The sequence below is a fragment of the Hylobates moloch genome, unplaced genomic scaffold (genome assembly GCF_009828535.3).
Source record: "Hylobates moloch isolate HMO894 unplaced genomic scaffold, HMol_V3 SCAFFOLD_6, whole genome shotgun sequence".
Taxonomy (NCBI): domain Eukaryota; kingdom Metazoa; phylum Chordata; class Mammalia; order Primates; family Hylobatidae; genus Hylobates; species Hylobates moloch.
In genome coordinates, this window is record NW_026652281.1 from 136,284,415 (window position 1) to 136,352,587 (window position 68,173).

The 68,173-nt window shown below is 40.3% G+C and overlaps 2 protein-coding genes and 1 non-coding gene across 4 annotated transcripts in view; 2 read left to right on the forward strand and 1 right to left on the reverse strand.

The window, feature by feature from the left end:
* The window catches only part of UBLCP1 (ubiquitin like domain containing CTD phosphatase 1), an 18,519-nt gene extending 3,229 nt beyond the window's left edge, over window positions 1-15,290 (forward strand). The window contains exons 5-10 of one of the 2 annotated variants that reach the window (XM_032158515.2): window positions 213-311; window positions 2,760-2,797; window positions 3,328-3,426; window positions 6,431-6,547; window positions 12,475-12,602; window positions 14,175-15,290. In XM_032158515.2, the coding sequence (XP_032014406.1) occupies window positions 213-311; window positions 2,760-2,797; window positions 3,328-3,426; window positions 6,431-6,547; window positions 12,475-12,602; window positions 14,175-14,202 (509 nt within the window). In that variant the 3' untranslated portion in view covers window positions 14,203-15,290. Of the gene's footprint in view, window positions 1-212; window positions 312-2,759; window positions 2,798-3,327; window positions 3,427-6,430; window positions 6,548-10,592; window positions 12,448-12,474; window positions 12,603-14,174 lie in introns of those variants that run through there. The other variant, XM_032158516.2, reaches the window with a different exon arrangement.
* Window positions 15,291-44,070: 28,780 nt separating this feature from the next.
* On the reverse strand, window positions 44,071-59,785 carry IL12B (interleukin 12B). Its single transcript, XM_032158517.1, has 8 exons — window positions 59,685-59,785; window positions 55,873-55,960; window positions 52,254-52,529; window positions 51,591-51,708; window positions 49,585-49,799; window positions 48,021-48,178; window positions 45,972-46,103; window positions 44,071-45,389 (listed from the first exon to the last, which is right to left on the reverse strand). The coding sequence occupies exons 2-7, from the start codon at window positions 55,958-55,960 to the stop codon at window positions 45,972-45,974; spliced, it is 987 nt and encodes a 328-aa protein (XP_032014408.1). The 5' UTR covers window positions 59,685-59,785; the 3' UTR covers window positions 44,071-45,389.
* LOC116472096 (U4atac minor spliceosomal RNA) lies at window positions 47,327-47,452 on the forward strand. The gene has a single exon (XR_004249004.1). It is a non-coding gene; the product is annotated as a U4atac minor spliceosomal RNA (small nuclear RNA).
* Window positions 59,786-68,173: the final 8,388 nt, after the last annotated feature.

The window sequence follows — 68,173 nt, forward strand, 5'->3', positions numbered from 1 at the left end:
CAAAATTGATCAACTAAAATTGGATCTTAAGGATTTTAAATTGTATGTTTTGAAAGACATCTTTTTGTCAGCCAATGTAATTCAGTCTGAAGCAGTTTGCAATGGACTGTTTATGTTTGCATTTCATAATATATTACATTTAATAATAATTGGTATTAGGTACTTGTTCATGATGGTAAACTAATAATTATTTATGATCAATTTTCTTTTAGACCACAGGTCTTGTGCAGAAACTGGGGTAGAATTAATGCGGCCATATCTTCATGAATTTCTAACATCTGCCTATGAAGATTATGACATTGTTATTTGGTGTAAGCTGTATTTTTTTGTTTAGATTTCCGTGGAAATAGGTTGTTCCTTATATTATTGTGCTGTATAAAATGTGACTTAAAATGACCTGTGTTTAAATATGAAATAGTTTTCATTTTTTAGCAAATTTCTAAATGAAGCATGTATCACAATATAAACTTAAACATATATTGGCCAAATACCAGTGAGATAGTTAATTTAACTATAGGACATGAGTACATTATAGTGTAAGAATAAAAATAACTGATTTTCCCAATGACCCCACCTTGATTTGAAGTTTTTCCTTCTGATTTTTTTTTTTAAACTAGGCACATATCTTTAGGGTCTCGCTGTGTTGCCCAGGCTGGTCTTGAACTCCTGGGCTCAAGTGATCCTCCTGCCTTGGCCTCCCAAAGTGCTGGATTATAGGCATGAGCCAACGTGCCCAGCCTTTCCTTCTGATCTTTGCTGTGGAATTCTTGATGCTTCAGAATATTTTCGTTTTCTCCTTTTTTCCTGACTCCAATTTTAAAATACTTGGAAAAAGGTGTTTAAAACAAAATCACAGTGATATAGTTCTCTGGAAATAAAGGCAACTTGAATTACTTAAGGAAAAATTAATATGTGGACTAAAGCAGTGACATTGAAATTGTGGTTTATGAACCATTTCAAGAATGTACAGGTCTGTGATAAGATACTGAGTTTGATCTGAGAAGTAAATCTACTGTAATAGTAAGCACACTATTCAGTTCAATTAATGTTTTTTGGTAGCAAGATTTTCTTGAAAAATTAACCAATGCATTGATTTACATCCCTCCTCCCCACAAATATTTAAAGTTGCCTCTTGGCGATGTCATAAGCAGAGAAGAGTTATCCTGACTGAATTAAATCAAGTCCCATCAAGTAAAGGTGCTACATTTCATTGCACTAGGCCTTTGAGAGAAATTATGTAGTTGTTGCAGTCTGTAAATTCATTTTGTATTTTTCCTTATAATCAGAGTACTTCCGTTGTTTGTGATATGTGAGTTCCATGTGAGTTCACAGCTGTTAAGATTAAAATTATTGTCAAAATATATAATTTTCTGGTTTAGTAAGATAAGGTGAAGAAAGCTTGCTGGTTTGTTTGGCAACTTTGACATCTAAGATGATATTTGAGAAAAAAGTTTATCCTTTAAATGTTATTAAACTAGACATAAAATTTGAGAACCTTTTACAATAGTATACTTAAATTATTTTTATAAACTGTGATATTTTGTGGTAGTTCATTGAAAAGAGTACTTCACTTTGGAGATAAATAGACTAGGATTTTAATTCTGGCTCTGTTCTTACTATGTGACACTGGACAGGTCACTTTATCTTTCTGAGTCTTAGTTTCCTCATTTGAGAAATGAAGATATCTAAATATATATTACAGGTTAGTTGTAAGAATAGAAGTATCAATATAGCAACTAGTACTATGTCTGACATATAGTTAATAATTAGAAACTTTTTATTAGCTGTGAGTCTTTGTTTTTCATCTGATAATTACAGATACAAAATAAGTACTAGATTAAATTTTTTTTCTATCTTATTATTATTTTCATTGGAGATACAACAGTCTTTAAAATTTTAGCTCAACTGACCAGTTTTATATGTGTAAGGTGATTCTTCTGTTTTTTGTATGTGTGCACTGAAGATTTTTTATTTTGAGAGCTCAGGTTCCTCTTTTGCTTTTAAAAATCACACACACACACACACACACACACACACACTCTTCAAATAATTAAATTGCTTTTTCTCTTTTTAAATATTTTACTTGGTTATACCTGTATAATTTAGTCCAGTAAACCAGGAGAGCACATAAAGATGAGGATTTAATTTTAATATTAATGATCTCAAAGCTGGTTAATGTCTGACAATGAGCAGATACATGATGCAGGTATACTTTATGAATTTGTTTCAGATTTCTTGTTAGAAGCTGCTAGACTCAGTGAGCTTTAATTTGCTGAGAGTGACAAAATGCAGATTTTCATTGAACCTAACTAGCTGGTTTTCAACATAAACTTTTGACACATAACAATATGCTTATATTGACACTATGTATACCTGTGCATTGCCTAGAAGTAGGAACGTGGAAAAAAGTGATCCAGGCACCCAAGTTTAAGTTTGGAATCGACAGAGTGTCAGGGCTGATTTAAAAAGAGAGTTTAGGTCTTGATTTATAAATTTCCTAGGTTCAGAGTTCTTTTGAGCATGGGTTACCTGTGTCTTATAGATAAAAGTTGTTTAAAATTTATTCTGTCTTGAAGACACACTGCAGTAAGTTTACTTTTATCAATATTTAAAAGAAAATTACCATAAATATGCTAGGGACTGTTAATTCTGATGCATTTAAACTTTTAGTTTTGCTTAGAAAACTTACTTATACAGATATTTTTTTAAAGAAATTCAAGCTTTTCATATGTATTGTATTATCATTCCTCGTGTTTTAGCTGCAACAAATATGAAGTGGATTGAAGCTAAAATGAAAGTAAGTGTTAGAAAGCAATCCATTTAAAAATATTTTCAAACTGCATTTGTCTTGTTAAAAGTTCTAGAACTGAATTAATTTTATTCTTACTGGAGGGCACTTAGTAGATAGATAAATGCCATTATTGGGAGTAAAGGTGTTTTTAAAGTGTGTTTAATAAGTGGATTGTACTGAATCCCTAAGTCTTTTTTAAGAAAAAGTATAACTAAGCTTGTCCCCTCCCCAACATTCTTCCTCATTTTACAATAATACTTTATTTTCCTTCTTTTGCTCTGGTGTGCAATACTTAAAGAGTCAGTATTCTCCTAAAATGGTAAATTAGGAAGTAATCTATTTCTAGTTTATTTTCCTTGGTCTACCATTTATTGACTTAGCTAAGTGAAACCAAAATACTTCCTAGTTGTTTAGCAAGATGTAGTGGCTAGTGGTGTAGAAAGTTGGCATTATGAGAAATTGCAGCTAGAATATTCAAAAAATCTGAAATTTTCCACATTACTATGTTTTAACCTCACAAATATTTGTGTTTGTAGGAGCTGGGAGTGAGCACAAATGCCAATTATAAGATTACTTTCATGTTGGATAGTGCTGCTATGATAACAGTACATACTCCAAGGAGAGGATTAATAGACGTAAGAAGTCATTTTATTTCTATTTAATGCCAACATGGTTATTTTCCAGTGCACTTTTTATGTTTATACCGATGGAGTAAATTAAAGAAAGAGTGTAGAGATTCTGAGTAAATAATAAAGTGGTTGAGTTTTGACATAGGAAAATGTATTTAAGGTTAAAAGATTTTTTTTTTTTTTTTTTTGAGATGGAGTCTCACTGTGTCTCCCAGGCTGGAGTGCAGTGGCGCGATCTCAGCTCACTGCAAGCTCCACCTCCCAGGTTCACTCCATTCTCCTGCCACAGCCTCCGGAGTAGCTGGGACTACAGGCGCCCGCCACCACGCCTGGCTAGTTTTTTTGTATTTTCAGTAGAGACGGGGTTTCACTGTGTTAGCCAGGATGGTCTCGATCTCCTGACCTCGTGATCCACCTGCCTCAGCCTCCCAAAGTGCTGGGATTACGGGCATGAGCCACTGTGCCCAGCCAAGGTTAAAAGATTTGAATTTTAATGATAAAATTAAGGATCTTGAAGTAGGACTGTCAAGAAAGGAACTTGTGATTATGGGTAATTGACCTGTGTTGATGACAGCACAATGTTACTAGGCAGAGTAGGTGAGAAAAATACTGAATATTATCAAGGAAGATACTAGAAACAAATGAAAGCACTCACCTTGCCCTGTATGAAACTGGTAATAAAAGCAGATGCATCATGATGCATGTACTTTGGGATGATGCTAAAGAATAGCAACAAGAACAATCAGAGAAAAGGGTCGGGCTAACCAGTTATTTTACTCATCAAGTAACTACTCATATTATTAAGTACCTACTGTGGAAGGCCCTGTGATAGGCACTGTTGGGAATAAAGAGATGAGTGAGACACAGTCCATACCATTTGAAAGCACCCAAACTGTTAGCTGGGCTGGATAATGCATGCCTGTAATCCCAGCTACTCGGGAGGCTGAGGCAGGAGAATTGCTCAAACCCAGGGGGCGGAGGTTGCAGTGAGCTGAGATTGAGCCACTGCACTCCAGCCTGGGTGACAGAGCAAGACTCTGTCTCAACAAAATAAAGTAAAAATAAAAAGCACCCAAACTAATAGAAATTAGGGAGAACTTAGGATACAAGGAAACCTTAGGGGAGACAGTATTAAAATTATCAAAACCATAAATAGAATGACTTAAGGGCATGGGGACTTGTTCTATTAAGGAAATACTGCATGTATCGAGAAAAAGATAACTTATTATATACTAAAGTAAAATAATACATTTACAAAATTTTAACATTAAAAATTACTTAGGGAAATGTTAAACATGTTTTATGACAGTGAAAAATTAAAGGAATAAAAATAATCCTCAATATCCAGCAATAGGGAATTGGATATATAAATTACTGCTACCTATGTAAGGGACTACAGCTCGTCATTTGATGTAGTAGGATATGTAATGATTTAGAAATTTTCATGACACATTTAAGTGAAAGAAGTATTTTAGAGAACACTGTCATAAGCCCTTAGAAAATAGTTCTTAACCTTTGTTTGGTTCAGGATTACCCTTAGTTTAACAAAGAACCTGTCAACTCTCTGAGGCTGCTCTTGTTTATAAAAATGCCTAGAGGCAATATATCAGAATATTGAGTTGTCGCCCTTGGTACTGACTAGATTATTGATGATTTAAAATTTTCCTTTGTGCTTTTCAGTATTTTCATGTTTTTCTGTAGTTAGCAATATTACTTTTCTAATTGAGAGCAAAGTAGTTTGTGTTTTGGGGAACATAAATGCTTGACCGAATTACCAGATGACAGCACTTTTTAAGAGGATGTGGGATTTTTATTCTGGATGTCATAAAAAATGACCTCTGTTGTCATATTTCTTGAGGCTTTTGTTAGCTAAAACTCCGCAAAATATGGCTTATTGTATTAATTCCTATATATTTGTCTTCATTTCGTGGGGGAAGGAGGGGGCGGTTTCTGTTTCAGTAGTAAACAAGATCAGTAGCAAAAAAAAAAATCAGGAAAGTAGAATTTTAGTAAATTAAAATATTTCATTAACATTTTTTGTTTATATTGACTTAGGCAGGACAATAGGAAGGAAAAAGCTTTCTCCAAATTAAATTATAGGAGGAAAAAAATTTTTAAGTTACAACTTTTATTACTATTTATTTATTACCACTTAATCTCATATATTTATTATTACATTCTGTTCTCATAATACCATAAGACTTCTGTCTTCAGCAAAAGTAATTTTCTAAAAATTAATTTAAAAAATTTTCCGAATGTGTAATACATTTGCATGACTAAAAAAAAGAGTAAAGTACATAATGAAAAGTCATCTTTCACCTGGTACCTAGCCACAATCAGTGTTATTTCCTGTGTGGTCTTACAGAGACTTTACACAAATACCAACAGGTAAGACTATATAAGAAATTATCTCTTTGAAGCTTCAGTTTAAGAATTCAGAAATAAGAGTAAGAATTTGTAAAATATGGTGCTTCCGAAGTTAAGCAATCGAATTCCCTAGAAATTATGCACCTGTGCCACTGAGTTAAAGAGAAAATGAGTTTTTCCTCTATAAAATATTTAAATTATCAATTGAAAGAGCTAAATACATTTTTTTTGACTAGGGTGTTCTAGTTTTGAAAGCAGACTCCATGTAACTCCCAAGCTCTGAAAAGGAATATGTTAACCAAGGAGGTCATGTGACTGCATAGCAGACATCTAAACAATTATTTTGGATTTTTAAAAAATTAAATAATTAATTTATTTTACCCAAAATCTTCACGTTAAAATTATGGAAAGTTTTATAATGGGTTTAGTTCAGTTGGACATGAACAAACCTTTCAGAAGTTTCAATATTGCAGAATGCATTGTGCTTTAAAGTGGGTTGTGTTTAATGATTAGCTCATACCTGTCTTACAGGGGGAAAGGAACGCTTTGGCATTGTTCTGCAGGGCAGTTTGCAGTATTCCGGCTTTTAAGACAGGATGAACTATTGATAAAATTTGAGTTAAATGTAAACTTTTATTCTAAGGTAAAGCCTCTTGGTGTTATATGGGGAAAGTTTTCGGAGTTTTACAGCAAGAAAAACACCATTATGTTTGATGACATAGGGAGAAATTTTCTAATGAACCCACAGAATGGACTAAAGGTAAGACATACTTTTACTTGTTATGTGCTCATGTGATCTGGACTGTGTGGTAGAATTTTTGTAGTAAGCACTGTTGAATTTCATATATTTTTGGAAGTACTGTATTCTTATGTCATAGGCAAGAAAAGTTTAAGAACAATTCATATAGAAATTGAACTTTGTCTTTTATGCATTGATGTCTCCATAGTTAGCTAGTTCATCCAAGTATTTGTTTTATTTATTTATTTATTTATTTATTTTTTCTTCTTCATTTTATTTTATTTTTTATTATTATTATTTTTTAATTTATTATTATTATACTTTAAGTTTTAGGGTACATGTGCACAACGTGCAGGTTTGTTACATATGTATACATGTGCCATGTTGGTGTGCTGCACCCATTAACTCGTCATTTAGCATTAGGTATATCTCCTAATGCTATCCCTCCCCCCGCCACCCCACAACAGTCCCCAGAGTGTGATGTTCCCCTTCCTGTGTCCATGTGTTCTCATTGTTCAATTCCCACCTATGAGTGAGAATATGCGGTGTTTGGTTTTTTGTCCTTGGAATAGTTTGCTGAGAATGATGGTTTCCAGCTTCATCCATGTCCCTACAAAGGACATGAACTCATCATTTTTTATGGCTGCATAGTATTCCATGGTGTATATGTGCCACATTTTCTTAATCCAGTCTATTGTTGTTGGACATTTAGGTTGGTTCCAAGTCTTTGCTATTGTGAATAGTGCCGCGATAAACATACGTGTGCATGTGTCTTTATAGCAGCATGATTTATAATCCTTTGGGTATATACCCAGTAATGGGATGGCTGAGTCAAATGGTATTTCTAGTTCTACATCCCTGAGGAATCACCACACTGACTTCCACAATGGTTGAACTAGTTTACACTCCCACCATGTGTAAAAGGGTTCCTATTTCCCCACATCCTCTCCAGCACCTGTTGTTTCCTGACTTTTTTTTTTTTTTTTATTATACTTCAGGGTTTTAGGGTACATGTGCACAGTGTGCAGGTTTGTTACATATGTATCCATGTGCCATGTTGATTTATTTATTTTTGAGATGGGATCTCACTCTGTCGCCCAGGCTGGAGTGTGGTGGCGTGATCTTGGCTCACTGCAACCTCCACCTCCTGGGTTCAAGTGATTCTCCTGTCTCAGCCTCTTGAGTAGCTAGGATTACAGGCACGTACCACCACACGCAGCTAATTTTTGTATTTTTAGTAGAGACAGGGTTTCACCATGTTGACCAGGCTGATCTCGGACTCCTGACCTCATGATCTGCCCACCTCGACCTCCCACAAGTGCTGGGATTACAGGCATGAGCCACTGCGCCCAGCCCAAGTGTTTTATTTTTAATTAGCTCTGTGGGAGCAACATGGGCTTCCCAACATTGACTTTTAGCATGAAAAGTGAAATCATTAGTTATTTTTTTAGGTATACAAATCTTGGCATTTTAAACATTCTGGTTAGCTTGAGAAATGGCAGTAAGGGTACTTTGTTTTTTTCTTTTTAAACTGAAACTAAAGACGTTTTTGAAAATTCCTAGATGACAAGTACAGATCTTAGAATTAGACATTGCCGGAGCTAGAAGGAACCACAGTCATCTCTTGCCTACCTTCTTAACTTTGGAAACAGTCTGAGGTTGAAGAAGTTCCTGACTTGCCCAAGATTGTATGTGTAACTGGCTAATGACAGAATTTGGGTTAGACTCTAGTGACTTGGTTCCTAGGTCAGTGACAATCTTAGCATGCAATTGCATGCAATCTTATGTGACATTTCATCCTGGTAACTGTAAAATTGGTAAGAGTGAAATTTGAAACTTAAAAGTTTCTGGTACCTGTAGTTGATTACATGTTGGTGCAATATGAAAATGGAAAAGATAGCTCTATACTATGCCGCTATTGCATATGGAGTCTCCATTTGAAGTGGCAGTCCTGACACTGAGATGTTTTTATTCTCAGTCCTAAACTTTTCTTCTAGCTGGGTCCTTGGTGGTTTTAAAAGACAAGAGAAAAACTTAAAGTACATTTTTAAAACCTTTCTTACAGACTGTTGATTTGATTTTTTGTTTACAATGAGGGTATTTTAGGGAAAGAATACTAATCTAGGTAGTGAATTGCCATAAGTATAAAAACTGTTGACTTGGAAGAAAAGTGGTTATGTTGTCCTTAATGGTTTCTGTTTAAGGCTTGGAGAGAAGTGCTTTTCTTATATGTACTTCACCAGGTATAAGGTACAAAAATGTATTCTTGAGTCTTGAGAAGAAATGTGATTGATGTAGACCTAATTGTGAAACTAACGGTTATTACCTGTTCTTGCAAGAAGGTGATCCCGTGATGGTCAAGGAATAATTTTTTTTTTTTGAGATGGAGTCTCGCTGTGTCGCCCAGGCTGGAGTGCAGTGGCTCAATCTCGGCTCACTGCGAGCTCCGCCTCCCGGGCTGACGCCATTTTCCTGCCTCAGCCTCTCCGAGTAGCTGGGACCGCAGGCGCCCACCACCACACTCGGCTAATTTTCTGTATTTTTTAGTAGAGACGGGGTTTCACCGTGGTCTCGATCTCCTGACCTCGTGATCCGCCCACCTCGGCCTCCCAAAGTGCTGGGATTACAAGCGTGAGCCACCGCGCCCGGCCGTCAAGGAATAATTTTTGAGATGTTTAGCTTTAAAAAAAAAAATACAATCATTAGTTTCGTGTTTGTTTAGAAGAAACTTTGTTTTCCTAACCATCATTTGAGCTCCATCTCTTGATGCAGGGAGAGATGTTATTGTAAATGTCTAGTTCTTTATGTTACTTTACAGTTGGGTTTTTAAAAGACTGTACTCAGTAGACCCACTGAAGGAATTTCTAAAAATACATATGTCCCCATCCCCTAAATTCTAATTCCATAGGTAGATTTAGACACTCCACAGGTGGTCCTTGTGTGTCTTTTATTGAAAACCTCTTTTTTATAAATTTAATCTACCCAAGATAACACTTCATGAAAACCTCTTTTAAGGTTAAAGATTAAAGGTTAAGATTAAGATTAAAGATCTGCCCACGTCGGCATAGAAACAGGTGGGGTTTTTTGACAGGGTCTTGCTCTGTCGCTCAGACTGGAGTGCAGTGGCGTGATCACAGCTCATTGCAGCCTCGACTTCCCTTGCTCCAGTGATCCTCACATGTCAGCCTCCTGAGTAACTGGGACTACAGGTGCACATTACCACACCTAGCTAATTTTTGTATTTTTGGTGGAGACAAGGTTTCACCACATTGCCTAGGCTGGTCTCGAGCTCCTGAGCTCAAGCAATCCACCTATCTCGGCCTCTCAAAGTACTGGGATTACAGGCATGAGCCACTGCGCCCAGCCCAGAAACAGTTCTAAAATGGAGAAATATCCTCAAATACTGTGTTTTGTTATCATGCTTTCATAATGCGCTTGGTAGAAATCTCAAAGATTTCATGTAGATCTTAAAAATAAGACTGCTTATTTTTAAAATAGTCAACTTCTATTAAACATAAGCTTGTCAGTCATAAGGTTTGAAATATATGGAAGGTACTGTGAATATAAATTTAGAATTACACTAAAAGAATGTGAATCTTGGTCATGGATAAAGCAGCTTATCGGCTGAAAACTTCATTTTTATTGTCCATACAAGGAAATTATGATATAGGAGAATTCAGCTAATCTAGACAATCTTAAGTTCCTAAAAATGCTTCCTTGACCTGAGACAAGATGATGGTTTCCTGTCCTTTTAGTGATCACTTAGATCAGTTTTTAAAAATGTAAACAGTGGTTATACTGGAGCAAGTGAAGTCAATTAAGTGAATAGATTTTTACTCTTAATTTGTTTATTTAAAATTTTAGAACCAGAATCATCAGAATATTTTAGTTTTGTTGTTTAATAGTGCTTAAGAGCAAATGTTCGGAAAGTAAAAATAACTTAGCAGAGCCTTGGGTTGAAAATCTTATTTACTACCCACCAACCCTGTAATTTCCCACTGTTTAAATTTGGACACTTTGGTACATTATATATTAATTGTTTAAAAGTTAATTTGTTGCCTTTCAGTCCTTAGGAAGTGAATGAAGGAATACTTTAAAACATTACCATATCGCCCAGGATTATGCAGAAACTCATTTCACTACATCCTCATATCATGCCTCTGTTTACTCCCATCCCCAGGGCCTAAGCAAGGCCCTGTAAAGCGTCGTCTTCATCCCCCACATTCACTGCTCCTGGGAAACAGCACTGCTGCACTACCTTTTTGGAAGTGGGATCTCCCACAAATGCTGATTTCTGAGAAGACTCCCTTTGACAGCTCTCACTGGTGCCCTTCAAGCAGTATGGGAGCCAGCTAACAGTGTGGAGGTCACTGGCACCAAGCTGTTCTGATGAGAGTAGAACACCTGGAAAAATTTTCTTCTGTCCATTTCAGACTGGTGGTGTTTTTCCATTGACAGAAGAAAAGTATGTAAAAAATACTTAAACCCTTCCCTACACTTAATAGGTATGTTAGTAGACTTCTTTGGGCTCACTCATTGTTCTTGCTTCTCAGTAAGTGACAATGATTAAATATCATTCATTTTTCAGTGTTAACTGTGTAAAATTAATAACTAATGCCCAATTTGCATTTTCTCCAAATCAAAAGAATATATTAATACTTTGCTAAGTATGATGAAATCAGTCCTTACATGTGTGCTTTAGGAATATGTGTGCTTTAGGAATACGTATGATTTTTTTTAAAGATAACAGAAAAATTCAAATGTAAACAGAACTATATAACATTGCTTAAACCCCATGTAGATATCATTCAGTTTAAATTAGCTTATTAATTCATGGATGGTTATTGTTTGCTGTATACCCTACTTCCCTCTCCTTAATATTTTGAAGTAAATCTTAGTCATATCATATTATCTAAAATCAATTTAAAATTATTGAAAGACTGTCTTGAGTTGTATGAAGGTATTTGAGCAGATGTCTTTTACAAAACAGTAAAATTCTTTATTGAAGCTATAAAATAAGGAAAAGAGCATAAATTTATAGTTTAACAAACTGTAAAGATAATTCTTGTAAAAAATTTTATTCCACTAAAATTACTCATGATTTTCCTTTCCAAAAATAAACACTATTACCATCTTGATTTATAGTCCTCTAGTCTTTTTTAAGCATAGATGTATGCAAATCTAGATAAAGATTGCATATAAACATATGCATTCATAGCACCGCCACTCAAGTCAAGATAATGATATTCCTTACTAATTGCAGCTCCCTACCTCGGTCTATTATTCTGATGTGTATGGTTTGAAATAATGCTTTTTAAATTCTTTTTCATCATAAAATAGATCAGCCTTAAACATTTGGAAAATATGGCAGTTCTTTTTATGGAAAACTCTTGCATAATGAAAAATGATTTTAATGGAGAATTTAATGATAAAGAAAAATACTTATGATAAAATGTAGGAGGAAACAGATTATATAAATGTATAATGATATCTCAGCTATACAAAAATTTAATAGAAAAATAAAATAAAAATCATCGTTGTTAAAATTTATCTCACTGTCCTGTTAGATCAAGCTGGTATTTGGGTTAAATTTTTATGAATAAAATAATGTGAATGAAATTAATTAGAAGCAACTAGAATGATAGGAGGCGGGAAAGGCTAAGTAGTTTTGCAAAGTAGAGTAGCTACGTATGGATTCAAGTGCAGTAAGAAAGCTGGTGTTGTCAGGTTCAGATTGAAAAGATAATGTTAGGTAAAATAGGTAGAAGAGTTTGTAATTTGTAAACATTATACATGACTTTCTACTTAGGCTAATATAAAAGTAATTTTTAGTATTTATGTTCTTGGTGATATTTTAACCTCATTAACTCTAATTGAAATGATAGTATAGATTTGTTAGTTTTCCTTATCACATTGTGATGTGTTGAGTAATGTTTGTTTCCTAATAGATAAGGCCTTTTATGAAAGCGCACCTAAATCGAGATAAAGACAAAGAACTTTTAAAATTAACTCAGTACCTCAAGGAGATAGCAAAATTAGATGACTTTTTGGATCTAAATCACAAATATTGGGAAAGGTAAGTTTTAATTGCTTATTTATTTTCTCTTTACATCAATGAAGAAAAAATTATCATTTTTCATCAGTGACCCCAGTATATATATAGCTGTCTTAATTTTTATTTAAAATAGGTGACTTCTAAAAACATTTTCTAATCCAGTGACCTACCCCCTGAAAGTATTTTCCCCTTTCATCTTAACCTCTAACTTGTTCATAAACATACCTCTTGTAAGCTCTTTAATACTTCTAGAAGAGAGAACTTGAGAGACTAGCATATGCTGATGATGCTGCCTATAAATTATTTTGTGATGTTAGGTAAGCTACTCCTTTATGAATCACATGGAATATAATCCCTCTTCTCATACTGTAACATAATGTCAGGATAAAATAAAACACATGTAAAAATTTCATAAATGGTATTAAAAATTACAAGTAACTTTTGTGTAGCAGAGAAATTAGAAAAGTTTATCCGACTACAAAAACAATTACTCATAATTTTCCTTTTTAAAGATAACCACTGTTACCACCATCTTGGTATATAGTCTTTCAGTCTTTTATCTAAACCCAAATGTATGCACAAATCTATATAGACGTTGCCTATAAACATCAGGTTTTGAGACAGAGAAAATCCCCTGGAGAAGTGGAAAGTATTGCTATGTATTACAGTATTTGAGGGGGAATTAGATCTTTAAGGATCTGGTTCCAGTAATACAGCACCAAAAGAAACTATTTGTGTAATAATAACACTTTGGCTTTTCAGATTCCACTTTTGACTTTTCAGATCACTTTGACACAAGTCTTCTAAGAGTCTATAATCCTAATAGGAAGATAAAGCAGACATTTTTACCTCCATCTTTAAATTGCAAATGATGTAACTGAGTCATGGAGATAGTAAATACTTAGTGCAGTGCCACAAAGTGAGCAAATTGTACCAGCAAAACATGTCCAAGTTTGCTGATTTTAGGAACTCTTTCCCCATCCCCACACCACCAATTATAGTAGTTTGTAAATGTTAGAAATAGAGATCAAGTTTTTAATTTAGTGGTAGATTTCTGTTAAACGATATGAAAAACACTTCTTTGCTTAGTAAATTAATGTCTTGTATCTTTTACACTCTTAATCAAAGACCTTTAGCATCTTTTGCCCACTGTCTTGATGTAACAAAAATAAGATCTTTATGGAGTTTGATCTGTATTTGGAAGTTACAATACTAGTTAATATAGTGAGTTTCACATTGGAAGTAAGGCAGTATGGAGTGGTAGTCAATGAGTACGACCTCTGGAGCCTTGTTTTGAATCTAGGCTCTTCCACTTTCTAGCTGTGTGAATTTGGGCAAATTGCTTAACCTCTTTGTGCCTGTAAAATAGGAATAATTCTAATAGAAACTCCTCAGAGCTGTTGTGAAGACTAAATGAATTAATACATGTACTTAGAACTGTGCGTGCACATAATCAGTAAATGTAAGTGACTACTAAGAATACTCATCTTGAAATGTTTCGTTATTAGAATAAACTCCTTTGGGAGGAAAGTTAGGTTATCTTCATGAATTTAGCATGATACAGCTTTGACATCTTTATTTTATTTCTTGCAGATATCTCTCAAAGAAGCAAGGCCAGTAGTTACAAGTTATACTGGCAGTTATTGAAGATACTTAAGATCCAAGAACTTCTTGCTTTTATGCTAGAAATCATTATGATAGTGCTGGACACTGAAGCAAATACCATACTGCTTATACTTGGTCTTCCAGTTTTTTTGTAAATTTAATTTTATATTTTTTGAAGATGATAGCAATATGCTAAAAAATGCTTGTCCCCTATATGAATATTCTGTTACGCTTGAAAAATATTTTCTCCAGCATTGGTTACTGACCCACCCAGCACCCCCATCACACACACACACACACACACACACACACACACAAAGTGGAGAAAAATGTATACTCAACAATGTCATTTTGTGACTTTGGAAACAAGTTATGTTTTGTGTTTTTGTCTAATTGTGTTATTGTCTGACTAAATCTAAGACCAAACCCATGTTGAAACTAGTACTTTTCCCTTTAAAACCAAAAAAGAAAAAAAAAATTTTTTTTTTGATTAAAGAACCTAGTTTGTTATGCTTAAAATTACCAAGAATTTTTTGTTTCTTTGTCATGGACACAATTTCTCTTCTGTATGCCACTAGTTACATTTCTAAATTCTGAGCGGTCTCAGTTAGGCCTGTATGTGTGTACATGTCCAAGTAAAGCTGGAAAACGTTAGTCTTGATACAGCTGCGTCTTAGTATGAGAAACAGAAGACTGAAGAATAAAAACTAAGGAACAAGAATGAGTCTCTTTTTGGTGGCTAAGTAGAATCTGCCTAAAACCATTGTCATAAAAGCAGTTAAAGGCAATAAATTTTTAAAAGGGACATATCACTGATTCATTCCTAAAAAGCATGAACAAAAAGTTTTTGTTCTGTTCCAGCTATATCTTGTCTAAGTGCTAACACTGTTTCAGTGAAAATATCTAGCCATAAGATTAAAAAAATATATTATTTGCAATGCTTAAGCCTGCAGATATGTAATGTGACCACTGTTTTGTGTTGACAATATTGCTTTATACAGTTCTTGTATTTGAAAGGAATTGATCCTTTTAAAGAAACATGGTGTATATTGTTCTTACAGGACTAATTTCAGTGGTGTAAATAATAAATATCTTTTCTTAAAACATTGGTTATCTGTTCTATATTGCCACAGATATTTTACCTCTTTGTTGAATGACAAAACGAACATTATGTTCAGGCAAGGATCTCTTGCAAAAACTTAAATGTGTATGGTGATGTTAAAGGTATGTATATCACTATTTATACATTCAGGAGTAGTTTTAGCAGCTAATCAGATACATAAAATTTCTTAATTCTAATAAGTACCTTTTTTTTCAGAAATATATACTATTTTCTTTGTGACAGGTTATGAGGATATACAATGCAGAAGAGTTTGAGGACTAAAGTGATTCAATTGAAATATATTTCTTAATTATGAAGTAAAATTTAAATACTTAAGGATAGAATAGAAATTTTAGAGTATTCATTTTTCATTGGTACATTTTTCCCACTGTAAAAGACAACTTATTCCAAAGTATGCATGGAAAGGGCTTAATCTTCTCAAGAAAATGGAACACTTAAACTATTAACATAGGTCAAGAAAGGGCAGACATTTTCTAAATCAGTATAAACAAAAGTTAGCAAGTCACAGGGAGCAAAGTAGAATTTTACAAAAACATTTTCTGCCATTAGGTGGTGCCCAAACCAAAGCTTCTTAGCTGCTGTGCTTAATTAAGACACTCTGGAGAACATTGTCATTGAGCTTGTTGAGATAATGTGCTATATGTGATTAATACCGTCATAGAGTGTGGGAGTTTTCATTTGTCTTCTGCATCTCATGGCTTATTGAACAGCTCCATCTCTATATGTGTATGGCACACACAATTGAGTCAATAGATCACTTAATTCAGATGTATATTTTGGTGAAACCACAAATTATTTTTATCAGATATATGTGTTAAGCATTAAAACAGTATTATATGAAGTATATTTAGCCTAAAAACTACAGAACATCAGTAAATCTTTGATTCAGAGGGAAGTTTCTAGTTTCCCCTCAGGTCTTTGTTACGGAAATCAGTTATTGGACTAATGATACCTATAGCAGTTCTTCAGTGTAAAAGGTAAGGAATGGAAAAACAGGTTGTTACAGTAAGCAACTGAAACTTATTCTTTATTCATGGAAAGTAAAATAGTTGCTTGAGAGGAAGAGGAACTGTACAGGGATAGGGACTGGGAAAAGATATGCAAAAAGATGCAGATTAGTTGCATTTTAGGTTATTGCTTGGTTTTTAGGTATTAATAACAATTGGGTGGTCAGAATGGTAATAAAACATGAATAATAAACTGTTGAGTTTTCTCATCCCAAGTACTCAACAGAGCTCTCTCAAGGGACAAACTGTTACGGTCTCCAATGAAGTGTTTTACATCAAAATTCAATCTTATGAACTAGCCCAAGAAATGTCTGTGAAGATTAAATGCTTAGATATTTATGTAAAGATTTAGTTTTGCTACGTGAGTCTTGGTGAGACATCTGAATATTTAAAATTTTTAATTGACAATTGTTTATGGGATACAATATAGTGTTTTGATACATATATCCAATGTGGAATGATTGAATCAGGCTAATTAGCATATTCACCTCAAATATTTATCATTTCCTGGTAGTGAAAACATTTTAAATCCTCTTTTTTAGCTGTTTTGAAGTATACATTATTATTAACTGTAGTCGCTATGCTGTGCAATAGATCACCAGAATGTATTCTTCTTATTTAACTGAAACTTTGTACCCTTTGACCAACATCTCGTCTTTCCCCATCCACCACCACTGCCCTCCCCAACCTCTGGTAACCACTTTTACTCTCTGCTTCTGTGAGTTTGACTTTTTAGATTCTACATATAAGTGAGATCGTATTGTGTCTCTCTGTACCTGGCTTATTTCATTTAGCATAATATTCTTTAGCTTCATCCATGTCACAAATGACAGAATTTCCTGAGTTTTTTTTTAAGGCTGAATAATATCCATATATGTATATTACCATATTTTAAAAATCCACTCATCTGTTGATAAGTACTCTGTTTTTTTCTATATCTTGGCTATTGTAAATAATGCTGCAGTGATCATGGGATTGTAGACATCTCTTCAGAGTGCTTAGCGTTTAAATCTTAAGAGAATCTTTTTGTAATTAGTTTCATAGATTTAGCAAAGACTTCTGAGAAATTAGTGCCTTATAAGAACTGAAATCAATACGAAGCATCCTGTACGGCTAAAAATGGTGTCATTTATCTATCTAGTAATGTCAATGAGCTTCCATGTAAAGTGTTTAAAATCTTACATGCCACCCACATTAATAATTTCGTAAAAACACTTTGGAAGTAAGCAAGCACTTAAATGCAAGCATAAGGATATTTCCTGATATGAACTGTTACTCATTAAAATGCTGGTTTGCTTCCGAAAAGCTTTAAAAGCTGAACTTACAGCTTTTAAGAACATTTGTAAACAGTAGAAACAAAACCTTAAAAATATCAAAAACAAAGATTGCTAAGCTTTAATGATGTTTCCATAAACCAATATGGCTATGAAGAACATGTGTTAGTGTATGTGTATAATTAGTTACACTAAAGGCCAAACTGATGACTTTTCAGGAATCTAGAGGTAAATCAATTATTTAGTTGAATACAAATCCCTCTTACTTTTATTCCCAGTTCTTAATTCTCTGGAACACTGATTGCTATCACTTCTTGTTGGATAATCTGTGAGGAGAACTGCTGTAGCTTCCTAAATAAGGCTTTTGAAAGAGCCAGTGGTTTGTCAGAAAAACGTGACTAAAATCCTTCTTTATTGGCAACAGGACCTTGGACAAGTCACTTTAACTCATTGAGCTTTTGCTTCCTTCTCCTTAAAAAAATTCTGCACCTGTCTGCCTTTCCCATAGGCTGTGGCGAGTCAAATGAGACAGTTCCTTTGGAAGGACTTGGAAGCAGCAAAGGCTTATATGAATGTCAGATGTTAAAAGTAGCACAGAGCACATGGCTATCATCGAGCCCTATAATTGAAATATGGTTACCAAAAGTGAAGTCTTAAAAGGAAGACTTTTCTTGATAATTTTACAAATACTATCTTGGTTTTCCTAAGATTTCTAAATAATCAAGGAAAGGAGAATAAGGAAACCTCTGAAGACCTAGATCTTTTGGTAAGTATCCAGCTGCTTTTACATATGCAAATTCCATTTAGTATTGGTCTGGACTGGAAGTCCAGCTGTCCCTCTCCCTCCACCCCAATCCTTAAAGTGACTATGACTGAACCTTAACAGCATTATAGTACCTTCTGTATAGTGAAATATTTACATGATTTTAATCTTCTAACTTTGGAAATCAATTGTTCCCAGATAGAAGCTTCCTTATTTTGCCTTGCCATGTAAAAATGAAAAGTCATTCAAAAGCAACGAGTTTTAAAACTATTTTTTTCTTGTAAAGATATGCTAAGGTGTAAACATTCATGGGTTTTGTTTGTTTGTTTTTTCTGACAAGTTCGGCAGAATAAACCATGCAGGAACCAGGCAGTCAACATTTAATGTATATTTATTAGTTCCTACTGTATCTGAGGCACTGTTCTTCAAGGGTTAAACACAAGATTTTTCTACCCTCACAGAGCTTATATTTGAGTGAGGGAAACAATGAAGAAACAAGATAATTTGAAATAGAAGTCCTATAAAAGTATAATAATATGAGAGAAAATGATGGTGATTCACATTACATGACCTAAGGTGGGAAGATGGAATTTGAGCTGAGATCTGAATGAGAGCCACCATTCGGAATGTACAGAGAGACGATGTGGAAATCTTAAGGGGCAAATAAAAGGAAGAAAAGAAAAAAAGCACAAAAGTATGGAGAAGAATATTGTGGACAGAATATTGTGGAAGGCAGGATCAAGCTAGGCAGATTCAGGTAAGAATGGGAGGTAAGCCGTGGCCTGGTGCGAGGTGAGGTTGGAGAGGCAGGCAGAGCCCTTGGGAAAGGTAGGATGTTGTACATCACCATAAGCAGTCTGGCGAATTCTACGTGAAATGTCAGGAACCAGTGAAGGGTGTTAAGCATAGAATGACAATCTAATTTTTTTAACAGCCTTATTGAGATAGAATTTACGTATCACAAATTTACCCATTTGAAGTATGCAGTTCAATGGTTTTTAGTATATTTAGAGAGTTGTACAACCATCACTGTAAGCTAATTTTAGAACCTGATTTGTTTTTAAAAAGATCATTCTGGTTCTTGTGTGAGAATGGGTTATCGAAGGGCAAAAGTAGAAAGGACAAGATCCATTAGGAGATGAGAGATGTTCAATGTGACCAGGAGAAAGTATGCATTTCTTCACTCCCTTGTAGCATCATCTTCCAGCTACCTATTGAGCCCCTGTGCTATACCAGGCCACGTGTGAGGTGCCACATCTTCCATGGTAAAGAAGACAGATATGATCCCTGCCCTATGGGAGCATGCAGCTGCAAGACTGTGTGCACCACAAACTTAGCCCTTCCAGCTTTACCACTGGGTAAGTGATGTGATTTGAAGAATAGAGAACTCAATATATCAAAGTCAACATATGAAAAATCTTTCTCACCCACCTATGCTCACAATGAAAAAGCCCTCTGTGATTCCACCCAACCCTCCTGCCCAGAGGCCAGACCCAGGATTAAGTGTCCAGCTTGGGCATGCATGGCCTATGCCAGCATGGGCACAGCAGAGGTCTGCACACATAGGAAGATAGATCAAAGGCCCCCTTCCATTTCTCCTCTCCAGAGTGTTCCAGCAAGAACATCCCCTTCTAGCTATTTCGCATGTGGACAGCCAAGAAATAGACAGTCATTTACAGAGCATTTTGCATTTGTGCACTTTCACTTGTTATTTCTTCCCTGATACCTAATGGGGGCTGCAGCGTGTACTCTGTTCGTGGTTAAATTCTGCTGCCAGAAGTTTCCTCCAGTTCCTGATGCCCCGAACCCCTCCCTCCAGCATTCCTGTGGCTCATCTTGCAAACTGATTCAAAGGTGCTTTGTTGCAATCTGATCTTTCAGGACACATACTGCTATAAAGCTTTTGAAATTTTAGTCAAAGCAAAAAAATAAGCCTAAACATCCTGTGAGGGGAAAATAATGAAGGAGCTCTTAAGCACTATTGCAGATAGTGCTTAATTTTAAGAAGATGTATTTTTTTTAAAAGAATGTGGACTACTTCCTGGTTTAGACTTGGAAGGGTGTACGTGTCCAGAAATTTATCTATTTCTTCTAGATTTTCTAGTTTATTTACGTAGAGGTGTTTCTAGTATTCTCTGATGGTTGTCTGTATATCTGATTTGGTACCAGTACCGAGCTGTTTTGGTTACTGTAGCTTTGTAATATAGTTTGGAGGCAGGTAGCGTGATGCATCCAGTTTTGTTCTTTTTGCTTAGGATTGTCTTGGCTATTCAGGCTCTTTTTTGGTTTCATATGAAATTTAAAGTAGTTTTTTCTAATTCTGTGAAGAAAGTCAATCGTAACTTGATGGGGGTAGCATTGAATCTATAAATTACTTTGGGCAGTATGGCCATTTTCATGAGAATGATTCTTCCTATCCATGAGCATGGAATGTTTTTCCATTTGTTTGTATCCTCTCTTATTTCCTTGAGCAGTGATTTGTAGTTCTCCTTGAAGAGGTCCTTCACATCCCTTGTAAGTTGTATTCCTAGGTATTTTATTCTCTTTGTAGCAATTGTGAATGGGAGTTCACTCATGATTTGGCTCTCTGTTTGACTATTATTGGTGTATAGGAGTGCTTGTGATTTTTGCACACTGATTTTGTATCCTGAGACTTTGCTGAAGTTACTTATCAGCTTAAGGAGATTTTGGACTGAGATGATGGGGTTTTCTAAATAGACAGTCATGTTATCTGAAAACAGAAACGATTTGACTTCCTCTCTTCCTGTTTGAATACCCTTTATTTCTTTCTCTTGCCTGATTGCCCTGGCCAGAACTTCCAATACTATGTTGTATAGGAGTGGTGAGAGAGGGCATCCCTGTCTTGTGCCAGTTTTCAAAGGGAATGCTTCCAGTTTTTTCCCATTCAGTATGATACAGGCTGTGGGTTTGTCATAAATAGCTCTCATTATTTTGAGATACATTCCATCAATACCTAGTTTGTTGAGAGTTTTTAGCATGAAGGGGTGTTGAATTTTGTCGAAGGCCTTTTCTGCATCTATTGAGATAATCACGTGGTTTTTGTCCTTGGTTCTGTTTATATGATGGATTACATTTATTGATTTGCATATGTTGAACCAGCCTTGCATCCCAGGGATGAAGCTGACTTGATCATGGTTGATAAGCTTTTTGATGTGCTACTGGATTCGATTTGCCAGTATTTTATTGAGGATTTTCACATTGACGTTCATCAGGGATACTGGCCTGAAATTTTCTTTTTTTGGTGTGTCTCTGCCAGGTTTTGGTATCAGGATGATGCTGGCCTCATAAAATGAGTTAGGGAAGACTCCCTCTTTTTCTATAGTTTGGAATAGTTTCAAAAGGAACGGTACCACCTCCTGTTTGTACCTCTGGTAGAATTTGGGTGTGAATCCATCTGGTCCTGAACTTTTTTGCTTGGTAGGCTATTAATTACTGCCTCAATTTCGGAACTTGTTATTGGTCTATCTAGGGATTTGACTTCTTCCTGGTTTAGTCTTGGGAGGGTGTATGTGGACACATAGACAAAGGGAGGGGAACATCACACACTGGGGCCTCTCAGAGGGTGGAAGGCTAGGGGAGGGATAGCATTAGGAGAAATACGTAATGTAGATGACAGGTTGATGGGTGCAGCGAACCACCATGGCACGTGTATACCTATGTAATAAACCTGGAAGTTCTGCACATGTACCCCATAACTTATAATAATAATAAAAAAAGAATGTGGACTAAATATTCTTTATTTTCCCTTAGTTGGTTCTTTGCTCAAAGAAAAATTTGCATCATTGTTTTGGTGGATTTGGTGGACCTATTTAATTAATGTCAGACCTAATGGTTTAAAAGATCTTGGAGCAAAAAGGTGTAATACCTTTTCCTCACTCATTTTGAGGTCCACAGCCAACATTTCTATAGGAAATACAGGTTAGCAAGAGACAAGCATAACAAACTCAATCAAGTTTCATGTGACACAAGAGCCTTCAGAAATGAAGGCCTAAAGACCCAGGGAAAATTATATTTTTATGCTTAGGTTCAATGAAGAATGGACAGCCATGTAGAAATGTGATTGGACAAAAAGGGTGTGCTGTAACGGTAATAAACAGGGGACCCCAGCAAGGCCTGTTTGTTCGGATTCTTCTTGGCCTCTTCATACAGGATTTTTTCCCTGCTGGGTATGGGGCAAGACCCTTCTGCAATGAGGGTCTTATGGCCTATTTTCAGAGGAGGTAGGTCAGAGAATGACCTCTCGAGGTTTTATGGCTTGCTTCGGGCGAGAGGGGTTCTAGTTTCTATGACCCGCTTTGGAGAAGAGGGATCCTCATTTCCATGACCTGCTTGGGAGGAAAACGGGAGAGGGAGAAAGGAGTGTGGAGAAGGCCAAAGGGAACTTCTTGCTTCCGAGGTCTTTCCCATCTTTTACAGTTCAAAGTACTCAGCATGCCAAAGTGTCATGCTTTGGAGTATAGTGTTCCGAGCCTTAACATTCTTTAATAGCTATACATTATTATTTTTATTTTTGTGGGTAATTTCTATTTGTTTAAGAAATACAGTTTTTTTTTAATTACATGTAATCTCACCACCCAGAGGTAACAATGGTTTACATTGTGATATACATCCTTCTGGGATTTTTTCTATGCCTATGTGTACTGATAAAATATATGTGCAAAAATGGATAGGTATGTCTCAGTGGCTCTCTGTGCTTAAATTAGTCCAAATGGTTATTGTTAGATGCATATAGTTGAAAGCCTCAGGAAGCAAAGACTGTATGTCTATTTTTTTTGTATTCTTCCCAGGTACATAGTAAGCCTTTGAACTTGATGGATATATGATCAACCTGAGTTGAATTAACAAATGAATGTATAAACAGACAAGCCATAAAATAGGTACTTATTTAATGTCACTATTTTAATAACATTTGCTTCTTTAAATGCTTCCCTCTGTAATAAGAGTAATGACAAATATGTAACACATATTTATTTCCCTTTTCTTTTTGCATCCCGGCTTATTGATTTTTCAGTCTACCATTTAGGAGGATATATTGATATAAGGAAAATATTTTTATGACAGCTTATTACAAGAGAAAATTTTAAAATTCTGGTTACTGATGTAATGTTGGATGGGTGAACTACTATCGTTTTGTGTCTCCATGATGTATGAGGGATATTTTCATTCGTCTCTTAAATGCATTCTGCCTTTAGTGTAATAGTCAATTGATTAATGTAGTTTACAAATGCTTTCACAAGACAATAATAGAAGGGCACAGGCCAGGCGCAGCGGCTCAGCCTGTAATCCCAGCACTTTGGGAGGCCGAGGCGGGCAGATCACGAGGTCAGGAGATCGAGACCATCCTGGCTAACACGGTGAAACCCCGTCTCTACTAAAAATACAAAAAAAATTAGCTGGGTGTGATGGCATGTGCCTGTAGTCCCAGCTACTTGGGAGGCTGAGGCAGGAGAATGGCGTGAACCTGGGAGGTGGAGCTTGCAGTGAGCCAAGATCACGCCACTGCACTCCAGCCTGGGCGGCAAGGCGAGACTCCTCAAAAAAAAAAAAAAAAAAAGGAAGGGCACAGCACTATATCTAAATGCCATAATTATTTATCATAAATTGTTATTCTCTGGGAATTCTGGGAGCTTGAGATGATCGTCCATCCTGGTTAATAGGACACTGGTAGGTATTGTGCTGGTGCTGTCAAGCAGCAAATCATTTAAAGCCAAGTGCTACAATTTGCTGACCGCCATCCAGTTCACTGAGTAACTAACTAAGCAGTCACACATCCAACCCCACAGTGGGGTGCTGTGAACATGTATGGAAGCCCCATATCTTCAAGGAGGTCCTACCAGGGCCACAGGTTACTAAAACTTCTCTGATAGTGCCCAAGGTGAACCCGTATTATTGTTCCTCTATCGGGAAGCTCAATATATATGAAAAGATAGTGGAATCTGCTAGGTGATACAGGTGAGGGAAGATCCTTTGATTTGAGCTGATGAGGGGAATTCAGCTGAGTCGTGTTTCAGGATGCAGGCTCATACCTAGAACAATCTTGAAAGTACCATCTGGGAGCAAGAGGGCAGGGCATGGATGCCTGTTGAACATGGGCTTTGAGGCGAACAGACCTGGGATGGATATCTAGTCCCAGACTCCTGTGGGATCTAGGGCTAGAAACTTCACCTCCCTGTATTAGTTTTCTATTGCTGCATAACCAGTTACCACATAGCTGGTGTCTTATAATCACACATTTATTATCTTGTAGCTTCAACAGTCAGGATCAGCTTAGCTGGATCCTCTATTCAGGGTCTCACAAGCCTGCAGTCAAGGTGTCGGCCAGGCTTGTGTCCATCTGAAAGCTTGACTGGGCAAGAATCTGCTTCCAGACTCCTGTGGATTGTTGGCAGACTTCATTTCCTTGAGGTCGTGTGACTGAACGTATGTCTGAAGCCTGTGCCTTGTCAGTTTTAGCTGCCCTGAGGTTCCCATGATCCTTGCCACATGTTCCTCTAATATGGCTGTTTTCCTACCTCAAGAGAGTCTCTGACTCCAGTCTGCTGAAATGGAGTTGTCTTGTATTACGTGGAATAATTATGGAAGTGACATCTCATCACGTTTGCCATATTCTCTTAGAGTCAAGTGACAGGTCCCACCTACACTCAGGAGAGGGGATTACACAAATGTGTGAACAGCAGAAGGTAGAAACATTGAGGGTTATGGTACAGTGTGTTTGCCACAATCCCTGAACCCATTCTGTAAAGTTGGTATAAAAATACCTACTTTAGAGGGTTGTTATGTTAATTGAAAACAAGATAACATATATCAAGTGTTTATGTGGTACCTGGCACATAGTGAGCATTCAATAAATGTCACTGATGATGGTAATGATGATAATCATTGGTGATAACCAATGGATATCCTGATAAATGCCTATAATCTTCTTAAATCATATATGTCTTTCTAAGGACTCACCACAATATGAGGAATTTCAAGTTTTGAACTTGACTCTCTCAAAGGATAATGGTCAACTCAGTTATCTACATGACATGGAGAGGAGGGTGATGGAATTGATTATCTAAGGCAGGATATAATTCAGGAAAATATCTAACTTGACTTTGTAATAAAGATTTTTTCTTTCCCTGATTGTTTTGCACACACTTATTATTCCATATCACAGAGATATGCCAATTACCCTAATTTACTTACTCTTTCCCCATTGATGGACTCTTAGTTTGAATCTAATTTTTACGATTACCAGCAATGCTGCAGTGGACATCCTTCTAGACATATTCTTATGCTCTTTTGTGTTTTTGTAGGAAAAAATTGTACAGCCATTTATCGATAGCTTATTACATATCAGACATTGTGTTATGTGCCAGGTGAATAAGACCTATATGGTTCCTTCCCTCATGGAGCTTACAGCTGTTAAAATTACATGTATTAAAAGAATAATTTTGAGTATGGGGTGTATATTATAGGAGGACATAACATAGTAGGGAGGAGGGAGAGCTGAGGTCACACCCAAGCACAGGAAGATAAGCAAGATTTTGAGGTCAAATGAGAAGAGTTAGGCTATCTCTAGAAAAGAAATGAAATCTTAGGATCTGGGGAATCAGAACTTGGACAACATTGGAGCCAAGTTCCTGGGATCTTGAAATTACTCTTAAAAAATTCACATGTACAAATCTGAGACTGTTAATTCAGAAATATGATTTTATTTTTCTATTAGAGAATTTATTTTAAGATCCCTTATTTTTCTGAGTAGCAGAAACTTAATCTTGGTCAATATGAGGTTTCCTGTCTTTTCCCCAGTGTTGGGTCTAAGCACTGGGGTCTTACATCATGCCAAGACATTGGGTATATGGAATTGAGATGAAGAGGTATCTGGTCTTTAGTAGTCACCTAGTGTATTAGTCTGTTTTCAAGCTGCTGGTAAAGACATACCTGAGACTGGGCAATTTACAAAAGAAAGAGGTTTATGAGCTGGGCGCAGTGGCTCACGCCTGTAGTCCCAGCACTTTGGGAGGCTGAGGCGGGTGGATCACCTGTGGTCGGGAGTTTGAGACCAGCCTGACCAACATGGAGAAACCCCATCTCTACTAAAAATAGAAAAAATTAGCTGGGCGTGGTGGCACATGCCTGTAATCCCAGCTACTTGGGAGGCTGAGGCAGGAGAATTGCTTGAACCTGGGAGGCAGAGGTTGCAGTGAGCTGAGATCGTACCATCACACTCCAGCCTGGGCAACAAGAGAGAAACTCCATCTCAAAAAAAAAAAAAAAAAGAGAGGTTTATGGACTTACAGTTCCACATGGCTGAGGAGGCCTCACAATCAGGGTGGAAGGCAAGGAGGAGCAAGTCACATCTTACGTGGATGGCAGCAGGCAAAGAAGGCTTTTGCAGATAAACTCTCATTTGTAAAACGATCAGATCTTGTGAAACCCATTCACTATCAAGAGAACAGTATGGGGAAGACCTGCCCCATGATTCAATCATCTCCTACTGGGTCCTTCCCACAACACGTAGGAATTATGGGAGCTACAAGATGAAATTTGGGTAGGGACACAGAACCTAACAATATCATTCTGCCCCTGACCCATTCCAAATCTCATATCTTCATATTTCAAAACCAATCATGCCTTCCCATTAGTCCCCCAAAGTCTCAACTCATTTCAGCATTAACTCAAAAGTTCACAGTACAAAGTCTCATCCAAGACAAGTCAAGTGTCCTCCACGTATGAACTTGTGAAATCAGAAGCAAGTTAGTTACTTCTTAAATAAAATGGGGGTACAGGCATTGCATAAATACAGCCATTCCAAATAAGAGAAATTGGCCAAAACAAAGGGGCTACAGGCCCCATGCAATTCCAAAATCCAGCAGAGCAGTCAAATCTTAAAGCTCCAGAATGATCTCCTTCAAATCCATGTCTCACATTCAGGTCATGCTGAAGTAGGTTCCCGAGGTCTTGGGCAGCTCTGCCCCTGTGACTTTGCAAGGTACAGCCTCTCTCCCAGCTGCCTTCACAATCTGGCATTGAGTGTCTGCAGCTTTTCCAGGTGCACAGTGCAAGCTGTCAGTGCATCTACCATTCTGTGGTCTGGAGGATGGTGGCCTTTTTCTCACAGCTTCACTAGGTTGTACCCCAGTAGGAACTCTGTGCGGTGGGTCCCACCCCATAATTCCCTTCTACACTGCCCTAGCAGAGGTTCTCCATGAGGATTCCACTGCTACAGCAAACTTCTGCCTGGGCATCCAGGCATTTTCATACATTTTCTGAAATCTAGGCACAGGTTCCCAAACCTCAATTCTTGACTTCTGTGCACTTGCAGGCTCAACATCACGTGGTAGCTGCCAAGGCTTAAGGCTTGGACCTTCTGAAGCCACAGCCTGAGCTGTACATTGGCCCCTTTCAGCCATGGCTGGAGTGGTTGGGACACAGGGCACCAAGTCCCTAGGCTGCACACAGCATGGGGACCCTGGGCCTGGCCCATGAAACCATCTTTTCCTCCTAGGCCTCCCGGCCTGTGATGGGAGGGGCTGCTGTGAAGATCTCTGACATGCCCTGGAGACATTTTCTTCATTATCTTGGGGATTAACATTTGGCTCCTTGTTATTTATGCAAATTTCTGCAGCCAGCTTGAATTTCTCCTCAGAAAATGGGATTTTCTTTTCTATCATTGTCAGGCTGCAAATTTTCTGAACTTTCATGCTCTGCTTCCCTTATAAAACTGAATGCCTTTAACAGCACCCAAGTCACCTCTTGAATGCTTTGCTGCTTAGAAATTTCTTCCACCAGATACCCTAAATCATCTCTCTCAAGTTAAAAGTTCTACAAATCTCTAGGACAGGGTCAAAATGCCACCAGTCTCTTTGCTATAATATAAGAAGAGTCACCTTTACTCCAGTACCCAACAAGTTCCTCATTTCCATCTGAGTCCACCTCAGCCTGGACTCTGTTGTCCCCATATCACTATCAGCATTTTGGGCAAAGCCGTTCAACATGTCTCTAGGGAGTTCCAAACTTTCCAACATTTTTCTGTCTTCTTCTAAGCCCTCCAAACTGTTCCAACCTCTGCCTACTACCCAGTTCCAAAGTCACCTCCACACTTTTGGTTATCTTTTTATGAGAACCCCACTCCTGGTACAAATTTACTATATTAGTCCATTTTCACGCTGCTGATAATGACATACCTGAGACTGGACAATTTACAAAAGAAAGAGGTTTATTGGTCTTACAGTTCCACATGGCTGGGGAGGCCTCACATTCATGGCAGAAGGCAAGGAGAAACAAGCTACATCTTATGTGGATGGAAGCAGGCAAAGAGAGCTTGTGCAGAGAAACTCACATTTTTAAAACCATCAGGTCTCATAAGACTCATTCACTATCAAGAGAACAACATGGGAATGACCCACCCCACGATTCAATCATCTCCCACCAGGTCCCTCCCATGGCACATGGGAATTATGGGAGCTACAAGATGAGATATGGGTGGGGACACAGAGCCAAACCATATCACTAGTCATGCTGGCTTCTGCTAAGATCTCCAAAATCTGCCCTGGATCTTGGCCACTGATCCACATAGGTCACTGCTACATCATTCCTTGTTCTAAGTTAGGTCAATGAATGTTCCTTGTTACATCTATACTTCTGCTGAATGCATAGAATTCCTGTGCTTCCCTCAACCCTAGGACATTAATGGAGCTAAAACCCTGTGGTACTTCAGAGCCACTCTTAGCAGCATAAAGTCATCTTTTTGTCATCACTCTGTGCTGAATTAAGGGGAAACTCTTGCAAGGCTGTTTAGGTTCCCTCTGTCTAAGCACACCCTGCAGTCATTTCTTCTCTGAGGTTGTGGCACCTCTTTTAAGCTCTGCCAGGGAAGAGAGACACACAATTACTTTGCTCTGTAATCCTATAAACCTTCCTGTGGTTCTCCAGGGGTTCCTTTCTGGGCTCACTTTTCTCTCATACCTTCTCTCTTCCTCAATTCTGGAATAACTTAATTTAATTGGTGGGGAAGGATAGAAAACTTTGATATAATGCATTACTTCAATCTAACTCATCACATATGTTCTTAAATTTATTGCCTGGTTTCCAAGATTCAAAATCTGAGAGCAGGAGGCCCCTTTCAGGGCCCTTTTGCCCCACTGCCCCCTCCCCCAAGCATGGAAATAAAGGAAAATTTTGAGTCATCTCAAGGGAAATTCCAGGCACTTGGCTAGCCTTGAGAAATAAATGAGCAACCTGATAAGCAAAAAGGTAATAATAATTTAAAACAATAGCCACCCAAGTAAGTTAGAGACACAGATATTTGGTTCCCTATAAAAACTAAAGATAACATCTTGACATATGTCCCTGAGTTATTTTTCAGAAACCCAGACTCCCACCAGATGGAAAATGTTACATAGGCTGTCACGTAGACTGAACTCTGACTGCCATTCCTTGTTCTAATTTTCTTCCTGAGGGGCCTGAAGAAGGTCATGCACACAGTCCAAACCTGAACATTCCTTTCTGTGGACCCCAAGTTTTTAAGACACAGATTTGTTTTCTTAACCAATTGCAAATCAAAGAATCACTGAATCTATCTATGACCTATAAGCCCCGGCTTCAACATATCCTGCCTTTTTGAGCTAAACCAATGTATAACCTCCATATATTGATTTACAATTTTGCCTATAACTTCTGCTTTCCAGAAATGTACCCCTGCCCTTAAAATCTCTTGCTGATAAGCCATGGGGAGTTTGGGCCTTAAGCATTATCTGACCAATTCTCCTTGCTTGACATCCCACAATAAATCCTTTTCTTTCTCTCATTGAATATCTTTTTTTTATAATTAATGATTAATTTATTTTGTTTTTGTTGCTGCTGTTTACCTACAGCTGCAGTATCTCACAGCAAATCTTGATGTCAGCTTTTGGCTTTGCTATGCCAAGTGAGCAGACCCAAGTTCAGTTCAATAACAAATCCAAAAGCCTTTGTTCTCTGCTATTCTTTGAGTTATCTATTCCTTGAGGCAATGAATGACTGAATGGGGTAGGGATGCAGAGGAAGACCAAGAGGTACAAAAAATATATAGAAAAAGTTTTTTAAATATTTTAAAATTATTTACCCACTACAAATAGCACTTTTTATTTATTAGTGATGAGGTTCAAGACACATCACCCCAGTACATGACTGTACTGGACTAGAATATATCACCCCAAAATATGCTCCTTTAGCATAAGGATTATGTTGATCTAATTATTTTAAGAAATAGCAGACCTAGGAGAAGCTCTGAAAACAAGAGTAGAAATTACCCTTTTGTAAGGAAAATTTACATTTACAAAGGAAATCTCCAATTTAAGGGTGTTTTCCTCTCTGCACCAGGAAGAGAAGGATGACTGTACATCATTATACACTCCTACCAGTGGAGAAGACACTGACTTAAATCTGCATAACAAACCTAATGCTGTTTTATGGTGTTTTGCCTGGCCATCTTGGCAAAACTGGACCTTCCCCACCCCGCCCCCTTTTTTTTTGTTTTGGTAGATGGAATTTAAACCACCTCTTAGAGAATTACTCATTTTCCCTGTGTATCTCCCGTGGTATAAATGAGACATACATGTTTGTTTTTCTGTTGTTAATCTGTCTTTTGTTATAGGAATTTTAGTTGTATCAGCTAAAAATCATGAAAAGTAGAAAAAAATTATTTTTTCTCCGCTACATTAGACATGCAATAAATACATGTGTTTGAGGCTGGGTGTAGTGGCTCATGTCTGTAATTCCAGCACTTTGGGAGGTCAAGGCAGGCGGATCATTTGAGGTCAGGAGTTCGAGACCAGCGTGACCAACATGATGAAACCTTATCTCTACTAAAAACACAAAATTAGCTGGGCATGGTGGTGCATGCCTGTAATTCCAGCTACTTGGGAAGCTGAGTGTTATAAATAAACTTTTGGTGCCACAAAAGAAATAGCACTCAAACATAAATTTAATTTTCTCAGCAAGGCAATTTTACTTCTATAGAAGAGTGTGACTCGTGGATGGAGCAATGGTGAGAGCACACCTGAACAAGGGAGGGGAAGCGGTTTTTATTCCTGATGCAGGTAGCCCCTACTGCTATGTCGTTCCCCTATTGGCTAGGGTTGGACCACACAGTCTAAGATAATTCCAATTGGCTATTTTAAAGAGAGAAGGGGAACAAGTCAGAGTGGCGGGGTGAGTAGTTTGGTGGGAAGGGCGGTTACAGAAAAGAGAACTCAGGATGATTCAGGTCAGAGCAGGTGACCAGGGGTGACTCAGATGGAACAGAAGACCAGGGGTGACTCAGGACAGAGCAGGTGACCAGGGGAACAGATGTGAACTGCTGATTAGAACTGGTGGAAAAAGTTGTTTACTGAAACTACGGGCGAGGAGAACAAGGAAGTTAAACTTTAAAATGGAGAACAAAGAATGGAACATACTGACATACTGATTCTTTGAAGATAAATTTAGAACTCACTGTATTCAGCATGAGGCAGGAGAATCACTTGAACCTGGGAGGTGGAGGTTGCAGTGAGCCGAGATCACGCCATTGCATTCCAGCCTGGGCAACAAGAGTGAAACTTGGTCTCAAACAAAACAAAACAAAACAAAAAAAATGTGTTTGAATCTGCTTAACACAACATTTTTAGATGGACCTCTTTTGATGTTCCCAAATCAGGCTGTTAAGGACTATCTTCCATGGGAAAAGGTGACTGAAGAGTGGCAATCACTGACAGAGTAAAGTTCTGCTTTGCTGCTTTGCAAAACTTTGCTTTATTCTCATTTTTTGGGGGGATGTATCCTAAGCCTTAGGCAAGAATTACTTAACTTTAAAATTACACTTAGGTACATGAATATTCATAGCAGCATTAGCCATAATAGTAAAAAACTGGAAACAACCCAAATGTCCATCAACTGATAAATGGGTAAATAAAATGTGGCATGTCAATGCAATCAAATATTGCTCAGGAACAAAAGGAATGAAGTACTGATACACGCTACAACATGTATGAACCTTGAAAATATTATGCTAAGTAAAAGAAGAAAGTCACAAAGGACCACATATTATATAATTCAGTTTATATAAAATGTCCAGAACAGACAAACCCACAGAGACAGAAAGTAGATTGTGGTTGCCTAGGACCTTGTAGAGGAGGAGGGATACTGGGATTGGGATTTGTGTTAGTCTGTTTTGCATTACTATAAAGGAATATCTAAGGCTGAGTAGTTTGTAGAGAAAAGAGGTTTATTTGGCTCACAGTTCTGCAGCTGTCCAGGAAGCATGGTGTCAGCATCCACTTTGCTTCTGGTGAGGCCTCAGGGAGCTTACAATTATGGTGGAATGCAAAGGGGGAGCTGGCATATCATATGGCAAGAGAGGAAGTGAGAGAGAGGGGAGAGGTCCCAGGCTCCTTTAAACAATTAGCTGTCATGTAAACTAATAGAGCAAGAACTCACTCATCACCAAGAGGATGGCTCAAGCCATTCATGAGGGTTCCACTCCCATGACCCAAACAGCTCTCATCTGGTCCCACTTCCAACATTGGGGATCAAATTTCAACATGAGATTTGGAGGGACAAATATGCACACCATATCAGGTGTTGATGGTGAAGGGGTGCTGTGCTTCTTTTTGGGGTATTGAAAATATTCCAAAATTTATTGTGGTGATGGGTGCACAACTCTGTAAGTGTAGAAAACCCGTTGAATTAGACACTTTAAAAGAGTCACTTGTATAGTATGTGAACTATACCTCATTACAGCTGTTAGAAAAATGTATACCTTGGTGGTCAAATTGTAGTAGCTAGTGGTGGCTTCAGTTTGCAGAGTTAGAAGAGTAAAGTCAAATATGAGGGTTTGTATATTTTGGGTAACTTTTTCATTATCTAAAAGTAAAATTTTCTCTATTTGTGGATCTTGGGTGGAATGTAATGTAAGGCAGAAAACCTTTCTCTCTACCCTCTTAAGGTTTGATCAGTGAGTCTGGGAAGTAAATAGACAGTAGATAGATTAACAGGAAAAAACAATTTTAATTATGTGCATAGGCATGGGAATCTCACAAAATATGAGACTCAAAGAAGGGCTAGATGATAAAAGTTTCTGTAGCATCCTGAGCTACAGAAAGGAATTGAGGCTTGGAGCTTAATTTGGGGGTGGGGCATGACACAAATTATGGGAGGGAAAGGAGAGGAAATGCATGGTGAATAAAAGTTGTCTTGTTATGCAGATAAACAGTCTCCAGAGTAATAAAGGTTGTCTTGGAGCAGCCCTCAGAAGAATAAGTGATAGTTTGTGACAATATCTGGGCTTGGCACTTACCTTCAGTCTGTTCTCCTCCTGTGATACAGTTAATTTTTCCTAATTAATGAGATTCCTGGGGAGGAAACTCATGACAATTGAGTGCCTTTTTGGAAGATCTATCTTTAGGCAGATGAGGCAAGTTCAGAGACCACCCTTCCCTGTGCTTTTGAAACGGGTGAGACACAGCAGGGCAGAAGTTCAGGGAGGCTTTGATTCTCCCTTAGTTCAAAGCACTCTGCGTGAAAGCCCCATACTTTGGGGTATCATTTTCAGAGCCCCAACAATAAACTTACAAATTTGCCTATTTGTGTAGACTTGCTTCTTGAGGGTCAGTAGTCAGTATTTTTCTTACTCAGTGAAATTTCAAAATTTACAGAATTGAAATCACTCGGACTTAAATTTTAAAATGTACTTGTGTGAAGAAAATACATACAGTAAAATCCTTTGAAAGCAGACATTGAATCTTTCTGAAAAATGATAGGACATTTGTAGTTTTTATATGATGATCTAATTAAATCCATTTGATTTCTTCCCCCCGTTCTGCCTTCTCTTACTGTCCATTCCTTTTCTGGTAGAAAGAGTTGACTGCCTATGTACAGGTGGAAGAGTTGTTTTCTGTTCATCAGAGTCAGTAGTAGTAAAATTCAGTTGCTGGATCAGCCAAGTGTGCTCTGAATTCTGACCTCTTCAATGCAATAACATTTTACATGACTAAGTCTGTAGAGTTTGTTCCAAAACATTACCCTGCAAAGCAGTCTGCAAAGCAGGCGGATCCATGCTTGGACAGCCATCCCCAGCTTGGTCCTCCAGGTTTGTGGACAAGGATCTGGGACACTGAGGGCTTGTAGAGAGTAGATATGGACTGGATTAAGCACATATGGCAACCCTAGAGATGCACACAGGAAAGTCGTAGTCAGCAGCACCTTGGGCTTCCTATGTATGACAGCAGCATATCAGTGCTAACGAGCCAGGGCTTGCAGGGCAAGGCACACCAATGCATTTGCAAACTCCAGAGTCACCATTAGAAAGTCATTTCCTCCAATACTTGTAGAGAGAGGCTGCCTGTCTCTAACAGTATATGTACAGTGTTGAAAGTAAATCTTTATAGATAAGTTAAATTTAACCAAATTTAACTGAGCGAAGAATGACTTGTCAATAGGGCAGCTCTCAGAACCAGCAGAAGTTCAGAGAACTCTGCTCCACGATATGGGCTGACAGCATTTATGAACAGCAAACGGAAGTGAGGTACAGAGACAGCTTGATTGGTTACAGCTAGGTGTTTGCTTTATTTGAGCATGGTCTGATCAGTTGGCAGCCTATGATTGATTGGAGGTTTGCTGCTGTGTTTTACTGCTGAGGCTCAGCTATTAGCTACAAAAACATATTAAATTAGCTTTAGGTCAGTTCATACCAAGTTAGGTTGCAGTTCATTACATAGGGACTCAAGGTATGGAGGCAGCCTCAGGTCAAGTTTAGATTAATTAAACAGTGGAGAGAGGGCAGATGTCAGTTTCAGAATCATGGCTGATTGGAAAATGTTTTCCCTTTCTGGACTTTTTGGGTAGGGAGACCTTTCCTTCTCAGATCCTCCAAAAGGCCTTCCTACCTCCACCAACAACAACTCCAAGAAATGTCTTTTTATTTTTAAATACATGCTCAGAGAATACAGAGAATCCAAAAGAAGGAATTTAAAAAAAGTAACAAACTAAGACATAGTCATTGTTACTACTTTGGAATATATAAATGCTATCTAACAGAAGTAGAAGGTGAATGACAAATATGAGCCATATATTTAATTAAAAATTTTCATGTAGCCAGGTGCAGTGCTCATGCCCATAATCCCAGCACTTTGGGAGGCCAAGACGGGAGGACTGCTTGCTTAAGCCTAGGAGGTCAAGGCCAACCTGAGCAACATAGTGAGAAACCCCAGCTCTACAAAACAAAAATGCTGTACTCCCATTAAAAAGGTTTAAAAAGGTGAAATTAATGTTAATAATACTTTAAACTTGATATATATATTATTTTATCATACAATCAACTTAAAAATTATTATTATTATTATTTTTGAGACAGAGTCTCGCTGTTGTTGGCCCGGGCTAGTGTGCAATGGCACAATCTTGGCTCATGGCAACCTCCGCCTCCCGGGTTCCCGCAATTCTCCTGCCTCAGCCTCCCAAGTAGCTGAGTTTACAGGCACCCGCCACCATATCCGGCTAATTTTTGTATTTTTTAGTAGAGACAGGGTTTCACCATGTTGGCCAGGCTGGTCTCGAACTCCTGACCTCAGGTGATTCACCCACCTCGGCCTCCCAAAGTGCTGGGATTACAGCTGTGAACCACCGTGCCAGCAACTTAAAAATTATTAATAGGATATTTTACATTCTTTCATACTATCTTTGTTTTTTATTATTTTATTTTATTTTAGAGACAGGCTCACCCAGGCTGGAGTATACTGGTGTGATCAAAGCTCACTGCAGCTTGGACCTCTCAGGCTTAAGCAATCCTTCAGCCTCAGCCTCCCAAGTAGCTAGGACAACAGACGTGCACCACCACGCTGGGCTAATTGTTTCGTTTTTTGTAGAGACAGGGTCTGTATGTTGTCCAGCCTCTTTCATATTGTCTTTGAGACCCAAAGTGTATTTTGCATGTACAGCACATCCTGCCATGTTTCCAATTGAGGTGCTCAATAGCTGTGGCTCGCGCCTATTGTACTGACCAGCACAGATGGGTGTGTGTTGTGAATCTTTACCCCAAATTTGGTTCAGATGCTATACCAAAGGAGGGCGCACCCAGGCTTTCTGAGCAGCTTGCCCAGGTGTGGGTGTGGTGCAGAGAGGTAAGAGGGAGAGGCAAGGCTTAAAAGCTGTCTGCAGTCACACATCAAAAAAAAGGAGTCACTCTCTCTGTATATACATTATATTAATATTTATCTCTATCTATCTATCTATCTATCTATCTATCTATCTATCTATCCATCTATCTATCTATCATCTATTTATCTATCCATCCCCTATATCAGGCCTCAAGGAAATATATTCAAAACTACATGTTGAAAAAATTAAGCAGAGAGGAGAAGCAGATGGGAAGGTACTAAAAATGCAAGACTTAGCAAAAGAAGGCTGTGTACATACAGCAAAAGGGGACACACAACAACCCCTCCCACTAGCAAATGCAACCCAATCATTGCCCCTAAAACAGAACCTTGCACTTGCTGCTCCTTTCCTGAATTGTGCCTTCTGCCCCAAGGCACACAGCTTCTCCCTGACTTCTTTCTGTTCTCTGTTCAAATCTGACCACACCTACCTCTTCTGAGGGGCTTTCCTTGTTCATGCTATCTAAATTAGAGGTTTCTCTGCCCCTGTGATTCTTAATGTTACTGCAAAGCAGCTACCACTTAAAGAATTTGTTTGTAGTCTATTTCCCCTGAATAAACTGGAAGCTCAAAAGGGCGGAGTTTAGGTCTGTTTTATCCACTGGTTTGGCCCCAGAATTTAGAAAAGAGGCTGGCACACAGTAGGTTCTCGGTAAAATAGTGTTGAGTGAATGGTTGCTTAGGAGAAGGAAACAGGGAGGGTACTTGGAAAAAAGGAGCAAGAAGGTCACCATTAGTGAGAATAAGTGTTTTATAAAACACAGGTTATGGTTTTCCTTCTTTAAGAAAAGTAGTTTTGTTTTCAAGTGCCAAGAATAACATTAGGCTACTAAGGATTTCTGGACTGCTTTGGGATTTGTTTTAATGAATAGATGGAAATTACATCTATTTAGCATTAATTTTTATGTGTAAAGGGTACACCCGAATTGCATAAAAGCAGTTCTCTTGAATAATTAAAACATCCTCTTCACTAAGTGTGCTAAGTGCAAGACATTTAGCACACTCCTCTTTCAAAAATTCTATTAATGGCAACTAAAATCATAAGGTTTAAATGCAAAATAAAGAAGGCATTTTTCTTTATGGTGGCACAGAAGTGAATACCTCAAAACTGGGCAGACCCAAAAGTCAGATACCAAGGATTCTGTGGAGTCAACATGATGGTCTCTGATAACATCGAAAGTTAGGAATGTTTTACTAAAAAGAATATAGGAAGAATAAAGAATTCTTGTTTACAGTAGAATTCAAACTAATAAATGTAGAAAGAAGGATGGAAATAGAAAATCACCATTAGGCAAAATTATTGTTGCTTGCAAGCAAGTATCATCTATGTATGACAAAATCTGTTGGTAGAAGTATGATGAGAAAAAGGGTATTAACATAGTCTTAAAGTGTCTCCCCACAAGATATATTAATTCCAGAAGAAAAAAGAGTACTACAGGGGAGAACACTGGTGGACAGACACCACCTAAACAAAGTGATCAAAGTTAATTTCACCAGTACTGAGAGACATTGATTTCATGCCCCTCCTGATGAGATTCACTGAGAAGGGCACAGTATTACTGGTGTAGGATGCTTGACAAAAATGTAGAACCCAAATTTAATCATGAAGAAACATGAGACAAATCTCACTTGTGGGACATTTTACGAAATAACTGCTCCCAGCTCTTCAAATGTGTCAAGGTCATGCATGGTTAAGGAAGACTGAGGAACTGTCCCCGACTTGAGGTGATTATAGGGCACGAAACTAAATTCAGTATTGGGTCTTAGATTGTATTCTGGACCAGGAAAAGCACATTGGTGGAAAAATTAGCAAAATTCGAATAAGGTCTATCTATTAGGTAGTAGTATTGACCAATGTTAATTTCCTGTTTTGGATAACTATACCATGTTTATGTTAACATTAGAGAAACCTGGGTGATAGTAATATGGGACTTCTGTGAACTATTTTGGCCATATTTTTCTAAGTCTGAAATGAATTCAGAATGAAAAGTTGAAAAGAAAGTGTCTTTAGTTGGCCATCTTCCGGGAATTCAAACAGGAACTGCCAAAATGGGAGTCAGGAGACCCAGGCTCAAATTTGAGCCCTGGCATTAATCCTGGTGTTTGGGCACGGCACCAAACTCTGTCCTTCAGTTTTGTCATCTATAAAACTGTTCTGCAGAATTTAGGAGTGTTGAGAAGAGGCCTTAGGGCTCTCAGTGGTGAATAGGGGTCAGGGAATGAGTGGGTGTGAGGCTCCAGCCAGAGCAGCTCTGCTTTTGCCTACTTTATATATAGGACTTTATAAAAAAACTAATTTTTAATTATGCAAAAAATATACTATACTATATTTTCCTTGTAAGAAATTAGAACGTTGCAGATGCAACTAAAGCCCCTTTGGCCACCATACTCCCCAATTCGTGTGTATCTTGGAATTGTGTTTAAGATTTCCATTTGAACAAAGGGACCCTGGCTCAAACAAGTTGGGGGACCATTGGGCTGGTTAACCCTTAAACACCCCAAACACTCAATAAAGAGGAGTTTCAGGGACATGGACAAGCCATGGCTGGAGGATGTTCTACAACGTTGAGCAGAAACCCATGCAATAATTTGCTGAAATAGGGCGTTGCTCTGAGTGCTGTGATTCCAGGGAGATGTCACTGCTGTGTGGTGGCCATATGCCCAGCAAACGGCTGGTGGCTGGAAGGACATAGCTTTCTGAGTTAGGACTGGAAGGCTTCTGTACATGTCCAAAGTCAACCTTCATATTCATGGGGAGGGAAAAAGAAGTGGGCTTTAGGATTGCCTCTCCTTGTTGGCCTGCTCTGAGAAAAACAATCGCAGGAGAGTGAGGCGGGAGAATCGCTTGAGCCCAGGAGTTTGAGGCTGCAGGTGAGAAGCTGCCGTGAGCTTTGATTGTGCCACTGCACTCCAGCCTGGGCGATGGAGCACTGGGTCCTGTGAGCCTTGACTCATTTAACCCCCACAGCACCCAGTAGATGGTGGCACTATTAGCATACTTGTTTTAGAGGTGAGGACACACACACACAAAGAGATAAGGAATTGCCTAAGAGCACAGAGCTGGTAAGTGGTGAGCCCAGGTGTGAGCCCAGTCTCCTTGCTTCAGGATCAAGTGCACACCGCTGCGCTCTGGACTCCTTCCAGGTGTTGTTGCTCTTGCTGTCATTTCAGCTTCATTACACCTATCTGTATGTTGGTCGTGGGAAGGAGGAAGCTCACTGAACACTGTGGCTTACCCAAGATTCGTCCCTCGACTTTCCCTCTTCACCAAACCCCCGAGCCACTGGCAGAATATTCAGTTCCTTGGAATCCCCCACGCCAGGGTTAGCTCCTTTTGCAAGCAGCCTAATGGATAGAAGTGAAGGGATGGTGCTCCTTATGAAAGGAGACGGGGGAGCTCTGTGAGCAGCTGCAGGGCCCTGCAGCCCGTCACACGCTAGCATCCACCGGGTGGAGTAGCTGCGCATGACCGCGGCGGGCGGGCGCGCTGCCAGAACGCACTGCGCCTTCTGCGGAACCCGGGCCTGCGTGAAGGTAAATGCAAATCAGCTCCGCCCAGCGCTTCCCGCCGAAGGAGGGTTTTCTGTATGCGCGCCTGGTTTCCTCCGCCTTCAGCCAGAATGCTGATTTTATTTTTGCGGTTTATGAGCTTGAGAGAGGGAATTCATTTCCTTGGTATAATATGACCCTCTGGAGAAAGTCTTGTCCAGATACATTTTGCTCCCAAACGCCGCCCTAGAAGAAGGGCTATACTGAAATGAAACAGAGATGATTAGAGTCTGATTTGTAGGTAAGGTGAATTGGTAAGATTATGCCAAATTAAATTACATCCAGAGAAGGTGAAAGGGAATGAAAGGGCTCCTCCAGGGAGATGGAAACCTTTGTAAAAAGAAATATTTATGGTGCACATATCTTTAATCCAGCCAGCAGCCAGGTTATATTTTATTATATTCACCACCATTTCCCTTTTCTGTTTCTCACCAGACTGTACAAGCCCTGAAAGCAAGAATGGGGTTCACGGCATCTTGATACCCCCATATGGGGACGTTTTGACGATTTCATTTATAAGAAAGGGATTTTACACCAGAGAGGCTTTTAAATCTGCTAACAGACTGGACCAGCTTTCTCATCCCCACTGGCTGATTAATGATTCCTCCATGCCAACCCGGTTCTCAGAGACACCAAGGCCAGGTAAAAACCACCCCTTCATCCTCTAAACCTTGCAAGAAGCACAGGGTCCAGAATTATACTTCTTTCAGGTTCTAAATAGCACAATAAAACTAATAACAATAAGCTTTTAGTTATTGGATCAGGTACATTTTACTTTACAATAAGCTTTTACTTATTGGATCAGGTACCTTTTAAAGCAATTTTTGAACATTATTTCATTTGATCCTCACAACCACACTATGAGGTAGGTACTATCTTTCCATTTGAAGGATGAGAAAACTGAGGCTTGAAGATGTTAAGTAGCTTGTTTCAAGATCACAGCTAGTCAGTGGACATAGCTGCCATTCACTGAGTGCTTCCTGTGAGCCAGGCACTGTGACCACCAATTATTTATTTCATGTAATAGTGCCCTTGATCCTTAGGAAGTGGCCTCCAGTGCTTAGAATTCAAGCATTTGGTCCTTTGGAGATGAGAAACCATGGGAAGGAAGGGGCTTATTCACCCCTGTATCCAAAAAGTTGAGGATGGTGCCAGGGACAGAGACAGTACCAGGGACTCCAAAAATACTGAATGAAAGGACAGTAGAGATGCTTTCCTGTGGGATCCGCCAACCTCTCCCCACCTTCAGGTGAGTCCTGCTGATGCTCAGGCTGCCCTTGGAACAGGGACCTTGGCCACAGTTTCCTTGTCTGTAATAATGGGATGAGAATTCCTCCTGCACAGGGTTGCTAGGGACCTAGTGAGGTATCTTCTATGGCTGCATTTGGCGCTTAGTTTTCTCACTTTCTTTTTGAGCATGGGAGCAGGGATATGGACTCCTAAGGGTATGACACTTGAAGATTTCAGAGGGGGGCCTGCAGGTTTATGTCCTCACTTGTTTTACACCTCACAGAGGTCAGTGAAGCAGGGTATCACCAAATCCCCACCTGATGTCACTGGAAATCGAGTGCTCCATGTCTTCACCAGGCCCATGCCAGCCATGAGGGGCAGAACCAGATTTTCTGACACCAAGCCCCAGGTTTCTTCCTGTGCTGGCATGGGTCCTTTTTCTGACTTGGCCAGCAGCCTCTCATAGATGGGGGTCTGATTAAATAGTTCTGGTGATGGGTGGAGTGATGGTTGCACAACAATATGGATGTATTTAATGCCACTGAACTGTACACCTGAAAATGGTTAAAATGCGACATTTTATATTATGAATATTTCACCGCAATAAAAGAGAAACAAATATGGATCTGTCTTTCTCACGTGTCAGGAAATCTGGGGTAGGTAGATAGAGTGGTTGGTTCAGCTGCTCCGTGATACCGTGAGGGTCTGGAGTCTTGCTTTTTTCTTTTCTTTTTTTTTTTTTTTGAGACAAAGTCTCACTCTGTTGCCCAGGCTGGAGTGCAATTGTGTGATCTTTGCTTACTGCGACCTCTGCTTCTTGGGTCCAAGCGATTCTCCTGCCTCAGCCTCCCATGTAGCTGGGATTATAGGAGTGTACCACCATGCCCAGCTAATTTTTGTATTTTTTTGGTAGAGATGGGGTTTCACTATGTTGACCAGGCTAGTCTTGAACCCCTGACCTCAGGTGATCTGCCCACCTCAGCCTCTCAAAGTGCTGAGATTACAGGCATGAGCCACAGTGCCTGGCCTGGAGTCTCTAGCTTGAGTTTTTTGCATGATGGCTTTCATGCTGGGCACAAGGTGTCCTCTGAAGATTCTCGAGATTTTTTTCTGCTCAGGAGAGGAGGAAGGAAGGAAAGGGTGATGCTAGCCATTGCTCTGTCTTCCATCAGAAAAGACAAAGCTTCTCAGCAACCCTCCCAGCAGAATTTTCTTATATCTCATTGGCCAGAACTCGGTGTTTTGGCTTTGCTGGGCAACAAAGGTGGCTGAAAAAGTGGTCGCTAAACTTACCAACATTTAGAGCTGAAGAGGGCATCAGGGGAGAAAACGGTTGGGAATGAGTATTGATTGGAAAACCAGCAGGCTGTTTCCAAGACCCTGCTCAAGGTCACATGGTTACGTAACAGACTTGTTACGTAACCATAGTTGGGACTAGCGTCTGCTCCTCTGATTCCCAGTCCTGAGATCTTTAGCTTAGACATTTAATACATTTTGTAGTGGCTAGATTTACAATAAAAAGGACAGTCCTGGAGACTATCTTTAAAGAAGAAAAACTCTGCGTTGCATGCACTGAAATTAATCAAATGCTAAGAGGTCATGTCACAAAAGCACTGGGCAAGGTGGGAGCCAGAACATCTCAGCTCTGCCCCAGGCTGGCCAGAAATTTGGAGAAAGGTCCCAGTTCTCAGTGCTTATGAAATGTGATTAGTTATTTATTTTTTAAAAATCTGGTTAGTGTTGTTCATTAAATATCCATTAAGTACTTTGGTAACTGTAGAGGAAAGACCCTGTAGGGGGACAAACACTTGTTATTAACAACCATATGCTGTCAAGTGTGGGCTTACAACATGGGACCATATGCTCCCAAGGTTGGCATAGAATGACAGATGCCACCCACCATTCCTCCAGGCCAGGAACAGAGTAGCATAGGGCTCCAGGGGACACTGAAAATCAGGAATGTAAACAATCGCCCCTGTTATAATTACCCTGCCATTGCAAGGAAGCCTGAATGTGTACACTTGGATTTTTGGGATAGCAGGAAATTGGACTGCATTCCCTCTGATCCCACCATCTGCTCCTTCCATGAGAAGCACCAAGGGGAATTGGCAGGCCCTGCCCATTCTTTAGCCCAAAGCTGGCACCCTCGCTTCTCTGATGAGTCTTTCTGGATGGTGCTGGGTTACACAGATCCTTCTTTTTCATTCTCACCCCAGGATACCATATATCCTGAACATTTTAGCATTTAATGATAGTGAAGTTAACTTTTCATCCTGTCTTATAAGCAGTGTCAGGAGTGGGCACTGTTTGGGAGACACAATGCAAGGTTTTTTGAAACTTCCCAACCCCGAGGGCTAGCATATGTCCATATATATGGCAAACCCTCAATAAATACTAGAGCTAGACCTAAGAGCTGAGATGTCCATGGCTGTACCAGGTTAGAGTTTTATTTCATGATTCTGGGGATACCAGTAGAGTCGATTCCAGGATAGAGGGTGGAAGAAGTGAGAGCATTTGTGCTCTAAAAAAGTCACAATGCAGTTCAGTGCCCTTGCAAAGGATCCTTCCTGGTCGGATTACAGGGACATCCCCTGAGCTCAGGAAGACACTGACTGTGGAAATACTCTAAGGGGAAAGAGCAATTCTGCAAAATTTGGAATGAGATCACTTCAAGAAAGGGCAATTCTTAAATGATAGGGGAAAAAATGCACCCCTGGTAGACTTGCAAGCAGAGTACTCAAATCAGCTGAGAATGCCCAAAATATGATTATAAAGAAGAGTTTTTATTAGTTCAGCCTCGGAATGCAAAAATAAATAAATAAATAAACAAATAAAACAAATGTAATCACTTTACAGAAAGCACATACATTACTTAAAAGTAGCACCTTCATGGAGCCATACTTTCTGCTCATAATTGTGTATCAGGTTCATTCATGCTAATGAGAAAAGGATTCCAGATTTTCTTTGCATCTGTCTGCTTCTCACATGGCTGTTAAGAAGCCACCTGCAATTCTGACAATTTCATGTCCTTAGCCATAACTACTTGTCCTCTCTCTTGAATCTTAAGATCTTTTTGCCTTCCAGACACGGTGTTTCTGTGTCATCCTCCTGTGTATTTTAGAGAGGTGGGGGTGAGGACTGCCATGGAAGCCAAAGCTGGATTTTAATTTCAATCTTTTTTTTTTTTTTGAGACAGGGTCTCATTCTGTCACCTAGGCTGGTATGCAGTGGCACAATCACGGCTCACCGTAGCCTTGACCCCTTGGGCTCAAGAGATCCTCCTGCCTCATCCTCCTGAATAACTGGGACCACAAGCATGAGCCACCACGCCTGGCTAATTTTTAAATTTTTTGTAGAGAAGGGGTCTTGTTATGTTTCCCAGGCTGGTCAATCATTTTTTTCTAGCCCTTTTAAAATTAAGGCATCCCAAGATTAAACTTGCTTAGAAGTGCAAGTGGCCCTAAATTGCTTTATCAACACCATCTCCAGGAAGTCTTCACAGACATGGGAAGTAGCATCTTGTTCTCCTGGATCTTCTCAACAGGTTTGCATTGTCAGCTTTCCATTTAAGTATCTCTTGCGTTCCTGTCCATCACAAGTATATGATGGCACTGGTATCAGAACACTGCATTCTTCCTGATTGTCATAAAACTGATGTACTTGCAGCCTTGCTTGAAAAGTTGTCAGTATAAATAAAATTAAATTCACATTTTACATAATAGGGACTGATCCTGATGGATCGGGTCATGAGAGTATGAAACATTCAATACATCCTGGCACACAAATGTTAAATAACAGTAATACACTAATAAATACATAAATTACTTAAATATTTAAATAGCATGAAGGCCCATGGCAACTTGAGAGCTGGAAAATCTATACATAAATTAGCTGATTGTTTCAATGAGCATTTAGCATCTAACTATACAAATACAGCAAAGATATCATTGTGATCCTAAAAAAAAACTTTTTAAAGCAAATCAGATAGAAAATATCTTTTTGGGTCTATTCCGTTGTGTCTTTAAACATTTGGCTTAGTATCTTCCACTTTTCCTCCAAATTTTCATCCTGGGATCAGAACCTGGAAGAGAATGCCAAAAGTCGGTGTGGGGGGACATTGTAACAGCAAACTCTTCTTATTTCTCACAACATACGATCCTGGGCAACTGGGTTTCGGGGATTTCATGCCAGAAGGCCCAGGCCTTCCTTATGTGGCCTGGAATTTGGCTGGTGCTATGCTTGCCAGAGGCTTTCTTGAGAGTTTTCTTAAAATAATATCTGATTGTGTTACTTCCTTGCTGAAAACCCTTCAGTGGTTTTCAGGGCCCAGGGCCTCCAGAACAAGGTTCTGAGTCCTGCAAGCTTGCAAGTCCTCCATGCTCTGCCTCCTGGCTACCTCTCTCTCTTCTTTGCCTTTCTCTTTAGGAGGCCAGAACCCAGGTCTGTTTTCTTTCCTGCAATATCCCTGTGGCCAGCACAGTGTCCTACATAATGCAGGCACCAAATAAATACCTGTTAGTGAATAAATGTATGTTTCTGATTCTGGCAACTGGGTGCCGGCCACTCCATCCCCCTTTCCTCTCCAACACAGCCCCCAATCATATCCCTGCACCCAGGTGCACTGAGAGTGCAGGTCTGGGCTGGGCTTTGAGGGCCTGCTTACCTAATTGCAGGGCACAGATGCCCATTCACTCCAAGATGAGCTATAGTAGCGGTCCTGGGCCCGCACGCTAAAGCTGGCATTTTTGCGGCAGATGACCGTGGCTGAGGTCTTGTCCGTGAAGACTCTATCTTTCTGCAGAAGAGAAGGAAAGTTGTGAAGTCCCCTTGGCAACATAGTCACAGGGTAAGCCGAGCCTATTTCTGCAACGCATACTCTCCCTAAACAAGCCCATCTTGGTCTTAGGGCACTGCGCTTGCAATTCATAGAGGCGTGCGTAGAACTTGCACCACCTACTGGCAGACACTCCACATGTAGGTGCAGCTTTTGTACTTTGTAAGCTCTTGAGGGAGAAATCGTTTGGCCCAACTTTCATCTTTCTATCACAGTTGCCTTGCCTCAAGGCCCCATGGCCAGTCACCCAGTCCTGAGCTGATGGTTGAGAGAGAGACAGATTTGCTCTAGCCATCCCTGAGATATTCAGAAATATCATATCCTGATCATTTCATCGGAAAACTTGCCTTCAAATCCTGGCACTGCTACTTAATAGCTGTGTAACTTCAGGAAAATGTCTTAGGTTCTCTGTGTCTGTTTGTTCACTTATAAATAGGGATAACAATAATGCCTACTTCATAGAATTGTAGTTCAAGGTAGAAATCATGTCAAACTCTTAGCAAGTCTTTAGCACATAGGAAGCACTCAATATCACCTATTAATCATACAGATCTTAAATAGGGAAAGTACTTGCCAAGATGTAAAATAATATTTAGGTAAATATCTATTCCAGGATAGCCTCCCCACCTAATTTTTTTCCCAGAGAGTAACTAGCTCACTGAATTTCTACCACATGCTAAATGCTATGCTGAATTAGGGCTTTGTCTAATTTTAAAAGTGGGGTGAAAGGAGTCTGGGGCTGTACAAAAGGGCCTCTGGAACCTTGCAACAGGCAAAGGAATTCTGCTGTAAGGCGAGGAAGCTGGGAAGCCAATATGTTAGCCTCTATAAGTGTAGACATTCTGTTTAGTAAAATAATTTTATAATATCTGGAACAGCCAGGAGCTATCCATTTTGGGTGCAATATCTCTTGCCTGTTCTATCGTTCATTACATGCACTCAGTTGAAACAACAATTTTAGGCTTCTGGAGCCCAGGTCTCCTCTATCAGGACTAATTCTGAGTGCCAAGATCAGTGACCAACATCAGAGGTAGTGGAGTGGTTACGTGCATGGCCTTTCTGTCTGGCAGATTGAGTTTGTGTCCTGGTTATGTCATTTCCTAGCTGGGTGACCTTGGGAAAGTCACTTAACCTCTCTGAGTCTTCAATCACTTGTGGAATGATGATAATACTACTGGCTACCAACCATCCTTTTCTTGGGGTTGGGCTACTGTCCAATGAGCACGCAGTGAGGGCAGTGCTGCTAACACCTACACAAAATTCCTGCATCAGCTATAGCTTTGCTTTACCTTGCCACAGTTTCTGGAAAAAAGGAAAGGCTCTTTTCCACAAAAAAGGGGGTAAAAAACCAAGAATAACATCAGCTGCCTTTGTTGGGTTAATTTTGTAGATTAAGTGAAATAAACATGGAAAACCCTTGGCACGGCTCTAGACACGTAGAAAAATGCTAAGAAAAGTAATTATGCATCACATAATAACATTTCAGTCAAAGAAGGATCACGTATATGACCAGTGGTCCTATATTGTTATAATATTGTACTTTTGCTGTATCTTTTCTGTTTAGATATACAAACCATTGTGTTGTAATTGCCTACAGTATTCAGTACAGGAACATGCTGTACAGGTTTGCAGCCTAGGAGCAATAGGCTATACCATAAAGCCTAGATGTGTAGTAGGCTATACCATCTAGGTTTGTGTGGGCACACCATATATGTTTGCACAATGATATAACCGCCTAAAGATGAATTTCTCAGAATGTATCCCTGTTGTTAAGTGATACATGGATGTAGTTGTTATTATCATCATTCATCTTCTCACTTTATGGTGGGCCTCCATAAAACTGACCAAGGAATATACTGCACCTGAATCACTTCTTACCTTTTCTCTCTTGCTCTTGCCCTGGACCTGAACGCAGAAGGTCAGGGAGAAGTAGGAATGTGGAGTACTCCAGGTGTCAGGGTACTCCCAGCTGACTTCCACCTGCCGAGAATTCTTTAATGGCTTCAGCTGCAAGTTCTTGGGTGGGTCGGGTTTGACTGTGGAAGAGGATAAACACGCTTTATTCTCCTAATAAGGCTTTAGAGTTCAGTGGTTTTGGCTTATGATCTCACTTGCACCTTTGATCAGCTGTGAGTCCACTGGATAGTTACTTAACTTCTGTGAGCACCTGGATGGCAAATGTGAGGCACCTCTGCCACAGGTGCTCACGCTGGTGCCTCGGGAAGGCAGTTGTTCTTCAATGGCCACATCTCAGATCCACATTTATTGCAGGATCTGAGAGATGCTCAGAATCCTCACCACTGAACAATCAGATGGGACTGCACAGTGAGAAGACCTCTGCTTTAATGGTTATGGGCCATGCATTGAAGGACCACCCTCTCTGTGCTAATCCCTCACTTTGCACTGAATATGGAACTGAGCTGAGCCTCTCCCTAGGGATGAGATGATAGATTTACTGCCCTTTCTTTTGTCTTTTCATAGCTTTTGGTGAGGACATGTCTTGGAGCAGTTATAGTCAATTGTCTCTATGCTCAATTTGCTTGTTTATTCCATAAATACTGAGCACCCATTATGTTCCAGCCACCGGACTATGCATGAAGGATACAGCAGTGAGTTTCACAAAGACTCCTTCCTCAATTAGGTCTTCTAGATAAGAACAGGGGGAGACATGCTAGGGTGTGTGGTTGGGCTCTGTAGGCCTGGCTCTGCTCCACACAAAGATCATGGCTCCTAGCAGGTGCTTTGCAAATATGCTTCCCTCTGCTCTTAACACAACTGACATCTTTCCTTTTGGTGTCACCTAAATGTCACCTCCTCAGAGGGGCCTTCCTTGGCCACCCTATGTGAACTAGACTCCACCCACCAAGTACAAACCCTCCGTAAGTTTTGAAGCAAGTTCTCTGGTTCTATTACACTTTATCATGCTGCCTGGTCAATGAATAAATAGTAAAGGAAATGACTTATGGTGAAATCCCTATCTGCCAATTAAAAAAAATAGATGTCCATTTTGGAAGGGTTTATATTTCTAAGAAAGAAGTCCCTTTTCAAATGCTAAGGAAAGATTGGTTGGGAATAATTGCCGTTAGTAGGGAAGCCCTGGTTCTGAATATGAATATTATGCTTGATTAGGCTCTGGGATTCATCATGGAAACTACCTGGCAGCTGAATCAAAGTGCAGCAAAGAGCAGCTCTAGTGGAGCGGATCTGGATTTGAACTGCTAGCTGTAAGATCTGAGATCTGGGGCAAGTTGCTTAACTTTTCTAAGACTCAATTTCCTCTTCCTTAAAATGCAGATAACAGTATCTACATCGTATTTTGTTTTTGGATGCAGAATAAAAGAGATAATGCTTATCAACCACCTACCCCTGTGCATGGGGAGTTGTGAACTTGTGACAAATAGTATCTTTCCTTATGGAGTACATATAATCATCCAAAACTCACTGATGTCCCTGATGAAGAAGCTGCTGGTGTAGTTTTCATACTTCAGCTTGTGAATGGCATCCACCATGACCTCAATGGGCAGCCTCTCCTCAGCAGCTGGGCAGGCACTATCCTCCTGGCACTCCACTGAGTACTCATACTCCTTGTTGTCCCCTCTGATCCTCTCTGCAGAGAGTGTAGCAGCTCCGCACGTCACCCCTTGGAGATCAGAAGAGCTGAAGTCAAAGACAGAAATTAGCCTGTGTTACATATTGGGGAGAGAGTTCCTAGTGATTGTAGCCAGTAAGGCAGGTAAGGCCTCAACTGTTGTCCAAGGACACACTTTCTCCAACTGGGCTGAGTTCTACCCAGAGGGTAAGAAACTGCCTTCCCCAGGAGAAAAAGCTTAGCTTCAAGAGCACTTACATGTCTCTGGACTAAATGAATATGGAAGTTTTTGTTTGTTTGTTTTAGATCTAGAATCTCTGATTATTAAACCCCCATGTTAAAAACTTAAATTCATTTTTTCCCATTTTAATTATAAAATAAATAGACAAATCAGTACACACTAATTATAAAAGTAAAGATGATAAAGATCCATATAAAGGAAAGAAGTGTATGTCTCCTTCATCCTTAACTGCTCTCTGCAGGTATAAGTACTAATAATAGCTTGTTGTACCCTTCCAGACCTTCCTTTTTCTTTTTCTTTCTCTCTCTCTCTCTCACTCTCTCTCTTTTTTTTTTTTTTAAGAGACAGGGTCTTGCTCTGTCACCCAGGCTGGAGTACAGTGGTGGAATCAGACCTCACTGTAGCCTCAAACTCCTAGGCTCAAGTGATCCCCTCCCTCTGCCTCCCAAGTAGCTGGGACTACAGGTGTGTGCCACCACACCCACCTAATTTTTTTATTTTTAGTATTTTCTGAGATAGGGTCTCACTATGTTGCCTAGGCTGGTCTTGAACTTCTAGCCTCAAGCAATCATTCTGCCTCAGCCTCCCAAAGAGTTAGGATTTCAGGTGTGAGCCACTGTGCCTGGCCAGAACTTTTTCAATGAATATTCAAGATAATTGTATATCCACATTTTATATATATATTTTACTTATAAATATACATATAGATTTTATTTTTATGAACTAGGATCAAATTGTATACATATGATTACGTAACCATCCTTTTCCCTCTGAACATATTATGGGGAGCTCTCCATGACAAAACACATGGGTTGGGTTATCCATTTCAATGACTGCACTTTAAGCAAGAGTATAGTGTAGCATGTTTTATTTAACCATTCCTCTGCTGATTATGTCTTTATGCACTTGGAGAAACATTTCTTTAGGAAGCATTTTCCTTTTAAAGATGAAAAAGTGAGACCCCAATGCTTAATTTACTCAGTGAAATAATGGTAAAGTCAGGATGATCACCTGGGGTTTGCTTAGGTGATGATTAAAGTAAGCCACATGGGGGTTAACACATAGGTCTTGTATTTATGGAAGTTGCTTTCTTATGGAAAGTCCAAGTGTATTGGACCAACAGCGAACTTCAGATTAGTGGTGTCAGCAGAAGTAAAAGGAGTTGAGGTGGCCCTGGGAAAATTTTGGGAGGCCTCATCGAGTTTTGGAGTCTGCTTCAGGGCCCCTAAGATCTACGCCCTGGAGCTCTTGTTTTTGACTCAAGGTGCAATTTCAGCAAGTCGTTTGTAGCTTTGAATTCTCCTTTTATCCCTTTCTTTGGTGCTATGAGCCTTCAGGAAGCATGGCCAGGCAATTTGGATGAGTGGGTTCAAACACAGCAGAGACTATTCTCAGTTCCCAATAATATCCTGCCTTAACACATATATTTATTCAAGCAATTGGCTAAAATCTCCACGTTCTTTCTTCAATGTAGACAAGGAAGGGTGGTTGAAAAAAACATGGGTTTGACTTTGCTTTTCCCCTTATCATTAACTGATAGGTCACTGAGAGGTTGCCCTTAATTTCTTAATGAAATAGTTCTAGCAAAATGCTGAGAAACCAGAGCAGTTTCACTCACCCTCTGCTGCTTTTGACACTGAATGTCAAATCAGTACTGATTGTTGTCAGCCACCAGCAGGTGAAACGTCCAGAATAATTCTTGGCCTCGCATCTTAGAAAGGTCTTATTTTTGGGTTCTGGATTTGAAAAGAACAAAAATTCAATATCTAGGAGTTTTTTGCAGAAAGGTTTTGATTGTGATGAATCACAGGTCACCAGATGGTACAGGGTGAAGTTCTTCCATGTGTTCCCTCTGGGGTAGCTCCATAAGGATTGGGAGGGTCCCAGTGGGGTGTTGATTCTGCAGAGTACCCTACACACCTAATATGCCTGGCAGAGGCATTCATTTTTTGAAGGCTATCACCCCAGTGCAGAGTGATACACTATTGGTTAATTTCCATTAGCCATTAAATAATATCACCATTATTTAAAGAAAACATCAGGCTAAACATTCAGACTGACCATGAAACTCCCTTAATATGAGATTTTGATGGTTGATAACCCAAAGGGTCCAGGAAAGCAAAGAAAAATGGAGGTTAACATCAATTAACATCAATAAGAGACTTGATATTCATTAACTACACTTATCATGACTTGGCTTGTCAATTTGTTGTTGTTGTTGTTGTTTTTAACTCTTATAAACGAAAGAGAAAACTGATACTATCCAAGGGCATAGAATTACCTTTCTGGTCCTTTAAAATATCAGTGGACCAAATTCCATCTTCCTTTTTGTGAAGCAGCAGGAGCGAATGGCTTAGAACCTCGCCTCCTTTGTGACAGGTGTACTGGCCAGCATCTCCAAACTCTTTGACTTGGATGGTCAGGGTTTTGCCAGAGCCTAAGACCTCACTGCTCTTGTCCAAGGTCCAGGTGATACCATCTTCTTCAGGGGTGTCACATGTAAGGACCACCATTTCTCCAGGGGCATCCGGGTACCAATCCAATTCTACGACATAAACTGGAATGCACAGGAAGTGGAGAACTAGGCTGTAAGCTCCAGGAACTCTGGGACTGTGTTTTATTAACCCTTTTGGCATCCCCATTGCCTAAACACAACCTTGTTTACAACAAGTGTTTGGCAAATGCTTGCTGAGATGATCTCAAGGCATTAGACCCTGCTTGGGCTCAAGGTCAAGGAAAAGAGAAACAAAGAGTTTTATAGCTGCCATCGACTCATTGACTGGAAGGCTGCCTTTAATAGTAACCTTTATTATTTAGTAGATTGGAAACACCTTAATATACCAAAAACTGCAAACAGCACAATACTCTTTGCCAAAGGTCTGGGGGAGAGAAACTTCCAGCACAATTTCAGTTTCATAGAGAATACGGCAGGGTACAATATTTAGCAGAATAACATAGTCATTAAAAGCTCAGGATGTTGAGAACAACTAACCGAGACTGTAATCCTGTCTCCACTAACCAGCTGGGGGATTTGGAACAAGGTATTTAATTATCATGAGCCTCAGTTTCCTCATCTGTAAAATGATAATAATAACAGTATCTGCCATACATTTGACTGAGGATTAAATGAAAAAAAAAAAGCATGTAAAGTACTTAGCACAGTGTCTGCCACACAGTAAATTCTGTGTTAGTTATTGTTACTTATAGACTGAGGAGTCAGCCAACTGTACAGAGAAACTCTCTGTACAATTTTCCATGGATATTTAAGGATTTAGTTCCCTCTGTTTTAAATCACCAATGGAGATTTTCATTCTCTCTGTATTATTATTATTGTTATTTTTAGCTATCTTACACTTTTATGAAGCAGTCCAGTAGATCTTAGTCTTCCCATTTAATGAAGAAGGGTACTGAGGCCAAGGATCTAAGCGTGGTCACATCAAGTCAGAAGTACAAGGGCTACAGCTCAGACCTTTTGTCTCTAGGGCTTTGCAAGGGATGCCTAATGCTAGTGTCTAAACTGGCCTTTGAGGAATGGCTTAGTATAGTATTTCAGAGTGTGTCATAGCAAAGCTTCATTCATTTTTTTATCCATGCATAAATTATTAATTGAATAGAATTGTTTAATGTAGTAGTTCCCAAAGCATGATCGATGAAACACCATCAGCAGCATCACCTGGGAATAGATCAGAAATGCAAATTCTAAGCTGCTGAATCAGAAACATTGGGATGGATTTAGTCATATGGTTTTTAAGCTCTCCAGATGGTGTTGATGCCTGCTCAAGTTTATGAGTCACAGTGGTTGAGAGCCTGGATTTTGGAGTAGCAGAGGCCTGGATTTAGAAGCAGCTCTAGCCCTTGCTCCAGTCTTGTGGCCTTCGGCAAGACATTCAACTACTCTAAGCCTCAGTGTCATCATCTTTAAAGTGAGAAAAATATTAGCCCTTGCTTTAGAAGGTAGATATGTGGATTATACAAGCTCATTCACATAAGAGCTTAACACAGTGCCCTTACATGCTTTATAAATGGTGGTTCTTGTTATTGGCGTCCAGATGTAAGGCACTGTAGAATATAAAGTTTTCACTTTACATCAGTCGGATTATAAGGACTGAATGGATAACAAAAATAAGAGGTCAAAAGCATTTGGGGTCCAACTCTGGGGAAATGAGTAGCTGTGCTGATGTAAAACCATGCGGCACTTTTGGCTTTTTCTTGTTTTTTTTTTTTTTTTGTCCCCGTGACACCTGAACAGCATGGTTATTTTCCTGTCCCAACTGAGGCTCAGAAGCCCTAGAAGACGTTTGCTCAACACCAGGGAAAACAGCTGCAGGAGGAAAGCTGAAGAGAAGCATCAAGAACCTGGCACTTAGCCTCACTGCATCATCTGCCCTCCTAAGTCACACCTCGGAGAGTTTCTCACACTGATTTTCTGGAATTTCTGTGGTTTACCAAATCAGAAGTCACTAAGCGGTCAAATATGCCAGGGCCAAGGTTCCTGAGCTCGCTAACAATCCCAGGGTTGGAAGGGATCTGCCATATACCCCTAGCTCAGGCCTTTGCCTTTACTTAAGAGAGTATCTAAATCTCTCAAACCCTCATGGAGAAGGGGTGGCTGGATTCTGTCTTCCTGAAATCCTTGAGAAGAGAGGAGTGGTCCCAAATTTCTTTCAGGTACCCATTTCAAGATGGTACTCTCCAGAATATCAAAAGATTATTTCTGATCATCAGCTGAAATATTTTCATCCTTAATTTATGTCCGTTTCCTCTTATTGAGCTCTCCAAAGACCTGGGAAAAAATTACTTCATGTCTTTGTAAAAATGTTTTCACAAATTTAAGTGCACCAGCTTTGAAGCAAGACAGAATTGGGATCAAGTCCCTGTTCCACCCTTACCAGGTATGTGACATTGGGCAAGTTACTTAATCTCTCTGGCCTCCGTTTCCAACATTTATAAAATGGGATACAGACAGTCTCTACTTCATATGGCTCTTGTGAGAATTAAGTGAGACACTGCACTCAATAAACATTAACTATAATTATTATACAATTAAAGATAGTAATCGCCAACATTATGATGTTGGCTTCAGTGATAAAAGTCTGAGGGTCTTTCAGGTACAGCCAATGGTCAGAATGTACATTTACTGAGTGTGAGATACTAGAAGGATAGGCAGAACTCCTTATTTTACCATTAACTATTCTATTAGTCTACTAATAATTTTTACTGATCATTGGGATAATAAAAAGAATCTCTTGAATCATGAGAGATATTTTAAACAACCAAAATAGTAATACTAGCTGACATTTACTTTCACTTTACTATCTGTCGAGTTGTATTCTGCATTCATTAAGCCATTAAATAACCCATGTGGTAGGCATCCACTTTGTAACATCCAGTTTACAGTTGAGGAAATTCAGGATCAGAGGTGACCCAGCTCGAAGTCACATAACCAGTCATTGACAGACCTAGGACTTGAACCCAAGTCAATGTGAGTCTGAATCCTATGCTTCCTCCAAAGTGCTTGGTCAGAGGTAAGTCATCACAGTGCCAACTGAGGGGGCAGTATCATGTGGTGGAATGAGAAATGAACACAGTTGTTATACTTTGCAAATCCTCTACTTTGGAATTTTAATTGTGTGAAACAGCTGGTTTTTAGTACTACTGGAAAATATCATATGTCTTTCCCCACCATAGTGTACCAATGTCATCCAATGTGAAAACCAAACAATATAGATACCATGAAGGTGGAAAAGAGAGATATGGCATTGCATTTTCCCAGAGTGATGGCTTTCTCTAGAGGACCCAGTGCACGGTTGCCCATTTCAGTTTGATTTCCCACCAGTGGCTGCCCAAGAGTCCTGGCTTAGAAGTGGGGCCTCCACAGAGAATAATGAGAGGCTGGTTACCATCTTTCTTCAGTTCCCATATGGCCGCGAGGGGAGATGCCAGAAAAACCAGGGAAAGCCAAGAGATGACCAACTGCTGGTGACACATCTGTAAGAAGGGAGAGAAGCAGGGGGAAGAGAAGGAGGAAAAGAGAAGGAGGAGGAAGGAAGAAGAGAAGAAAGAATGTCAATAATTCTTGTTACCTTTCTGAACCATATACACATTCTAGCTACTTTTTTTTTTTAAATAAAATCTTGATTCTCCCCTTTCTTCTCCATACTGTCAAGCAAATACTAAGTAAATTACAGGAGTTCTATGGCAGTCTGTGGAGAAGAACATCTCCAGATAGAGAACCATAGGTTATTTGGGGCTGTGGAGTTGTAAGAGACCTAAGGCAAGCCATCTGATATAATCCTCTTATTTTTACGATGAGAAACTTAAAGCTTAGAGAAGGAATGTGACTTTCTGGATCAACATCTAGCAGTTGTTTATTTAGTGCTTACTACATAAAGAGCACTGGGCTAGAAGCAGTTGAGAGAGTAAAAAAGGGCTTACCTGGATCCTGCTTCCTAGGAGCAAATACTTTTACTCAATAAATATTTATTAAGTCAGTGTGTTAAATACCTCCCTGCCAGCTGGGGAGATAAGCCACACATCTGTATCACTGCAGCACAAAGCAGTGTGTGCTGGAGCACCCAGAACTGAAGGACTTGGGTTAGGGACAGGAAAGGTAATACAGAGGCGAACTTTCAAGTTCTGGCAATGACCTAGTCACCAGCCCTTGCTTGTAGGGGTTTAGCTTCTCTTGTTTTACAAGTTCAAAGATTACTCTCTCCCATATAGAGAACCTAGTGGTTCTACAATTTGAGTGACTGTCAGGATAACCTGGAAGCACTGCTACAACAGACGGCTGAGTCCCACTCCCAGAGTGTCTGATTCAGCAGGGATGAGGGCCTGAGAATATGCATTTCTAGAAAGTTTCCAGGTGAAGCAGATGCTGCTGGCGCCGAGACCACACCTTGAGAACCACTAGTTTCACCCATGTTCAGGGTCCAGAACCCCTGAAAATCAAAGTGTTCATTGGGAAAAGCCCACAACATATTCATATATCCACCATGAAATAATGAAATGCATAATGTTATGTTAAATCAGCCGCCATCTGATACAGAAACCAGTCTAGGTTAGTATCCAGGGTTTATGAAAATCTTCAGATTGCAAGAATTACATGCCACTTACAAATGAGGTAGAGATGATTATTGAAACATTCTGAAACAACTCCATTCACCTTGCAGAGCACCCATGGTCTGGAGGAAAGCGGTTCTGAAACCACTGTTTTAAATTATATGAAGGGCAATGCTCAACTGTTTCAATCAAATACCTTAAAAATGAGCATTCCTGGGTTGGGTGACTGAATATTGACAAATCACAGCTTTGTCAGAACCGCTGCTAACCCTAGGGGGACCTTGCTATGTACTTTATTCCCTTATAAAGTTTGTGAGTGGCAAAGACAGGACTAGAAGTCAAGCCTTCTTGGACACTGTTCAGTGCTGTCACCACAGCATGGAGTTTTAGGGGCATGGCTATCACTTCAGTCTAGGTTATGACTGTAGCAAAGTACTAGCTGGCACAGGGCACCGGTTAGTACATTCACAGGCTTGAAGTTAAACAGACACAGGCTTGAATTTTGGTCCCGCCGCTCATTTGCTGTTGAGCAGTGGGAGCAACTTGTTGGCCAAGTTACTCTCTGAGCCTCAGTCTCTTTGTCTATACAATGGACATAATACTTATCTCAAAGGCTTGTTGGGAAAGGCAATGAGATAACATATTACGGAAGGCAACTAATAATATATTAACTTGAACCTAGAGGAAGAGTTATGGGAACAGTTTGGTATCTCTGTGTTTTATATATCATGGATAGTCAAGAAAGTCATTCTAGGCAGTAGGGAAATGCGCACAGAGGTACTGCAATTACATGGGCCTGTAAAACCCAGAGGCTGGCACACTGGAAGTCAAAGAGTGGAGATTCCTGGCATCTCCTGGTGATTTCTTTATACCCACTTACGCTGAGGTTTTCCCACTAGCTGTGTGCCCAGCACTTCCTCTGCATGCCTCAGATGCATTTGACAATCTCAGGTGAACTGCACTTCAGGGTCAAGGGAACCCTGGCCATGGTTCTAAGAAACGACTCCCATTTTAGTATCACCTACATTTGAAACCACAGAGCACTGTCCAGGAGAGGTGATGGTGGTGGGTCTTCTCCTTTGGCTCTCTGGCCGATCAGCTGATACTAGGGAGTGCTACCCCTCAGCCCACATTTCCTCAGCATGGTAAGTTTGAGAGTCTTGATGATTAAAACAAATTTTTGTGTGTGCAATTTCATAGGTTTTCTAAACTCTTGAAACCCTTGTATGAAGGACAAAGGGACCCCACGTTACACACTCCTACTTCCTGGGGTATGCTAAGGGCTTCCCAACACTGGTACCAACATCAGCATGCCAATGACACTTGGGTGGGCATCTCTTTTTCAAGTTTTATTTTGTTTGTTACCTTTAATTAGAAAAGGTAGTTATTATTAAAGAATAAAAAGATATAGTCACAGATGGCATGGGTGGCACATGCAAAGATCCCCGGTTTAAGGGCCAGGCAGACTTCTATAACTGTCATCCCAGCTCTTCCACTTATTAGCTATATGACTCTGGGTGAGTCACTTGGCTTCTTTAAGCCCCACACTCCTGATCTATAAAATGGGCATGCTACTGTGGTAAGGAGTTAGTGACATAATTCATGTAAAGTGTCATGGCGCCTAGATGAAGTCAGGACCCACTATTTGCTCCCCTCCTTCCATAGCATTTACTACAATGGCAACAACACAGGCTCTTCTTTACTGTTTGTCTTCTCTGCCACACTGAGTGAACTCTCTTATGTCATGGATCATGTCTATCTTGTTTTGCACTTTACCCCCAGAGTCCAGCATAGAGGGGTTCCATGACTTATTAGTAGAATGAAGGAATGTATGGAAATCATACAATTTCAGATTCCAGTAAACTAACCTCTAAGAGGTTACCCACATTCCATCTAGTATCTTGAAATTCCTTGTTTGAAAAAGTGGGTCATCACCTGGGGTTTAGTAATCCCTCTGTTAAAATGACATTGTTGCTGCACAGAATTTTACCTGGGCAAGTATCAGATACCAGTACAGTAAAGGTTAACCTTTTTTCCCCCTTCTCACAGATTTAAAAACTCTTCAGGAAGCAATAATAGCTTTTCATTTTTTAAGTGGGGCCAAAGTTAGTTAAGCCACAAGAATGGAGAACCCAGCTATCATTTTGGTTGATATCACAACTGACGACCAAGACCATCACAATTATGGGAGCAAGTCTGATTTATAACATTGTTATAATTATGAATTCAATTACTTTAAGGAATGCATGAAAGGCTTTTTAAAAATTTCAATAGTAAGGCAGGCACCACTCACTTTAGCTCTTAGTTAATGCCCACTTTAACTGATGGGCATTAACATTTTGGAATATACTTTTATACATCAATACACACCACTTCAAAATAAGATAAAACAAACATTTCCATAAACTATGCATACACACAGATCTTGCTATACAGTTATTATTAGTTGGCTTTTAAAATGGACACTACATCAGTCCTTAAAGTACTAAGTTTTCACTAATGTTCCAGCAGGTGACTCACCAGGGAGGCTTCCAGGAATCCACCAACTCCCTGCTGCCAGGTCCTGGGGTAGCACACTAACGGTTTCTACACCTGGACAGCTGCAGGCCCACAGGGAGGGGAGGGAGGCAGGGGCTTGGGAAGTGCTTACCTTGCTCTGGGCAGGACGTAGAGTCCAATGGCCCTGAAACAGATGTTGTTTCTTCTGCTGCTGTTGCTGCTACTGGAGCTTATATACTCTACTCCTTTCTGATGGAAACTTAAACTAGAAACTGACTTGTTGCAACATTGAAAACAACTCTCAAAACCTTCTGGGGGAATTTCAAGAAGTTCCTTTTTTGTTTGTCTCTCTCTGTGTGTGTATCAATAACGAGGAGGGAACATAGACATCAAAATCCCAGGTAATGAACTAAGAGGAAATGACTTTTGGGTGGGGAAAAGGAAGGAGATGGAGATGCTAATTTCTTTGGGTTTACATCATGGCCAAGGTGCTTAGAGACAGCACTAGGCAGATTCCCTGGGTTCCACAGATCGAGGAAGAAGGAAGGCCAAGGGGCGGTCAGACGGGAGGCTGAGTTCATGTCAGGATGGAACAACTGTATGCCCAAGGGCTTAAAAGCAAAATCCTGGTTCTTCCCAAGTCAGACAGGATGAGATGAAGGGCAAAGGGTATAGTACATCTGGGGCGCCTTCCTCCACATTAGTCCTTTAATTTCAGAAACATACTATTTACCACCCATCTTGGCTCCATGCACCTCTCCCCACATTCCCCGAGTGGGAACACACGCGTGCACACAGACATCCATGCACATTTCATACAGACACAGCCCTGGGGAGATGATAAAACTGTGTGTACCACTAATAAGACTCAAATATGTGCACATCCTGTGCTCATAGGTACTCGGTCATAGGGGCGGATGGGAGCAGAAAGTGAAATACCCTCAGGGAGGCATACAGACAACCACACTCAAGGCACCCCCCCCTTGGGCACCCAGACTACATCCTCATTTCATTTGCACACAAATCTATGGCCCTAGGGGCTCCGTGCGGATGCACAGGAATAGCGGAATAAAGATATCTCTCGTGGTGGAATTTCAAGTTGCTAAGAGGTATGCAAAGGTGTACACCGGTGTGGACCCCCCCACCCCCCGCCCAGTCTGCACGTGAACAGGAACACGTACCTGCACGTATACCAGGTACACGCAGACAGATGCGGGCCATCCCCAGAGCCGCCGACAGAGGTCGCTGCGAGACGGTACCCGCGCCCCACAGTCCACCCGCGCCTCGGAGTCCCCCCGCGCTCAGGAGTCCCACCGCGCCCCGGAGTCCACCCGCGCGGGTCCACTTCTCCATCCCTGCTCTCGACTTCGGCCCCTGCGGCGGGGGAAGTTCCTGGGGCGGTGGCTGGGACCAGGCCGGGTTTGAGGCGGGCGCAGACTTCCGGGCTAACTTTCCTCGCCGTCTCAGCGCGGGAAGGGGGAAATGGGAAACCCGGGCGAGAGCAGCGGAGCTTCCCAGCCGCACACTTCCTCCCTCCAGCCGTTTGTTTCGGCAGGGGAGGGCCCTGGCAGCCAAGCCGGCAGTCCCACTGGTTATCCGACCTTGAGCTCTGGCGGGGGGTGGAGACCTTACATCCAGCTCAGAGCGCGTCCTTCCATCCCCTGTGTCCTCTAGGCCTCCCTAGACTTTGCCTTTTAGCCTTCCAGTGAAACAAGTTCTGTATCCAAGATATACAATTAAGTGGACAAAGCAGATTGCAGGTATGTTTTTTGTATGATACCATTTGTGGGGTGTGTGTGTGTATGTGTGTAAGTGCACCTGCACTTTTCACAACTGGTATCTCTGAGGCATATGTAACAACTGCGGGAGGGGCTTTTTGTAAACGTATATTAATTTCCTCTGATCCATCACTAAAGTGTACTGAACAGAAGTTGACGTGAAGTAGTTTCACTAATTTATTTACAGTGGCTGCACCACCACAGATGAGTCCTTGTGCCCCCCCCATAAATAAATACATGCATAAAATAAGACAAGGTTCAAAATGACACAAATATTTTATTCATGTGTTCATAAAAGCACCTTCAAAATTAAAAAAAAAACAAAACTGTAACGTAAAGTCTCAGTGAAAATCCAGCGCCAGTTATGCAAAAGAAGCTTCGAAGTATGCCCTCATCCTCCCTTTTCCGCTCAGATTGCAGCCCGAGGGCTAGTCCTATATGAAAGGGCCCGCCGCAGTGTTCACCTCCACCAGGGACAAGTAATAGGGTTTTAAGAGCATGGGCTGTGGAGTTAGAGAGCTGGATACCCGCACCTGCAAGTTACTTACCTTCGTTAAGCCTCAGTTCCTCACATCTGTAAAATCGGGTTAATAATAGTACCTGATCTTAGGACTGGTGTGAAGATTAATGAGATATGGTGGGATGCAGTTAAAGCAGCATCCTGGCTAAATGTTAATGAATGGCTGCTTGCACTTATTTATTTTTTTATCCTGTCGTGTCCCAGAAAGTCTTTTCGTAGCTCACAAGGGGACATCAAAGACCACAAAGAAGAGTGGAAGAAGACAGAGAGAATCAATGTGAGGAGCCTGGAACAGGGGTCTGAATTGTCCTCCCACAATGAAATCACTTGGCTATTGTTGAGCCACGAATTTGACTCTGAGCATCTAGGATGAGAAAGAAGAACTGGCACATACGCCATCTCTGCCCCTCGGGACTGACTATTTTGGTAAGTTCAGTTCACCCATGGAGGAAGTGGTTCTTGTACTTTATCTGCGTGTAACAACAAAATTCAGGTTCTTGGGGCTGATGCTCGGAGATTGTGATTCAGATCTGGGTTGGGGCTCAGGAACCTGCATTTTAACAATGGAGGTTCTAATGTGGTCATTGGCAGGTTGTTCTAACGTGGGGGCCACAGCCCACTCTCTGAGACAGGCTGTACACGGCCAGCCAGCATTCTGGTAATATCAGCCGAATGCCCATTGACCTGATTTTGGAAAAGAGATTTATCAACATGTCCCGCTTCATAATCCAGACCCTGATCCCAGGCAAAATGAACGGATACCCATAAGCTTTCTATGGCTTACCCTATGAGTGAGGAAGGTCTGCTGACAAACAGGGCATGCTGAGCTGCAAGGTTAATGTGACTGATGATTAAGCTGTGAGATGGAGGCAACCCCCTAAAAACCAAAAATAACTTAAATAATTTTTTTGGCCACAAAACTTACTTTCTCCTAGAAGAATGCTTTCATCATCTAGTACACATTTCAAATAAAGGAGAAGCCATGTGTGCTTATAAAAATTAAAATCTTTAGAAGATTACATAAGCAACACATGAATGCATGCTATTGTAAAGACTTCAAACAATACAAATATACATAGAATACAGTGTTGAAACCCTGATTCCTGTGGCTTCCAGAGGTTACCAGTGCCAGCATTCCTGCAGAGCTTCTCAATGCTTCTCTATGTATTTATATCTATCTGGCTATATAAATGGGATCATACTATACATATTGTTCTGCAAGTTGCTCTTTTCTTGCAACAGTCTATTTTGTATTCAGTCACTTGCAGTGACTTACTAGAGGTCACTTGAACAGATTTCACATCTGCATCAATTAGGTTGCCCTGGGCTTAGTTTTCCAAGGAGCTCTGCAGTTCTAGGCATCAATACACTAAGGACTGGTAACATCTGGGATAAGAAAAGACTATCTTGTCCTGTTGATGTCTCTTAGGAGCAAATAATTTGCCCTACAAGCTCCGTAGCCTTTTCACGAAGTCTCGCTTATCACCTGTATACCACTCCCTGACAAGGAGAATGGGCTTATTACAAGGAAAATGATAGACAAGGCAGGTTTGCCCTACTAGGTGGAAAGTGGTAGGCCATTGAGAGTCATGAAACCACCCTCACAGGGTTGACAAGAATTGCGTGCTGGGTTCTGGACAGAAATATAGTTATAATTAAGCATTAATTAGGTTGCACGTTGGCCCACTTCCTTGTTGCTCAAAGTCACGTAGCACTAGATCCTGACCATTTGCATCTGCATTATTCCTGCAGATAGGATTTCTGACATTAGGGTCATAAGATTGTGTAGGAATTGATTTGTATCCCTGTTGTTCCTTTAGATGGGATCTCTGACATTACAATCAGAACGCTTTTGTTTAAGAATCACTTAAGTTGTTTTTCAGGTCCCCAATTCTACCACATTTCAGTTTGAAAACCCCCACAGAGAAAGGGGATCAGGATGAAAATACAGCTTCACCCTGTCCCATGACTTCACTGTGCACTCTTCAACCAGTCAACCATCTCCAACACATCGGCCCACTCCTAAACTCTTAAAAACCCTAGTCCCAAATGCCACAAGGAGATAGATTTAAGGTTTCTTCCTGTCTCCTCTTTCGGTGACCCTACTTTCTCTGCTGCAACCTGGCCTCTCGGCGTATTGACTTGCCGTGTGCAATGGGCAATGAACCTATTATGGATACAGTCACATGTGTCTGTTACATGAGTCCAAGTGATTTGTTTGGCCAGTGAAGTGCAGAAATAGGGCAATTGTGTGGATAATGAAAACTAAGCCTTCTTCCCCCAAATGGTCAGTTGCTTTTGAAGGGATACTTCTAGCCTAGGGGTATGGGAAGTAGCTTCTACCTCCTGCCTCATAGATACGTGCTCTTACCAAAAAAAGAGTGGAAGTGTTACAGCAGATAGCTAGTCAGACATGAGCAGGGCGGAAGAGGGTCCCCCCCCACTCCACCCCCCCCACCACCAGGAAGGTCAGGCAACCATCAGGTGGGGGTCAGATGGTTATTAAACTGTCTCTCTAAAATAGTAATTGGTCACAGCTGGTACCAGGGAAAGGCAGTCTCCCAATAGATGGAACACCTGAAGCTGGTGATCAGCAGCTTCCCGATAAGATTTTAGGAGTTGGGCGAATGGGCTCAAGCATGCGCACTAGGAGGGAAAATGGTCGAATTTAACTGGTGTATGAGCTTCTTCTAAGAACACTCAACTAGTAAGGGAAGAATGCCTCAAGTGAACAAGAGTACAATTTTGGTAAACATACTACATATGTGGCCCCTCCCAAGTGCTGGCAGGTCACTGTGCATGCGGGCAGCCCACCCCAAGGGAAGAATCAGGGGAGAAGGAAGGCAACCCCCCAGAAGCAAGACAGCATATGCAACCCCAAATCAAAGGTTAAACCGTACACTTGAATCTCTCAAGTCACTGTCCCTCTTCCAAGTGTACTTCCTTTTGTTCCTGCTCTAAAACTTTCTTCTTTTTTTTTTTTTTAACTTTTTTTTTTGAGACGGAATCGTGCTCTGTCTCCCAGGCTGGAGTGCAGTGGTGCGATCTCGGCTCACTGCAACCTCCACCTCCTGGGTTCAAGCCATTCTCGTGCCTCAGCCTCCTGAGTAGCTGAGATTACAGCTACCACGCCCGGCTAATTTTTGTATTTTTAGTAGAGATGAGGTCTCACCAGGTTGGCCAGGGTGTTCTCGAACTCCTGACCTCAAGTAATCCACCCGCCTCGGCCTCCCAAAGTGCTGGGATTACAGGCGTGAGCCACCGTGTCTGGCCTTCTGCTCTAAAACTTTCCAAATAAACTTTCACTCCTGCTCTAAAACTTGCCTGGGTCTCTCACTCTGTCTTAAGCCCTTTGGTCAAATTCTTTCTTCTCAGTGTTAGGGACAGGAGACAGAGAAATTCTAGGCAGAAAAGGGTGGGGGTCCTTGGCGAAGACCCACCCTCAAGCCTGGTGCTGCGGCCCAAAGTGAGAACATGTATTTCTGTTTTCCCACTCCAATGTTGCCGTTTCCCAAACCACCCATGGCCCACCCTGCCCCCACATCCTGCACCCATAAAAACCCCAGGCTCCACTGGCAGAGAGCAGAGAAGGGGAGAAGAGAAGAAGCAGCTGAATGCCGGAGAGAAGCAGTTTGACTTCAGAGGGGTGACTTGATGGCAGGACTTCAGGGGAAGAATACCTTCTCAGTCCCTCCCCTTTCCACCTCCCCTTCCTGTGGAGAGCCACTTCCACTGGCAATAAATCCTCCACATTCACCACCCTTCAATTCGTTCATGCAACTTGATTTTTCCCGGACACCGAGTGAGATCTCAGGTGCCACGGGTGAGGATGCTAAAGGCTGTCACACTGACCCTCTGCCCTTGCAAAAAGGCAGAGGGGTCACTGAGTTGTTAAACACTTAATCCAACCATGGACAGCAAAGCTAAAAAAGTGCACTGTAACATATATCCTCTGGGGCTCCAGTGGTCATGGGTACTCCACCCTAGATGCTGCTGTGGGGCCTGCACAGAGGTTTGGTCCTGCTGGTGCCCAAAAGCATTTGCTCTGGCTCCTGCACCTGCTCACCTGTGTGCTCCCCCTCCCATGAGGGATTGAGAGCTGTGGGCTGAGTACGTGAGGCATTCCTGTCACGAGGACTGCGAAGAGGTCAAGGAAAACCTCATGTTTCCTGAGGAGGCAAGAATTGAGGTTAGTTCACCACCACTAACATACTTTGGTGCCACGTGATTTTGGTGCCACGTGACTTGGATACGTTCCCTAGTGGTAACAGAAGGTTCTAGAGCATAAAATTTAACAGTGTATATATGAGTGGTATGAGGGCGAATGATTTTTGTTTTCTTTTTAATGATCTCTTAAATTTTCCAGAATGTCTACAATGACCTTGTATTACTTTTCTAATCAGAAAAAAAGAAAAAAGTTACTGAAAGAAGAGATAAGTGAAGCACACACAAAAGGCAGAATATGTAGTGGATCAAGAATTTGTATTTTATAATCTGACAGACCTAGTTAGACCATAGTCCATATTTCAAATATAATTACATGTGCTCATAGCTGAGAACCTTCTCCTGGGATGGATGCAAGTTACCAGATCACTGCTGAAATGTTGTACTTTTATGGATGGTGATGAGGAAGCATCTGTTTTAGGTGTGGTATTTCCTGGAGGCAGAAAACTGCTTGAGTTAGCTCATTCAGTTTTTCAGTGGCCCTTCTAATACATATTTTGTTTTGTTTTAATGCTTTGCAAAAGATTCCTAGAGTGGAAATTACCTTTGCAAAAATTATAACAGTGAGAAAATTATGACAGTGAAAGGGATCTGACCTAACTGTCCCCATCTTGCTTCTGGGTATCTTTGCTCATTCCTGGGTGTGGGCCAAGCTAACTTTGGGAAAAATTTAATTAAATGATAATGGCCCTTCCCAGATACTAAATTGCCCTTGTAAAACTAATGAAAGGCCGCCAAGTTAGGAGGATGAGAGGGGCCTGAATTCTGTTAGGAAGTATGCTTAGCCAGCCATTACTTAGGAGGTATAAAGATTTGCAACTTCCCCAATTACTCTGGCAGATAACATCACTATTTTAGAATCTAAGACTGGCCTTTGGAGATGTCTTTTCAGGTTTTTGCATTTCTGACAACCGGATGGGCCCCACCCAGGAACCAACTCAACACAAGAAGACAGTTTCCACTCCCTGTGATTTCATCTTCAACCCAACCAACCAGCATTCCTTACTCCCTGGCTCCCTACTCACCAAGCTGTCTTTGAAAAACCACTAACCTCTGAGCCTTCAGTGAGACTGATCTGAGTGATAATAAAACTCCAGTCTCCTGTACAGCCAGCTCTGCATGAATTAAACTTTTTCTCTGTTGCGACTCCCCTGTCTGGATAAATCAGCTCTGTCTGAGCAGTGGTTCAAGGAGAACCCGCTGGGTGGTTAGAATCAGCTTCACTTTCAAAGGGCCTACAATGTCCTCATTAATTTCTTCCCCTTCAAAGATGACTCTGATCACATGTTTACAATATTGTCCTTCCACCCTTGGCCCATGATAAGGGCAGAGGGTGGTAGATGCAGTCACTACTGAATTTCATTACTCCAGTGGGGATTTTTGGCCTGCTCAACTGGACTGACTGCAGAGCAAGTGTTCCACCTTGACCTTGATTTTGCCATTTGCATATGGAAACCTTTTTTTTTTTTCCTTTCTAAATGCAACTCTTTGGTAATCCTAGTGAAAGAAATGGGTGTGTGGGCAACTGGAAGGAAGTGGGTGTGTCCTAGGTTGTAGGATTGCTGAGATGTAGAAATGCTTATGCTAGAAAGGTATGAGAACAGTTGGTCTGGTCTTGCTGTTGGTAGAGACAGGTAGAACAAGACAAGGTGGGAACAACATGGAGTGGGCAGATATTTGTGGTGAAGTCCTGGCATCTATTGTCTGAGGGTCCCCTATCAACATCAACTCCAACCAACAATTATTGAATTTTAACCAGCACCCCCTGCATTTATAGGATGAATTGTTAAAGCACCGTCCACTAAAGTACATTCCTGCTGCTACTCACCCTAGAGCACATAGAATTCTCCTGGAGAGAAATAGATTGACCAAAAATCGGGGCCTGCAATTTGGAGCATCTTTCATTGTGACAGTTGATTTGGGACTCACATTTAAGGCTGCATTTGTTTCTCCGTTCACAGAAAATTTATATTAATATTCATCAGGCTTTTATTATATCTTGTTCTGGAAATCTGCTCTGGAAAATAACTATGACCCCTGGTCTTCTGCCCTGTCATTTTTGGCTTTGAAAATCTATCTATCTATCTATCTATCTATCTATCTATCTATCTATCTATC

Coding starts and splice junctions, on each gene's coding strand:
- IL12B (XM_032158517.1), bottom strand. CDS start 55,960: ATGTGTCACCAGCAGTTGGTCATCTCTTGGCTTTCCCTGGTTTTTCTG. Junction 52,530..55,872: donor ATGGGAACTGAAGAAAGATG/GTAACCAGCCTC, acceptor TGTGCATTCCAG/TTTATGTCGTAGAATTGGAT. Junction 46,104..48,020: donor GCAAGAGCAAGAGAGAAAAG/GTAAGAAGTGAT, acceptor TCTCTTCTGCAG/AAAGATAGAGTCTTCACGGA.